The sequence below is a fragment of the Cherax quadricarinatus genome, chromosome 31 (genome assembly GCF_038502225.1).
Source record: "Cherax quadricarinatus isolate ZL_2023a chromosome 31, ASM3850222v1, whole genome shotgun sequence".
In the NCBI taxonomy this organism is placed as follows: domain Eukaryota; kingdom Metazoa; phylum Arthropoda; class Malacostraca; order Decapoda; family Parastacidae; genus Cherax; species Cherax quadricarinatus.
Genome location: NC_091322.1, coordinates 29,179,812 through 29,240,933, shown reverse-complemented (window position 1 = coordinate 29,240,933; position 61,122 = coordinate 29,179,812). Strand labels below are relative to the sequence as shown.

Here is a 61,122-nt window from a genome sequence, read left to right as displayed (position 1 = left end):
AACTTAATGTGAAGCAATTTCAGAGGCAGGTAAAAAAAAAATTCAATCTAAAATTATATATATTTTACAATTTTAACAATTATTATTACCAAGGCACAATTACATAATTCCTCTTTAGTAAGAGCAGCCCAGCCACCGTGGAGAGAAGACGTCGTCATTCCTGCTCTTCAGCTGAGCAACTCTGAACACTGTTGCTCGAGATTTTTCTTGGGTTATCCTGAGTAGTTCTTCACCAGAGCTGAGAGGAAACTTGCTTGCAGTCACTTCGAGCCCCATCCTATCAAGAGGGTAAGGCGGTGACTTGCTTGCTTGTTCACCCCTCTCATCCCCATCCCCCCATCCTCCCTTCACCCAAACATCAACACTGGCCCACACACTAACACACTACATACATTGCTATCCTTCTGACTTTCCTATCTTCTTCTTTTTCGGCAACTTCGCTTTGGCGAGTTAACACAAGGCATTTTGACCATCCGGTAGCCCGTGTGGTTTTTTAAAATCCGGCCGATATTTGCCTTGGGCCCTTTCCCCCTCACCACTCAAGGGTAGGCTATCTTAGGGGCTGACCTTCATAAGTCAGCTGAAATAGGATGCTAGTATAACATCAAGGAAAGTGCCCTTTTTGTTAAGAAACTCCTCTGCCAGATGTTCCTTCCTAGACATCATGGCAAGGATACGAGTAAGATTACGTATTGATGGAAATCAAATGTCGATGAAAGAAATTCTAGCATGTATTTGCTCGAACTCAACTGTTGCTCCAGTGGATGTTTTTCAGACCCACGCTGGAGCAGTACTTCTCCTCTCTTCGGAAGAAGAGTTACTTCAACTGCTGAAGCATGATGTCCTGGATAAACTGAAGACTTCTGGTGTTACCCCAGTTGCACCTGAGAGCTATCAAGCTCAGAGGACTGTGTTTGTGGCCAGAATCAACAGTTTCATGAAACATAGCACAGTGAATGAAATTGTTGAGGACTTTAATACAGAGAATTCTGAATTTAGCGCTGTAGCAGCACATAAATTCTCTAATCCTAACAACAACAAGGTAACCTTAAAGTTAATACTTGAGACACCTGAGGAGGCCAAACTTGTGTCAAAATGGCTTCAAATGTTTTGGCACCAGATGTACATCTGATCAAATCTCTCTTGAACGATTTGTCAGTGTGACACAATGTTTTAAGTGTTATGCCTTTGGTCATAACACCAACAAATGCAGTACTCAAGGGCAGATTTGTAGCATTTGCTCTGGCCAACATTCTTGTCGAGATTGTAATAATAAAAATACACCCAAATGTGTCCTCTGCAACGGAAAACATCATGCTGTTTCTGCTATTTGTCCTGAAAGGAAAAAGGAAATGCAGAAAAGTATTGAAGCCAAGAAACTGTCCACTTCTAAGAAGACCACTCCCCAGGCACCGCCAACGATGTCCCAAACTTCCTTCCCAGCTCTGCCTGGATCAAGTGGGACTCCTCAGGTCTCTACCAATGGTTCCAATGTTTGGAATTCTGCCCCTCTTGGAGCACCCCAATCTAACCCTAACCTACAACATACACAAACGCAACAACAAGGTTCAGTCTCGTCTCCTATGTCTCAGGTATCCACAGCCGGGGATATGACGAGAGCACAACTAATGTATATGATGGCCAAAGACATAGCAGGTGGTGACATTCAACTCTGCTCTCAGGTTTTAAATGATCTGTTAATGGCTAATGGGATCATTCCCATCACTATCCCAGAAAATGTGAAGGCTATTATGACCCAGCCTTCTCATAACAAGAAGTATGTACCCTACTCTACATCTAAAAATAAGCCTAAGTCATCCCTGGCCCAGGGATCGCCCACCTCGCATACCCAGGTTGTCAATTCCCCTCAACCCGATAAGTCAACACCTGAACATAACAATGCCCCAGAAATTGGTGCCTACTCTCCCGCTATTGAAGCTGATCCTGTTGAACAGGAACTTTCCCAGGGTAACTCACCTTGCCTACCTAATTTTCCCTTGGAGCCTCCACAGTCTCCCATTAACTCTCACGAGCCTCTGCTTCCTGTAACTGGGAATATCATACCTCAGTTTTCTGATGAGGACTCTAACTATTCTAATGAGTCTGTTAATATTACCACCTCTAGTGAAGATGATGGCATTTTTAATACACAAGCAACTACGCAGAAGTTCCCTCCTCCCCTTGACGAGTCCAGCAGGGATAGTGTGGATAACAAACATGACATTACTTGCAGGCGTTCAGACCGCAGTACACGAGCGAAGTGCAAGAAATAATGGGGATTACAATTTTCCAACTTAATGTTCAACATTTCTTTAATAACCGTTACCTCCTTGAGGTTGAACTACATAATTACAATCCCGATGTTATACTCTTGAACGAGACAGCTGCAAGAGTTGATCAACATATTAAATTACGTGGTTACTCTACTGTGGAGAAATCGAGAGGACCCTTTAGTGGTGTAGCCATCTTAGTTAAATTAAGCCATACATTTAAAAGTAAAGCACCCTTCTGGCAAGACAGTGATGGAGTGAATGATGGTGAAAGTTTTTCTTTTTCGGGCCACCCTGCCTTGGTGGGAATCGGCCAGTGTGATAATAAAAAAAATAATAATTTAAAAATATTCATGTTGATGAAGATAACATTCTTGCAATAGAAATGACAACGTCTCATGGACAACTAGTGATAGTAACTGGATATTTTCCCCCGAGACAACAATATATAGAGTCAATTCCTCTACGTAGGATATTAAGAAGAAATATTCCAACAATTCTAGCAGGAGATTTTAATGCTCATCACCCTGCCCTCTTCAATTGTGGAGCTGGTATTCCACTGGGTGACTTAAAAGGAAAACAACTATTTAATATCATGACAGTTAGAAACTTGTCATTTCAAGGCCCATTCTTTAAATCGTACATTGGACCTCATCCAGGGACACCAGATATAGTACTGACAAACAGAGACTGTGACATCTTTCACTGTCGTATATCTCCTGGTGGAAACGTAGGATCTGACCATATTCCTGTTATAATACAACTACAAACTTCTCCATTTAGAATACCTGTACCTCCTAAACCCAATCTTAACACCCTAGGATTTGACCCCTTCAGGGCATTTCTGGGTGACGATGAAATTGTGTCATTGGAAAATCTACCTTCCACTGCAATTGATGAGGCAATCAGGTCCCTGCATAATCGAATAATTGAAGCTACTAATGCAACTTGTCAATTAGCTTCCACAAAGATATACCAACAATATAAACCTACTAGGGAAATTAGAGACAATTTAAGAAATTATCAAGCAGAATGTCGAAGGCATCTTCAAACGCGACAACCGCCAGTAGCTACACTGCACCGATTATGGCAAGAATTAATTAACATGATTAGTCATCACAAACGGGACTTATGGAAATTGCTAGTTCTTCAAGCGAATCAGTATAAACGTGAACCAGCAAAATTTTGGAGTAAGATCCGACAACTTTTAGGGGAAAAGCACAAGGCTCCTAACTACCTAGTTCATACCTTCACTGATGAGGATGATGAGGATGTTGAAATTAAACTTGACGATCCACAGGACCAGGCTAATTTGATGGGTGATGTATGGGAGAAAATTCTCTCACAATAACAGTCATCAATTTAACAATAATCATTATCAGTTGGTAAATGAATGGAGAGATGAGAACTTGGATGATCTACAACCACTACCTTCCATCGATACTTCAACTCTTGAAGATACCCACCCACTTACTAGACCTATTACATTACTAGAGATGAGTCAGGTTATTGGAAGAATGCGAAATAGAGCCCCTGGCCTCTCTGGAATAACAATGAAACAAATAAAGTTCCTACCCAGAAATTGTAAACAGTCTTTGGTAAATATCTTTAATGCCATCTTGGCCTCAGGACATTTTCCAGTTGTTTTTAAGACTGCTAGGATGATCTTTCTTGGTAAGCCCAATAAAGACATCCACCAACCTGGGAACTATAGACCTATATCTTTACTTGAAGTCACTGGAAAAGTTCTTGAGAAGGTCATTTCCAACAGATTGAACTACTATATGGAGTTTAATAACTTTTTTACTGAAAAACAATTTGGCTTTAGAACACACAGAGGTACCCATCATGCAATAAATGTTATTTTTGATACTGTAGCAAGTCTAAAACATCAGGGCAATCTTGCCTTAATTGCCACCAGAGATGTTCATAAAGCTTTTGATAGCTTATGGCATGATGGCCTTATATACAAACTCATTGACCTACCAGACCATAACTGGACTTTTCTCAGAGTAATATATAATTTCTTAACTCAAAGAAAAATCATTCCCACCTTTCATGGCAGGTTGGCAGAGCCTTTTATACCGACAGCTGGTGTCCCACAAGGTTCTTGTCTCAGTCCACTTCTGTTCAACATTTATGTGAATGACCTTCCTCAACCAGAGTTTAATGATACAATTGTGACACAGTTTGCAGATGATGTTATTCATGTCGTCTCATCAACTCCGGTAACAGGAAAATACAAGTATGAGAGAGTCATAGAAAAAATGAATATTGAACTTCGTCGAACATCTAATTGGGAAAAGAAATGGAGAATTACGACTAATCCTGACAAGGTCCTTGTTAGCACGATAGGATGTTTTGCATCAACAATTGAAGATAAAGGGGGTATCTCCATCAGAGGTACACCTGTAGCCATTAGAAACCCTAACAAGATTTTGGGATATGAAATAGACAGGCTGCTCCACTCAACATCTCATGTAACTAAAAAGATCAACATAGCCAAAGCCGGTCTTAGCAGTCTCTTTCGATTCAATTAAGCCCCTCAACATGTCAAAAACCATCTGTATAAAATGTTAATACGACCTATACTCGAATACCCTTGTGTCCCAATGTCATTAACAACAAAGACCAACATGCTACGGTTACAAAGGGTCCAGAATAGAGCTCTTCGCTTCATTACCGATACCAGAAGGAGAGACAGAGTTAAAATGGCAGATTTACACATACAGCAAGATATTACTGCCATAAATGTACGCCTTGACACCCTAAAAAAAGAAACAACTCTATACAATGCAAGAACTATACATGCCAGATAGAGAACATCCTATACAAGTGGTAAATACCACGGATTATATCATCAATACTCCTCCTCACAGGACTCAAAGAATGACTCTCCCACAGAGGGTCCGTCGTTTTATACATAAAGTTGATTACCATCGACCCATGATATTGAGCAACCTCCCTGATGAAGAAGATTGGGTAACACCAGAACCCTTCTATGTATATTGAGAACATCATCGCCCCCAATTAGGGAGAAATCTTGTATAACAATCTAATGTAAAAATTATGCTATTTACTATGGCTGGACACCACCTGTAAGAAGCCATTGTCACGTAATTCTATAAACTGGCCAGAAAATTATTGCCTTCATTGGCACATAAATATCCGTTGTACAATCGCAAAAAAAAAAAAAAAGCAATTGCAACTTGTATAATTACTACCAATTCAGAGTCATGTACTTATATATATCTATGTGACTCTGATGGGTTAGTCTTATACCCCTTAAAGAATATCTTATCATTTCACGTACACTTTTTAAATTACACCAAAGTGGTTGGGCCACTTACCTTTTATATCCTACCTCTCTCCCCCCTCCCACCCTTTTCCAAAATTTCTATCCTTACCCATCCTTCTTCCTTACCCATCTCACCAAAGCTCTGGTCTGGACAAGAAACAAGAATTCCTCTTTAGTGTATATATGGCATTGCAGGGCTGACAAAAACCACCTGATGAATGACCGATAAAAAAAAATTTAAAATACTGTATATACCAGAAAACTTTAGATTTCCTTAAAAATTGTAAAACTATATAATTTGCAGGAGAATATTCAAAGAGGAGCATGGTAGTAATATCCAGCCATAAGCTTAATTTTATTATAACTCTATATACATTTCCTATTTAAATGTATAGGGATATTTTCAATAGCAACATAGTAGACTGACTACTCCTACTTATACAAAGTACAGGGGAAACTGATCAAGATATCCACATAAGTTACATTACATGAAGCACTAAATCTGTAGGATCATTCATGATGGAGGTTCGATCCTCCATTCTCTGATCTCGGCAGTCTTGACCAGTCAAGTTGTTGAAATTATTAGTGTTCCCTATGTACAATTATCTCTAATATTAGCTTCTGTAATAACGCATTACAAGAATTGTTGTATTCACAGTTTTATATAAATGTTCCATGCTTAAAGAATAAATGCTTTATTTACAACAACAAAAAATCAAGTTTTCTGCTTCTTGAATCCAGAAAACTCCATACTCTGCAAAGGGTCAGCTTTTCTTTTCTGGAAAAACAGAGATATATATGTGTATATTTTGCGAGACTCAAAGGTTACAAAGGTTAGTGGGAAGTATGTAGGACGTGGTTAAAAATGATAGACAAAAGAATAAGTTAAAGAGGAGAGGACTAGGCAATTAGAGAGATGTCAGACTGAAAAGAAGTATAGAAGAAATGAATGTATCTAAGAGTGGAGACTGGAGGCAGTGCTGTCATGCAAGAGATTAATATATGGTGATGCTGGGTCTATTTTCCTCATTAAATCACCCTATTTTGGTAAGAAGCAGTCAATGGGCTATTATAACATATGATGCATATAAATAATGACTCATCAGCAGTTCTTAGGTTCCTGTAATTAAATAGTCTTAATTTCACAAATGCAATTTTACTTCCTAGCATAAAAAAATATTAAACTTTACCATATATTTCTTCTGTGTTTTTGTTATTCTTTTTAATTTGGTCTTTTCAATTTCTAGTTTTGAGACTTTCTTGTTAAATTTCTTCTTAGTTATCCTTGATACTCTCCGTAACTTCACAGGAATGTTGTATTCCGGTACGTGCTTCAAGTGACCCTAGATGGGAAGTAATAATATTTTTTAATACATGTACTTATACTTGTATAAGTACATGGCTAAGTGCGTAAGCTTGCCTTTACTGCAGCATGCACAAGAAAGAAAAGTGCTGTGCAGTAAAACATAATGATGATAATAAAAATAATAATAATAATAATAATAATAATAATAATAATAATAATAATAATAATTACATAATTCTAAAGGATACAAAGTAAAAATTATTCATCTGCCTATTTTGACTAGGGAGCACTAGCACTCTGCATGTATGTATGTTAAAAATCAAAGGATTATTTTAAAATTAATATTGTTAAAAAAAAAAAATACTGTATTCTGATGCAAGGCAAGTAGTAAAAGAACTGATGTACAAAAAAAAAAAAAAAACTGCAAAAAGTATTTTGAGTGGATGTCTAAAGGAAAGAGTTCCAGGAGAAAGTGCCATGCAACAATTTCTCATGTTTAAAAAATATTATGAATTAAAGTAATTAAAAGTAGACATTGCACCCCCAAAGTAGCTCTATCATGTAGCAACAAATATTTAATAAACAGGTACAATAACTATCCTAGGGAATGTGAGACAGAGAATGACAGTACCAGATAATATTCAACACATCTTTTCAATTTTTCACTTGCTCTCATTCTTGTTTCTCTCTATCTCTCTCACTCTCTCCTCTCCACTTCCATCTCCCTCCTTCTACTATACACTACTTTGACTCCTCATCCTTCCCATTCCACCTCCCCTCCTCACCTATCAACATCCACTACTAAATCATTCAGTTTCATACAATTTATACACAAAATCTGAGACAAAATTTTGTTTACTTTACCATAGGAGTTAATCCATGCTTAGATTTGTCATGTCGAAGAATCTGAAAATCTCTTGGGTTGTTCTTAAAAAAACTTTTTAGTTTATTAGAATTAAGCAACTCCTGTCTAAGCTCTTTCTGCCTTGTTTCTCTAACAGCGATTGAAGTGCAACGTTTCCAAGCATCCAGAGCCCGATATCTAGAAAAGAGTAGAGAAAAAAGTTAAATTTAAAATGGCAAATAGGAACTTAAAAATTACAAAATAGGAAGCAGTACACTACAAAAATGCAAAGATATTGACTATAGAAATACAATCTTAAAACTTTTTTTTTTTTTTACAACATCCCTTTCCCAGCAAAGCAGAGTGACCTCAAGAAAGGAAACAATCACTGGCACTCATTCAACAGCTGTCTTGCCAGAAGTGCATGGATAACACTGAATATTCAACAGTAACATACAACAGGAGAGTATGTTCAGTTTTACCTCAGATTCAGATATAATTTCTTCAACATCATCTTTCTTTCTTTCAACACACCAGCTGTATCCCACCAAGGCAGGGTGGCCCAAAAGGAAAAACGAAAGTTTCTCCTTTTACATTTAGTAATATATATAGGAGAAGGGGTTACTAGCCCCTTGCACCCGGCATTTTAGTCGCCTCTTACAACACGCATGGCTTACGGAGGAAGAATTCTGTTCCACTTCCCCATGGAGGTGAGAGGAAATAAACAAGAACAAGAACTAGTAAGAACATAGAAGAAAACCCAGAGGGGTGTGTATATATATATGCTTGTACATGTATGTGTAGTGTGACCTAAGTGTAAGTAGATGTAGCAAGACGTACCTGAAACCTTGCATGTTTATGAGACAGAAAAATGAACACCAGCAATCCTACCATCATGTAAAACAATTACAGGCTTTCGTTTTACACTCACTTGGCAGAACGGTAGCACCTCCCTGGGCGGTTGCTGTCTACCAACCTACTACCTAGTCTCTTCAACATAACTATACATAATTAAAAAGGATGTATTTCTTGAAAATACACCATATTTTGCAGCTTACAAGACTTGTTTTAGTTTCAATGGCTCTGCGCCAGACAACTGGGAGAACTACAGCCCACCCCGCACCCCAAACTTATAGCTCCCATCAATGACCTTCAGTTTATAGGATGCAGGGTGGTTTTTGCAGACATTTTATGGAAAAAAAAAATGTGTCTTATAACCCACGAAATACAGTATTAACATTTTTTATCCCAATCAACGTGATGATTAAAAAATAGTTCATAATAAACACACAAGAATCCAGACCTAATCAAATGTTAAATTACTGTAATGTTATTTTAATTCTAAATATAGGAACTTGAAGAGCAGTCACCCCCATGTGGTGAGTTCTGGGTACTTTGGATGACTGGTGGTAGAAAAATAAGTCGTGCAAAATAACTGAGAGCTGCTCACAGTTGGTTATATCTAAACAACTTAACTTGATTGCTAGCATCTTCAGCTCTCACACAGAGGGTCCGGGATTGATCCCTGGCACAGGTGAAGCACTGGGCATGTTTCCTTACATCTGCTGCTTCTATTCACCTAGCAGTAAGTAGATACCTGGGTATTACCCAACTATTGTTGGTCACATCCTGGGGGACAAGATTAAAGGACCCACCAAAGGAAATGCAAGACAGTCCCTGATGACACAGACTTTATTGGGTTATCCTGGGTGGATAACCCACTGGGTTAAAACTAAAGCAAAACCTTATTTTATCACAGAAAATAATAATAATCCTGGATATATTTTCTTAATTCTCTAAATATATTTTTAAACATAACTTAGTAACTTCCTAGGTAGTAGGTTGGTAGACAGCAACTGCCTAGGAAGGTACTACTGCCCTGCCAAGTGATAGTAAAAAAAGAAGCCTGTAATTGTTTTACATGATGGTAGGATTGCTGGTGTCATTTTTCCGTTTCATAAACATGCAAGATTTCAGGTATGTCTTGCTACCTCTTCTTATACTTAGGTCACACTAGACATGCATGTACAAGCATACACACCCCTCTGAGTTTTCTTCTATTTTCTTACTAGTTCTTGTTCATTTCCTACGTCCATGTGGAAGTGGAACAGAATTCTTCCCCTGTACGCCATGTGTATCGTAAGAGGCGACTAAAATGCTGGGAGCAAGGGACTAGTAACCCCTTCTCCTGTATATATTACTAAATTTAAAAGAAACTTTCGTTTTTCCGTTTGGGGCACCCTGCTTTGGTGGGATATGGCTGGTTTGTTGAAAGAACAACAACTTGGTAACATATTTGGCAAGAATTATTTTTCCTAATAAGCTACAGCTTAACTTTAGGTTAATTTTTATTAAGTCAAAAAATAAATCTACACATCAGTCAATGCTGTAAATTGCAATGACACTTCTTATATTTGTATTTTTTTTTATCAGCTATAACGATCTGATATCTCCATGCTGAAGTGGAACAGAATTCTTCTTCCATAAGCCATGCGTATCATAAGAGGTGACTAAAATGCCAGGAGCAAGGGCCTAGTAACCCCTTCTCCTGTATACATTACTAAATTTAAAAAGAGAAACTTTAGTTCTTCTTTTAAGGTCATCCTGCCACGGTGGGATGCAGCCAGGTCATTGAAAATACAAAACAAAACACCAGATACTAAAATTACTCCCTTCATCTATTTTGGATTTCTTTATTAGATAATATTCTCATTCTTACTCTTAGTATTCTTATTCACTTCAGTCTCCATACACCTCATTATAATATTTCTTACCCCAAAACACTTCTTGAAAAAAAAAAATCCTTTCCTATCTTCATTTCTTTTTTTATATTTTTATTTTAGCTATACCAGCCTTTTCATGTAACCAGACTAACTTTTACTTCACTTTTTTCTTGTATCATCAACTGTTCTTGCCACTTCCTTATTCCACTTCTGCTTAGCTTCCTCATACCACATGGCATTATGTTCATTCACTCACAAAAATAAATACATAATATAACAAATGAGGAAAGGTTAAAGTATATGTGAATTAGGTTGCTGAAAAACATACTCATTGACAATGAATTTGATATAAAATTATGTTTGTGTTTTGAGAAGGAGAATTGAGAATATCAAATATATTGGTAGTTTAAATATTAAGAAAGCACATTTTGTACAGACTGAAATTTAACATAAATTTAATCACACAGTGTTTTGAAATACATGCAAACTGAATGAGCTCCCAGAAGAATAAAAGGAGAAATGCAAGACAAAATTAAAAAAATTAAGAAATTGACCAGAGTGCACTGAAAAGATTTACCTGAAACCATCAAGCTGATTCATATCAAACTTAAAATCCTTGAACACTGATTCAGCCTCGGGCATCAGCTCCTTCAACTTTTCTCTTACTTCTGTGAAAGTTTTCATTTCGTTAACAGAGACCAGAGATAAAGCTGTACCCTGGTTGTTTCCTCGAGCAGTGCGTCCAACACGATGAATGTAGCCCTTTACAGTAAGAGGAAAGTCAAAATTGATGATGTTGGAAACGAACTGGAAGTCTATACCACGAGCCACGCCAGATTCTTTATCTTTCTTCCTTTTGCTGTCAATTACAATACATATTATTATTAGTAAGATTTACAGGAGGAACCTCCCATAAATATGAAAAATAAATATTTTGTGATAATCTTTTTGATAAATGATTCCTGAAGTTAATATATAACAATGCTAACTTTTTCTTTTGTTTTTTAACTTTTTGGCAGATTCCCACCAAGGCAGGGTGACCCAAAAGAGAAGAAACACTTTCATCATCACTCATTCCATCACTGTCTTGCCAGAGGCATGAAAATACTAGTTAAAAAATTGCAATATATTTCCACCCCTCCTTCAGAGTGCAGGCACTGTACCTCTCACAAAAAACAAATATTTTTTTTTATTATCACACTGGCCGATTCCCACCAAGGCAGGGTGGCCCAAAAAAGAAAAACTTTCACCATCATTCACTCCATCACTGTCTTGCCAGAAGGGTGCTTTACACTACAGTTTTTAAACTGCAACATTAACACCCCTCCTTCAGAGTGCAGGCACTGTACTTCCCATCTCCAGGACTCAAGTCCGGCCTGCCGGTTTCCCTGAATCCCTTCATAAATGTTACTTTGCTCACACTCCAACAGCACGTCAAGTATTAAAAACCATTTGTCTCCATTCACTCCTATCAAACACGCTCATGCATGCCTGCTGGAAGTCCAAGCCCCTCGCACACAAAACCTCCTTTACCCCCTCCCTCCAACCTTTCCTAGGCCGACCCCTACCCCGCCTTCCTTCCACTACAGACTGATACACTCTTGAAGTCATTCTGTTTCGCTCCATTCTCTCTACATGTCCGAACCACCTCAACAACCCTTCCTCAGCCCTCTGGACAACAGTTTTGGTAATCCCGCACCTCCTCCTAACTTCCAAACTACGAATTCTCTGCATTATATTCACACCACACATTGCCCTCAGACATGACATCTCCACTGCCTCCAGCCTTTTCCTCGCTGCAACATTCATCACCCACGCTTCACACCCATATAAGAGCGTTGGTAAAACTATACTCTCATACATTCCCCTCTTTGCCTCCAAGGACAAAGTTCTTTGTCTCCACAGACTCCTAAGTGCACCACTCACTCTTTTTCCCTCATCAATTCTATGATTCACCTCATCTTTCATAGACCCATCCGCTGACACGTCCACTCCCAAATATCTGAATACGTTCACCTCCTCCATACTCTCTCCCTCCAATCTGATATTCAATCTTTCATCACCTAATCTTTTTGTTATCCTCATAACCTTACTCTTTCCTGTATTCACCTTTAATTTTCTTCTTTTGCACACCCTACCAAATTCATCCACCAATCTCTGCAACTTCTCTTCAGAATCTCCCAAGAGCACAGTGTCATCAGCAAAGAGCAGCTGTGACAACTCCCACTTTGTGTGTGATTCTTTATCTTTTAACTCCACGCCTCTTGCCAAGACCCTCGCATTTACTTCTCTTACAACCCCATCTATAAATATATTAAACAACCACGGTGACATCACACATCCTTGTCTAAGGCCTACTTTTACTGGGAAAAAATTTCCCTCTTTCCTACATACTCTAACTTGAGCGTCACTATCCTCGTAAAAACTCTTCACTGCTTTCAGTAACCTACCTCCTACACCATACACTTGCAACATCTGCCACATTGCCCCCCTATCCACCCTGTCATACGCCTTTTCCAAATCCATAAATGCCACAAAGACCTCTTTAGTCTTATCTAAATAGTGTTCACTTATATGTTTCACTGTAAACACCTGGTCCACACACCCCCTACCTTTCCTAAAGCCTCCTTGTTCATCTGCTATCCTATTCTCCGTCTTACTCTTAATTCTTTCAATTATAACTCTACCATACACTTTACCAGGTACACTCAACAGACTTATCCCCCTATAATTTTTGCACTCTCTTTTATCCCCTTTGCCTTTATACAAAGGAACTATGCATGCTCTCTGCCAATCCCTAGGTACCTTACCCTCTTCCATACATTTATTAAATAATTGCACCAACCACTCCATAACTATATCCCCACCTGCTTTTAACATTTCTATCTTTATCCCATCAATCCCGGCTGCCTTACCCCCTTTCATTTTACCTACTGCCTCACGAACTTCCCCCACACTCACAACTGGCTCTTCCTCACTCCTACAAGATGTTATTCCTCCTTGCCCTATACACGAAATCACAGCTTCCCTATCTTCATCAACATTTAACAATTCCTCAAAATATTCCCTCCATCTTCCCAATACCTCTAACTCTCCATTTAATAACTCTCCTCTCCTATTTTTAACTGACAAATCCATTTGTTCTCTAGGCTTTCTTAACTTGTTAATCTCACTCCAAAACTTTTTCTTATTTTCAACAAAATTTGTTGATAACATCTCACCCACTCTCTCATTTGCTCTCTTTTTACATTGCTTCACCACTCTCTTAACCTCTCTCTTTTTCTCCATATACTCTTCCCTCCTTGCATCACTTCTACTTTGTAAAAACTTCTCATATGCTAACTTTTTCTCCCTTACTACTCTCTTTACATCATCATTCCACCAATCGCTCCTCTTCCCTCCTGCACCCACTTTCCTGTAACCACAAACTTCTGCTGAACACTCTAACACTACATTTTTAATCCTACCCCATACCTCTTCGACCCCATTGCCTATGCTCTCATTAGCCCATCTATCCTCCAATAGCTGTTTATATCTTACCCTAACTGCCTCCTCTTTTAGTTTATAAACCTTCACCTCTCTCTTCCCTGATGCTTCTATTCTCCTTGTATCCCATCTACCTTTTACTCTCAGTGTAGCTACAACTAGAAAGTGATCTGATATATCTGTGGCCCCTCTATAAACATGTACATCCTGAAGTCTACTCAACAGTCTTTTATCTACCAATACATAATCCAACAAACTACTGTCATTTTGCCCTACATCATATCTTGTATACTTATTTATCCTCTTTTTCTTAAAATATGTATTACCTATAACTAAACCCCTTTCTATACAAAGTTCAATCAAAGGGCTCCCATTATCATTTACACCTGGCACCCCAAACTTACCTACCACACCCTCTCTAAAAGTTTCTCCTACTTTAGCATTCAGGTCCCCTACCACAATTACTCTGGTACATTCACTTAACATCTCCCAAAATCTCTCTCTTTCCTCTAAATTCCTCTCTTCTCCAGGTGCATACACGCTTATTATGACCCACTTCTCGCATCCAACCTTTACTTTAATCCACATAATTCTTGAATTTACACATTCATATTCTCTTTTCTCCTTCCATAACTGATCATTTAACATTACTGCTACCCCTTCCTTTGCTCTAACTCTCTCAGATACTCCAGATTTAATCCCATTTATTTCCCCCCACTGAAACTCCCCTACCCCCTTCAGCTTTGTTTCGCTTAGGGCCAGGACATCCAACTTCTTTTCATTCATAACATCAGCAATCATCTGTTTCTTGTCATCCTCACTACATCCACGCACATTTAAGCATCCCAGTTTTATAAAGTTTTTCTTCTTCTCTTTTTTAGTAAATGTATACAGGAGAAGGGGTTACTAGCCCATTGCTCCCGGCATTTTAGTCGCCTCATACGACACGCATGGCTTACGGAGGAAAGATTCTTTTCCACTTCCCCATGGACAATAGAAGAAATAAAAAAGAACAAGAGCTATTTAGAAAAAGGAGAAAAACCTAGATGTATGTATATATATATATGCATGTGCGTGTCTGTGAAGTGTGACCAAAGTGTAAGTAGGAGTAGCAAGAAATCCCTGTTATCTAGCGTGTTTATGAGACAGAAAAAGAAACCAGCAATCCTACCATCATGCAAAACAGTTACAGGTTTTTGTTTCACAGTCATCTGGCAGGACGGTAGTACTTCCCTGGGTGGTTGCTGTCTACCAACCTACTACCTGTAGGTAGTAGGTTGGTAGAAAAATAAATGGTGTCTATTATTCCTCAGAAGTATTTTTAGACCCTGAACTGAATTACTCCTTCAATACAGCAAGTTTTACACTTTCCTGTGTACAGCAACGTCATGGGATCTTTATACAGAGGATACCACAACCTACTTGTCAATTCCTGGCCCAACTCATGGGCATAACCTGCTTCCACTGGAAAAATCCTGCCTACCAGTGACAATGCCTTCATCTGCTGCACCTCATCTGACAACAAAATATAAGCACCAATCTTCCTGCCTGTGCTTCAGATTCTTTAAGACTACGGTGCTCACCACCTGCTCCTAGGCTAAGGGACTGTTTACCTCAACTTCCACTCTTTGCTGTATATATTTCTTCATATTATGTCCATGTATTGTACTGATAATCCAACTGGATGGTTAAACATGTACAAGTAAAGATACCAGATGTGTCTAATTCATCATCTTGTCGGTACTGAATACCACTGATATAGAATGAGCTTATGGCCTGAATGAGCCATCAGTTTGTATGAACAAGAAGAATGAAGCAAAGCTACGAGCTTGAGCAATGAGTAACCCAGGTTGTGACCTGAAAAGCATGACAAAGAGGTCAGAACAGCTAAGTAAGATGGAAAAGTTTCGAGTGAATGGACCGAGTAAAATACCAAGAAAGGTGAACAACTTAAGTTCATCTTAATAAAGAAAAAAGCCTTACAGTGCTATAAAACAGTGTGTGATAAGGAAGGCCTAAACAAGAGTGCTTGTTTAGTACAGGGTAATTCCAAAAGTTCAAACTATTTCTGATGGTGGCTATGAGACACAGGAAGTGTTTAATGCTGACATGACAAGACTACCAGAAGAGGATGCTTTCAAGAACTTACAAAAGTCAGAAAGAGAAAAGGGCACCAGGATTCAAGGCAGTAAAGAACTGCTTCGGCGCTTGCTCCTTTACGGTAATGCAGCAGGTGATTTTAAGTGTAAGCCCATTGTTACTTACTGCTCCAAGACTTCCTGTGCACTGAAAGATGTAGCTAAAACCATTTTACCAGTTCTTTGGAGGTCAAACCAGTCAGCATGGATGACAGAGGAATTATTTTTTGACTAGTTCCTGAAATTATTTTACCTGCACAGAAAGCACCTTGCATTCAAGGTTCTCTTCACTCTTGATAATTTCTATACTCATCCAGTAGCTTTGTTGGATGTACACTCACATCAAAGCATCATATTAATTCATGTTGAAAACCTGAAATATGATACTGATACTGACAGATGGTTAAAGACATGTGGGCAAACACTTAGGGCATTTTATCAGAGATATGTTTTCCTCCTAGGATCTTATGAACAAGATCCTAGAACAGAAATGAATCCATAATATAGGTAGTAGGTTGGTAGACAGCAACCACCCAGGGAAGTACTACCATCCTGCCAGATGACTGTGAAACAGAAACCTGTAACTGTTTTGCATGATGGTAAGATTGCTGGTTTCTTTTTCTGTCTAATAAACACGCTAGATAACAGGGATACGTATCTTGCTACTCCTACTTACACTTTGGTCGCACTTCACAGACACGCACACGCATATATATATACATACATCTAGGTTTTTCTCCTTTTTCTAAATAGCTCTTGTTCTTCTTTATTTCTTCTATTGTCCATGGGGAAGTGGAAAAGAATCTTTCCTCCATAAGCCATGCGTGTCGTATGAGGCGACTAAAATGCCGGGAACAATGGGCTAGTAACCCCTTCTCCTGTAGACATTTACTAAAAAAGAGAAGAAAAACTTTATAAAACTGGGATGCTTGAATGTGCGTGGATGTAGTGCAGATGACAAGAAACAGATTGCTGATGTTATGAATGAAAAGAAGTTGGATGTCCTGGCCCTAAGCGAAACAAAGCTGAAGGGGGTAGGGGAGTTTCGGTGGGAGGAAAGAAATGGGATTAAATCTGGAGTATCTGAGAGAGTTAGAGCAAAGGAAGGGGTAGCAGTAATGTTGAAGGATCAGTTATGGAAGAAGAAAAGAGAATATGAATGTGTAAATTCAAGAATTATGTGGATTAAAGTAAAGGTTGGATGCGAAAAGTGGGTCATAATAAGCGTGTATGCACCTGGAGAAGAGAGGAATTTAGAGGAGAGAGAGAGATTTTGGGAGATGTTAAGTGAATGTATAGGAGCCTTTGAACCACGTGAGAGAGTAATTGTGGTAGGGGACCTGAATGCTAAAGTAGGAGAAACTTTTAGAGAGGGTGTGGTAGGTAAGTTTGGGGTGCCAGGTGTAAATGAAAATGGGAGCCCTTTGATTGAACTTTGTATAGAAAGGGGTTTAGTTATAGGTAATACATATTTTAAGAAAAAGAGGATAAATAAGTATACAAGATATGATGTAGGGCGAAATGACAGTAGTTTGTTGGATTATGTATTGGTAGATAAAAGACTGTTGAGTAGACTTCAGGATGTACATGTTTATAGAGGGGCCACAGATAGATCAGATCATTTTCTAGTTGTAGCTACACTGAGAGTAAAAGGTAGATGGGATACAAGGAGAATAGAAGCATCAGGGAAGAGAGAGGTGAAGGTTTATAAACTAAAAGAGGAGGCAGTTAGGGTAAGATATAAACAGCTATTGGAGGATAGATGGGCTAATGAGAGCATAGGCAATGGGGTCGAAGAGGTATGGGGTAGGTTTAAAAATGTAGTGTTGGAGTGTTCAGCAGAAGTTTGTGGTTACAGGAAAGTGGGTGCGGGAGGGAAGAGGAGCGATTGGTGGAATGATGATGTAAAAATAGTAGTAAGGGAGAAAAAGTTAGCATATGAGAAGTTTTTTACAAAGTAGAAGTGATGCAAGGAGGGAAGAGTATATGGAGAAAAAGAGAGGTTAAGAGAGTGGTGAAGCAATGTAGAAAGAGAGCAAATGAGAGAGTGGGTGAGATGTTATCAACAAATTTTGTTGAAAATAAGAAGTTTTGGAGTGAGATTAACAAGTTAACCCCTTCAGGGTCCAAGGCCCAAATCTGAAGTGGTGCCCCAGTGTCCAAGAATTTTCGAAAAAAAAAATTTGTTATTTTTTCTTATGAAATGGTAGAGAATCTTTTTGTGAAGGTAATAAAAAAAGTACGAAATTTGATGGAAAATTGATGAAATTATGCTCTCGCAAATTTTGATGTGTCAGCGATATTTACGAATCGGCGATTTTGCCAACTTTGACTCCCATTTTAGGCCAATTACATTATTCCAGTCAACCAAATTCTTAGCTATTTCACTAGTATTACTTCTATTCTATCGATTGAGCACAAGAAATCGCCACGTCAATTGTTTCAACTACAAATTAAAGTGATAGGAAATTGTTAATTTGGCCAATTTAACACAAAGTTCAAAATATTCCAATTTCAAAATAGGGTCCAGAATAAACAATGTAGGTATTCCTGGAACTAAACTAACATTTCCTCTGTTCATTAGTTATGTTTTGAGGCTTTACAAATAAATTCCATTTTGATTTTTTATTCACATAATGAATTTTTATTCGCACCAAAAAATAGAAGATTTACTGTTATGCAATACTGTAATAATTGTATAAATATCACCATATTTTTGAATGCATATTGGACCCACCAGCTGGCGTGTATTAGACGTGAGAGGTCGTTAGTTTACTCTTGAATATCGGCAAAAATTTAAAATTTCTGCTACTTTGAGCTCAGTTTCAAGCCATTTCCAGTGCTAAAACCAATCAAAATCATCTCTATTTCTGTAACATGTCTTCCATTCTATCAAACGAGACCAAGAAATCGCAAATACAACTGTAAAAAACATACGAAAAAACACCGCAAAGTCGCCATTTAATCGAAAAATCATGATTTCAGTTTTTTTCTCTCATTATACACAGTGTGCTGCAGGATCTGTTTTATGTGATGCACACATGCCACATGGATGTATTCTCTCATATCTAGGCCCAAATGTACCACTCACAATTTATCAGAGTGAGCTGAGCTCATGACGTAGATCTACAGTTTGGACCCTGAACATAAAGCCGTAGATCTACGGGACGGACCCTGAAAGGGTTAAGGAAGCCTAGAGAACAAATGGATTTGTCAGTTAAAAATAGGAGAGGAGAGTTATCAAATGGAGAGTTAGAGGTATTGGGAAGATGGAGGGAATATTTCGAGGAATTGTTAAATGTTGATGAAGATAGGGAAGCTGTGATTTCGTGTATAGGGCAAGGGGAAATAACATCTTGTAGGAGTGAGGAAGAGCCAGTTGTGAGTGTGGGGGAAGTTCGTGAGGCAGTAGGTAAAATGAAAGAGGGTAAGGCAGCCGGGATTGATGGGATAAAGATAGAAATGTTAAAAGCAGGTGGGGATATAGTTTTGGAGTGGTTGGTGCAATTATTTAATAAATGTATGGAAGAAGGTAAGGTACCTAGGGATTGGCAGAGAGCATGCATAGTTCCTTTGTATAAAGGCAAAGGGGACAAAAGAGAGTGCAAAAATTATAGGGGAATAAGTTTGTGGAGTATACCTGGTAAAGTGTATGGTAGAGTTATTATGGAAAGAATTAAGAGTAAGACGGAGAATAGGATAGCAGATGAACAAGGAGGCTTTAGGAAAGGTAAGGGGTGTGTGGACCAGGTGTTTAAAGTGGAACACATAAGTGAACAGTATTTAGATAAGGCTAAAGAGGTCTTTGTGGCATTTATGGACTTGGAAAAGGCGTATAACAGGGTGGATACGGGGGCAATGTGGCAGATGTATGGTGTAGGAGGTAGGTTACTGAAAGCAGTGAAGAGTTTCTACGAGGATAGTAAGGCTCAAGTTAGAGTATGTAGGAAAGAGGGAAATTATTTCCCAGTAAAAGTTGGCCTTAGACAAGGATGTGTGATGTCACCGTGGTTGTTTAATATATTTATAGATGGGGTTGTAAGAGAAGTAAATGCGAGGGTCTTGGCAAGAGGCGTGGAGTTAAAAGATAAAGAATCACACAAAGTGGGAGTTGTCACAGTTGCTCTTTGCTGATGACACTGTGCTCTTGGGAGATTCTGAAGAGAAGTTGCAGAGATTGGTGGATGAATTTGGTAGGGTATGCAAAAGAAGAAAATTAAGTGAATACAGGAAAGAGTAAGGTTATGAGGATAACAAAAAGATTAGGTGATGAAAGATTGGATATCAGATTGGAGGGAGAGAGTATGGAGGAGGTGAATGTATTCAGATATTTGGGAGTGGACGTGTCAGCGGATGGGTCTATGAAAGATGAGGTGAATCATAGAATTGATGAGGGGAAAAGGGTGAGTGGTGCACTTAGGAGTCTGTGGAGACAAAGAACTTTGTCCTTGGAGGCAAAGAGGGGAATGTATGAGAGTATAGTTTTACCAACGCTCTTACATGGGTGTGAAGCATGGGTGATGAATGTTGCAGCGAGGAGAAGGCTGGAGGCAGTGGAGATGTCATGTCTGAGGGCAATGTGTGGTGTGAATATAATGCAGAGAATTCGTAGTTTGGAAGTTAGGAGGAGGTGCGGGATTACCAAAACTGTTGTCCAAAGGGCTGAGGAAGGGTTGTTGAGGTGGTTCGGACATGTAGAGAGAATGGAGCGAAACAGAATGACTTCAAGAGTGTATCAGTCTGTAGTGGAAGGAAGGCGGGGTAGGGGTCGGCCTAGGAAAGGTTGGAGGGAGGGGGTAAAGGAGGTTTTGTGTGCGAGGGGCTTGGACTTCCAGCAGGCATGCGTGAGCGTGTTTGATAGGAGTGAATGGAGACAAATGGTTTTTAATACTTGACGTGCTGTTGGAGTGTGAGCAAAGTAACATTTATGAAGGGATTCAGGGAAACCGGCAGGCCGGACTTGAGTCCTGGAGATGGGAAGTACAGTGCCTGCACTCTGAAGGAGAGGTGTTAATGTTGCAGTTTAAAAACTGTAGTGTAAAGCACCCTTCTGGCAAGACAGTGATGGAGTGAATGATGGCGAGTTTTTCTTTTTCGGGCCACCCTGCCTTGGTGGGAATCGGCCAGTGCGATAATAAATAATAAAAAAAATAAAATGTTACAAGTGTTGCTCATCTCTTTAACCACACTCTGTTAATTTATGCTAAAAGCTTCAATAACATAATTTTTACCTTGGCTTTTCTTTAGTTTTGCTGCTTTCTGGAGCTATTAGGTGCTGTTCATCAGAAGCAATGATGATATCATACTTGCTACTGTTGAACTGGTCTATTATGTTGCATCTTGATACCACAGGCATCTCAGAATTAAGCAAACAAGAGCTAATTCCAAACTGTCCTAAGAACATCCTCAGCCTGCAAGTACATATGTCTATAACAATTTTATTATGTTTTTATATATTATTATTTTACTAATTAATTTATATAGAGCACTATTTTAAATATTTATTTATACAAAACCACCATAATATTTTATTAATTGACTTATATGCTTATACAAACATATGGACAGTTGGAAGTACAGTATAATACACACAATAGACAAATATGTAGCTGTTCAAATATACAGATGCTGGTTATAGTATAATTCAAATACAATAGCTAAATTCTGTCCGTTTCACTCAAAGTTACATTTGTAACAATACTGTACTTACTTATAGCCTTTGTCAACAGTGTTAACAAAGATGATTGTCTTCCCACGGATCATGTTCAAGTGAAAAAGTACAGTGATAAGGACAATCTTGTCAATCTTTTCCAGCTGTAAAGAAAATACATCAGTTACAGACTTAGAGCATTAACATACATATTCGTTATAGAAGGGCTCAAAAAAAGACATGGTTGAATCAAACAGCAGGACCAGATTTTAAGTGACTGGTGCTTATATTCTAAAAGGAAGGGAATTTAAAATGTTCAGGAAAAAATATAAAGCAGTTAAAAAAATTAAATTCTTACCTTAATGATATATTGAGCAAGCTGAGAAGTAGATGGCAATGGTGGCTCCTCAAGCCTCAAGACAACAGGCTTATTCATGACCAGCTTCTGAAAATCCTTCACATCATCCCACATAGTAGCACTTGTCAGAAATGATTGATAAATTACTGGTAGGTGTCTGAAAGGAAGAGATCAACATTTTTTCTTCAAACAGCCTCAAACATCATGAGAAGTAATGTAAAATATAGAGTTTTCAGTGATACCAAAATGATTGTTATTTAGTCTCCTCCCAAAAAAACCACAATCCAACCAGAATAACCTTGTAGTAACCAAAAATGGAAAGGTCATTTCCTAAATGAGAGCTTCTCGTGCTGGTAAGTTTCTAATTCCTTCCTTTCCTGGGTACTACCTTCAATCCTTTGCTTCCTAAATGTGTTGGGCAATGGAATCCTCAGGAAAAGCGATGACTCAAGAAAGATTAGTTTTCTTTTCCAGCATCTTAATTTAGTTTTTTTAAAATGCAGGCAGTTTCACACTTAGGTAGGGAGACCCAAAAAAGAAGAAACACTTTCACCACTACCAAACCTCTTTATATACAAAGTTCAATTAAAACCCCCATTATCATTTACCCCTGGCACCCCAAATTTACTTACTATGCCCTCTACAACCTGATGTGATCCAGAAAAAAATGTTTATTGATTCCTAGGCTTAAAGCCAACCTCTGAGGAGACCAATTTAACGCATTACTAAATTATTCTAATAAGAAATAAATGGGGTAGTAAAAGAAAATACAGTAGTCTCATCCACCAATGCCAAAAATTTTCTCTCCTCCCCACCATATTTTCCCTTGCTTACTGTTTTTCATTCCAATGACTATCTCTGGTAACAGATTGCCTTTATTACCTCTTACATAATCACTAGACATTATCTACCTCTCTATCTCTAAAACTCCACACAAATCCACTAACATCTACCCTGAGTCTGCAGGAGTGTTTGTCTGTTGCATTTTCTTCCCCACTGATTCTACTTACTAGACTCAACACCTCTTTCAGTGATCACAAAATGTTAACAGAGATCAGTTAGAACACAACATGTCTCGAAATATTTAGTTAGAATTTTCTGGGAAGTCAAAAAACATATACTGCAAGAAAAAAATAAGGTTGTACAATTCTTACTTAAGCACTTCCTGAATATCACTCGAGTGATTGTAGGTAAACAGAAGATCAGCTTCGTCAACTACCAAGAACTTGAGGGATTCCTTGACTTTCAAATTACCAGCAGAGATGTGAGCCAAAACTCTCATAGGAGTTCCAACAACGATATCAGGTTTGTCTGCCAGTTACACAAAAATATATTTAGTATTAATGAAGTTCAACAGTTACCAAACATTTAATAATGCTAGTACATAATATTTTTTTTTTTTAACACTGGCGATATCCCACCAAGGCAGGGTGACAAAAAAACAATGCAAGTTTTTCTTTTTAAATTTAGTAATTTATACAGGAGAAAGGGTTACTAGCTCCTTGCTCCCTGCATTTTAGTCACCTCTTACGACACGCATGGCTTATGGAGGAATTTTTTTTTCTACTTTCCCATGGAGATAAGATGAAATAAAGAACAAGAACTATTAAGAAAATAGAATAAACCCCAGATATATGTGTAGGTTGGTAGACAGCAACCACCCAGGAAGGTACTACCGTCCTGCCAAATGAGTGTAAAACAAAAGCCTGTAGTAATTGTTTTACATGATGTTAGGATTGCTAGTGTCTTTTGTCTGTCTCATAAATATGCAAGATTACAGGTATGTCTTGCTACTTCTACATACATTAGGTTACACTAAACATACATGTACACATTTATTTATACACACTCATCTGAGTTTTCTTTGATTTTATCTTAGTTCTTGTTCTTATTACTTTTCCTTTTATATCCATGGGGAAGTGGAATAAGAATCTTTCCTCCGTAAGCCATGCGTGTTGTAAAAGTCAACTAAAATGCCGGGAACAATGGGCTAGTAAACCCCTTTTCCTGTAATAATTACTAAAAAGAATAAGAAGAAGAAAATTGTCAAAGTGGGATGTCTGAATGTGCATGGATGTTGTGTGAATGATAAGAAAGAGATGATTGTGGATGTTATGAATGAGAAGAAGCTGGATGTCCTGGCTTTAAGTGAAACAAAACTGAAGGGGGTGGGTGAGTTTCAGTGGAGAGGAATAAATGGGATTAGGTCAGGGGTTTCTAACAGAGTTAGAGCTAAAGCAAAAGTAGCAATAATGTTGAAGGATAAGCTATGGCAGGAAAAGAGGGTCTATAAATGTATTAATTCAAGGATTATGTGGAGTAAAATAAAGGTTGGATGTGAAAAGTGGGTTATAGTAAGCGTATATGCACCTGGGGAAGAGAGAAGTATAGAGGAGAGAGAGAGAGATTTTGGGAAATGTTGAGTGAATGCATGGGGAGTTTTGAACCAAGTGTGAGAGTACTTGTGGTTGGGGATTTTAATGCTAAAGTGGGTAAAAATGTTGTGGAGGGAGTACGTAGTAGGAAATTTGGGGTGCCAGGCGTAAATGAAAATGAGGAGCATTTAATTGAGCTATGTGTAGAAAGAGGTTTGGTAATAAGTAAGACATATTTTATGAAAAAGAGGATAAATAAATATACAAGGTATGATATAGCATGTAATGAAAGTAGTTTGTTAGATTATATATTGGTAGATAAAAGGTTGATGGGTAGGCTCCAGGATGTACACGTTTATAGAGAGGCAACTGATATATCGAATCATTATCTAGTTATAGCTACAATTAGAGTAAGAGGAAAATGGATAAGAGGAAAATGGCAACAAGTAAGAGGGAGGTGAAAGTATAAACTAAGGGAGGAGGAAGTTCGGGTGAAATATAAGCAACTATTGGCAGAAAGGTGGGCTGGTGCAGGTATGAGTAGTGGGGGGGGGGGGGTGAAGAGGGTTGGAATAGTTTTAAAAATGCAGTATTAGAATGTGGGGCAGAAGTTTGTGGTTATAGGAGGGTGGGTGCAGGAGGAGAGAGGAGTGATTGGTGGAATGATGAAGTCAAGGGTGTGATAAAAGAGAAAAAGGTAGCTTATGGGAGGTATTTACAAAGCAGAAGTGTTATAAGAAGAGTAGAGTATATGGGGAGTAAAAGAAAAGTGAAGAGAGTGGTGAGAGAGTGCAAAAGGAGAGCAGATGATAAGAGTGGGAGAGGCACTCAAGAAATTTTAATGAAAATAAGAAAAAACTTTGGAATGAGTTAAACAAGTTAAGAAAGCCTAGGGAACAAATGGATTTGTCAGTTAAAAACAGAGTAGGGAAGTTAGTAGATGGGGAGATGGAGGTATTGGATAGATGGCGAGAATATTTTGAGGAACTTTTAAATGTCGATGAAGAAAGGGAGGCGGTAATTTCATGCACTGGCCAGGGAGGTATACCATCTTTTAGGAGTGAAGAAGAGCAGGATGTGAGTGTGGGAGAGGTGCGTGAGGCATTACATAGAATGAAAGGGGGTAAAGCAGCTGGAACTGATGGGATCATGAAAGAAATGTTAAAAGCAGGAGGGGACATAGTGTTGGAGTAGTCGTTTTTTTTTTTTTTCCAACAAGTCGGCCGTCTCCCACCGAGGCAGGCTGACCCAAAAAAGAAAGAAAATCCCCAAAAAGAAAATACTTTCATCATCATTCAACACTTTCACCACACTCACACATTATCACTGTTTTTGCAGAGGTGCTAAGAATACAACAGCTTAGAAGCATATACATGTACGTATAAAGATACACAACATATCCCTCCAAACTGCCAATATCCCAAACCCCTCCTTTAAAGTGCAGACATTGTACTTCCCATTTCCAGGACTCAAGTCCGACTATATGAAAATAACGGGTTTCCCTGAATCCCTTCACTAAATATTACCCTGCTTACACTCCAACAGATCGTCAGGTCCCAAGTATCATTCGTCTCCATTCACTCCTAACTAACACGCTCATGCACGCTTGCTGGAAGTCCAAGCCCCTCGCCCACAAAACCTCCTTAACCCCCTCTTTCCAACCCTTTCGAGGACGACCCCTACCCCTCCTTCCTTCCCCTATAGATTTATATGCTTTCCATGTCATTCTACTTTGATCCATTCTCTCTAAATGACCAAACCACCTCAACAACCCCTCTTCTGCCCTCTGACTAATGCTTTTATTAACTCCACACCTTCTCCTAATTTCCACACTCCGAATTTTCTGCATAATATTTACACCACACATTGCCTTTAGACAGGACATCTCCACTGCCTCCAACCGTCTCCTCGCTGCTGCATTTACCACCCAAGCTTCACATCCATATAAGAGTGTTGGTACTACTATACTTTCATACATTCCCTTCTTTGCCTCCATAGATAACGTTTTTTGACACCACATATACCTCAACGCACCACTCGCCTTTTTTCCCTCATCAATTCTATGATTAACCTCATCCTTCATAAATCTATCTGCCGACACATCAACTCCCAAGTATCTGAAAACATTCACTTCTTCCATACTCCTCCTCCCCAATTTGATATCCAATTTTTCTTTATCTAAATCATTTGATACCCTCATCACCTTACTCTTTTCTATGTTCACTTTCATCTTTCTACCTTTACACACATTTTCAAACTCATCCACTAACCTTTGCAATTTTTCTTTAGAATCTCCCATAAGCACAGTATCATCAGCAAAAAGTAACTGTGTCAATTCCCATTTTGAATTTGATTCCCCATAATTTAACCCCACCCCTCTCCCGAACACCCTAGCATTTACTTCTTTTACAACCCCATCTATAAATATATTAAACAACCATGGTGACATTACACATCCCTGTCTAAGACCTACTTTTACCGGGAAGTATTTTCCCTCTCTTCTACACACCCTAACCTGAGCCTCACTATCCTCATAAAAACTCTTAACTGCATTTAGTAACTTACCACCTATTCCATATATGTACTTGCAACATCTGCCACATTGCTCCTCTATCCACTCTATCATATGCCTTTTCTAAATCCATAAATGCAATAAAAACTTCCCTACCTTTATCTAAATACTGTTCACATATATGCTTCAATGTAAACACTTAATCTACACATCCCCTACCCACTCTGAAGCCTCCCTGCTCATCCACAATCCTACATTCTGTCTTACCTCTAATTCCTTCAATTATAACCCTACCGTATACTTTTCCTGGTATATTCAGTAAACTTATTCCTCTATAATTTTTACAATCTCTTTTGTCACCTTTCCCTTTATATAAAGGTACTATACATGCTCTCTGCCAATCCCTAGGTACCTTCCCCTCTTTCATACATTTATTAAACAAAAGTACCAACCACTCCAACGCTATATCCCCCCTGCTTTTAACATTTCTGTCATGATCCCATCAGTTCCAACTGCTTTACCCCCTTTCATTCTGAACAGAGTCTGTGGAGACAAAGAACTTTGTCCTTGGAGGCAAAGAGGGGAATGTATGAGAGTCTAGTTTTACCAACGCTCTTATATGGGTGTGAAGCGTGGGTGATGAATGTTGCAGTGAGGAGAAGGCTGGAGGCAGTGGAGATGTCATGTCTGAGGGCAACGTGTGGTGTGAATATAATGCAGAGAATTCGTAGTTTGGAAGTTAGGAGGAAGTGCGGGATTACCAAAACTGTTGTCCAGAGGGCTGAGGAAGAGTTGTTGAGGTGGTTCGGACATGTAGAGAGAATGGAGCGAAACAGAATGACTTCAAGAGTGTATCAGTCTGTATTGGAAGGAAGGCGGGGTAGGGGTCGGCCTAGGAAAGGTTGGAGAGAGGGGGTAAAGGAGGTTTTGTGTGCGAGGGGCTAGGACTTCCAGCAGGCATGCATGAGCGTGTTTGATAGGAGTGAATGGAGACAAATGGTTTTTAATACTTGACGTGCTGTTGGAGTGTGAGCAAAGTAACATTTATGAAGGGGTTCAGGAAAACCGGCAGGCCGGACTTGAGTCGTGGAGATGGGAAGTGCAGTGCCTGCACTCTGAAGGAGGGGTGTTAATGTTGCAGTTTAAAAACTGTAGTGTAAAGCACCCTTCTGGCAAGACAGTGATGGAGTGAATGATGGTGAAAGTTTTTCTTTTTCGGTCCACCCTGCCTTGGTGGGAATCAGCCAGTGTGATAATAAAATAATAAATAAATGTTGCATAAGTGTCTCAATCTTCAATTTGTTGGTTTTCAAAGCATTTATCACATCTGTCAGACACTGCAACATCACAGGAATTTGATACAAAGAATTCTTCAATACTTGTCCAACCTTTGGACAAAGACCTGCTTACACTAGTGGATGGTTCCACTGTGATCCCGCCTCGTCCTACTTCGACTCACCTGTCTACTGTATATAAGCCACTTCCCCGGCCATATGGTGTACTTTTTACAAGAGTGATGGACTGAACACATCGATTCCAGGCTGAGGGACTGGTTACCTCAAACTCCTCCTCTCCTTACTCCTCTCTGCTTTGTATTGGACTGAAGAAGCCACTGTGTGGCAAAACGTTTCCTTAATAAAGATTCCCATATGCTGCACAAGTGTCTCGATCTTCAACTTGTCGGTGTTCAAACCATTTATCACACCAGCAATCCTACCATCATGTAAAACAATTACAGGTTTCTGTTTCACATTCATTTGGCAGGACGGTAGTACCTCCCTGGTTGTTGTCTACCAACTATATAATAGATATAGCATGAAAATAAACACTGTGGGTTGGAACATGCATTCTCCCAATGTAAGCAGCTCAAATAAAAGGATAAGCACTGTAGAGTGCAAAATAAGCTAAATGTCAGAAAAAAGTAAGCTAAATGAAAAGTTAGAAATTAATTGAAATGGAAATGAACATAGATATCAATGAAAAGACAGAACTAAAGCTGTTCCAATTACCAAATTGGAAAAAAATAAAAGGGCAAGAAATATCACTGCAAAAAAAAATTGAAACTGATAGGGAACTATGCAACAACATAAAATTCTGAAGTGTTTACAAATGAACAATGCCCAGAACCAAACAGAGGCCAAATCAAGTAGAAGTGTTAAGCATTGAAATGCTTATCAATTGAGCACAAGAAACCACCCATTCAACTATTACAACTACCCTATAAAGTGCAGTCAGTAATTTGGCCAAAATGACTCAAAATTAAAAAAACACAAATTTAAAAATAATGCAAAATAAACAGTGTAGACATTCTTGGTAATAAAACATTTCCTCTGTTCATTAATTACATCCCCAGGTCTCTCCTATATTACAGTTGTCTTTCATTTGAATTCATAATCACAAAAATTGAAGATTTACTCTGGAAAATAAAATATGCCCAGGAATGATTGGTCATGGTTTAGGATATCCCAATAATTGTAGCAGACCTATTAAAAACCCATAAAGAGACAGATGGTATTGGGAAACTTTACCCTTCCTTGGAAAAAGAAAAAAGAAAATACTTTCACTACTTTAAGCCCTATTTCAAGCTGTTTCTGGGCCTGAAGCTGACCAAGATCACTTCTTCCATTCTACCAAATGATACCAAGAAACAGCCAATAAAATAACAAAAACCATCCTAGAAAACTTCTTGAGGTCAGAGGTTTGCTTTTCCTATCATGTACCACATGATTCAATATTTTTTTTACACTGTGCACACTCAATGCACAGACCCATTCTCTTGTGTCTAGGCCTAAATTTACCACTCACGGCACATTTGCGGGCACTGGCATCCATAACGCAGATCTACATAAGACAGGGAAAGTGTTAAGCAGAGGACAAAGGAGAGGTTGCTGAGGTGGCATGGGCATTAGAAAGTTGGAGCAGAACAGAATGACCAAGAGAATGTACAACTCCAGGGTGGAAGGAAGAGAGGGAGGGAGGGAGGGTGTAAAGGTTTCAAATGGTAGGCATATGTGAACATGTTAGATTGGGTTGCATAAAGACTGGTAGTTTTAGGGATTTGGCATGCTGTTGGAGCATGACCAAGGCAACATTTATGAAGAGGTTCAGGGAAACTGGTTAGCCAGACTTGTGTCCTGGAGGTAGAAAGTACAGTGCCTGAACTCTGAAAGAGGGGTGGGGATATACTGTAATTCTAAGAGTCACCTGTAATGTTTTGTCTGTACTCTGCAAAACAGATATTCAATGAATAATGGTAATGTTTAATTTTTTAGGAGTTACCTTACCTTGGTGGTAAACTGCTGATGTGGTGGTTAAAAAACTACAAATTTATTATCAACCTACAATGATATAAAAATCAGAATGATTCTTACCTACAAGGAGAGGACGTTGAGCTTCTAGAGGAACTTTCTCAGAAACATCAACAAATCGTACTTCACGTTTACATAAAACTGTCAGCTGACTTATATTGTCTTTTATTTGCTTACACAACTCCCTAGTTGGTGCCAAAATAAGAACCTGTACAGTCTGCAAAAAAAATTACCTTAACAGCATTAATAAAGTCAATTTTGCTTTAAACAAACTGGCTGTTTCCTTTCATTTGCTCCCTAACAACCTTTCCAGAAGGGCAGACATCAGAGTGCATTATTGGTACACTAAAATGAAACATCACCATCACATCCTGACTTTGAAGGTGAAGGCTCTGTACCAATGTTGGGACGATATTAAAACATTTGGTGATGCCAATAGTCAAATTTAGGCCGATACTGCTACCAATACCATGAAGCAAATATAATAATGGTATACCAACAACTTCAAAATTAGCAGATTTCCACCTATACAGATACCAATAAATTATCCAATACCCACCAATAAGGCTGTTTTCCTAGAAGTACATTACCGTATCATGTACTCAGTTATTGTGAATGAGGTAATGGGAGTTTTACATTCTGCACCAGTGCATTCCTTACCACTCAGTAATGAATGCAGTGGTGCAGAATAAACCATAATAAACCTCATCGTGGATGAGATTTATTGTGAAGTTACATAACTCAATATTGTATGGACAAAATTAGGTAAGGATTCATATGGCTTATAACTGATTTTTTAAATAAATTCTGGTGAATCTAGGTGCTGCTAGTGACTAAAGTTTGCAGTTCATTCACCAAATATTTTTTATTTAATGAAAATCCCATCCTGTTTTGCTCCCAGGGCCTGCAGTCCATGGTGACTGTGTGTACCTGGCAGTGATGAGATAATATGCCATCCCCTGTGCTTAAAAAAATTTAACAGTAGAACTGCACATAGGTTGGATTGATATTGAATATCGGTTATAATGAATACATTTCTAATACCATGAAATGCAGTTTTACCTAATTTAAAGATAAAAAAAAAATTACCAGTTTTCACTTACAAATAATTTCAACAGTTGTTTGCCTTTGAAATTACTTGTTTAATTTCTGCACCCAGATTTTTTTATTTAAAAATTACAGTATATATAAAAAGGAATAAATCACAGCTAAAAATAATATTTTATACTGTGATGTAATAGTTTTAAAATTTAATTATGAATTAACACAATTCTTGTTTATTTCATCTTACTTGTTCTGTGGCTGTCCGTTTTCCTTCAAGAATCTTATGAACAACAGGAATAGCAAATGCACCAGTTTTACCCGATCCTGTTCTTGCCCTAGCAAGAACATCTTTCCCCTCCAGGATTAATGGGATGGCCTTCTCCTGGACTAGGGTCGGCTCTTTCCATCTTAATCTTGCAATGGCCTACAAATGTATAGTAACAATATGTTAAAAAAAAAAAAAAAGAGGACAGCAAAAACCTAAAAAAAATCACACAATCACACAACTTTCACTGATAAGAAATTTTTCATCTAACTAATTTCAAATGGTTTGAGGTTAATGTAATGAAGATGACAAGCCCATCAAAATTCAGGTACAATACCCATTCCTTACATTTTTAATGCAATTAACCCTTAAACGGTCCAAACAGATCGACGTTCAAATTCGAAGTGCTACAAAAGTAGATCTACTTTTTTTACATATTTTCAAATACAGTGGTCCCTCGTTTTTCGTAATTAATCCGTTCCTGGAGGAGCTACTACAAATGAAATTTATGATTTGCGAATCAATTTTCCCCATAAGAAATAATGTAAATACAATTAATCCGTTCCTGACACCCAGAAGTATTAAAACAAAAAAAAATTTTTACATGAAATATACATGTAGTACATAAACAATACAATGGGAAATGATGAATGAAACATTAACAGCATAACACTTACCTTTAATGGAGATTCTTCTTAGTGTATGGGAGACTGGAGGAGGAGATAGATTGGATTGTTTACAGTTTGGAAGGGGAATCCCCTTCCAGCAACACCTCAGGTACCAATTGCTTCTCTGGGGATGCTTCTCTTCTCTGTTTCTTAATGCCACTAGGACCACCTTGAGAGTCACTCTAGTCCTGTCTCGCAAAGTAGCTGTGGAGAGAGCTCTGTTTCTGGCGTCTCTTTAACACTTCCCTAAAATGGCCCAAGACTTTGTCACTGTACATATTTCTCACCTTCTTAACCACAGGCTTGGCACTAGGAGCTTTCTTTGGAGCCATGGTAGCTTATTTAGTACCTGCAAGCACTTAAATGAGTGGAATATTATGAAATATTTCGTAGGAGCACTTGAGGGGACCTTCACTCACTGGTAAACAATGCCAGACTGGCTGGGTAGGGAGGCCGCCCCGGCTCACACCGTGTGTACACGTCCCGGACGAACTACTATTCGCAAGTCAACCTATGAAAAGCGAGTCCATGTTTATACGAAAATACCCCTATGATTGGCGAAATTTACGATTGCCGAGAACTACGAAAAGCGAGAGACCACTGTATAACAAAAAAAATAAAATTTTGATAAAAGTTTTTTTACACGTTTTCAAATGTAAAACAAAAAAAAAATCTACATTTTTGTTTCATACTTTCAGATGTTGAAAAAACGTATATATACGTTTGGACCGTTTACGGGTTAAACAATACATATCATAATTCCCCAAAGTTACATTACAGTTTGTTACCACTGGCAAGTTTTCACTGCATTCAGCACTTTTCTGGTCTTTTTATTACAGAATAGGTATAATGCATTGGAAAATGTATAATGAGGTATCAGGAAATTTTCACCTAAGACAGCTGAAGAGTACTAATGAACTTGTACTCTCTATAAAGATACAGAACAAGGGCAGATATTAAAATGTTGAAAATATTTATCAAAGACAAAATCATAACAATCGATCAAAATTTTATAAATTTAAATTTATAAAGAATATATGATAATCCTAGTTTGGCAATAGAGCTGGTGATGAGAAAGGCAAACTGCCTTGTAGCATAAGTGAAGAAAATTACTAACATTCCATTTCCCATCAATATATTTTATTAGACAAAAGTAGGACAGGATGGATGAAAGTAGGAGCTGACTAGCATGTTTCAGTGGTCTTACTGCCATACTCCACAGTTATAGCTATGGTAATAAGGGTCAAGAACACAGTTGATAGTCAATAAAGTTAGATAAGTAAGTTTATTCAGGTATACACAAATACAGTTACATAGAATTATCATACATAGCAGCATATGTGTAGAGAACCTAGGATAACCCAAAAAAGTCAGACAGAGTGACTTATTTCCATTGGAGTCCTTTTACCTTATTATTATAATATAAATTTTATAATATTTTCTTATTATTCTATAATGAAGATAACATCTTATAAAAGATTTATGCCAACAGCATTTGGTGTTCCCAGGCGGTCACCCATCCAAGTACTAACCAAACCCAACGTTGCTTAATTTCGCTGATCGGAGGAGAAGTGGTGCATTCAACGTGGTATGGCCGTAGGTGAACACAGTTAGCTAGAAATGTATAAATAACACACACCACATTACCTCCAATATTCTGTCATCCAGCCCCATCTCGTGAAACTGCACAGTCTTCTCGTCATCTTCCATTATCTTGCTCTTATTTGTGGAAACTTTAACCAAACACTTGCAGATAGTGGCTCTTTACTGCAATATATTTTCCAAGATCAACCACCTTCACCTGCAACACATTTTTTTTTTATGATATTGGCAGTGGCTGAAGATTTCTTTTCTTAACTATAAGACTTGTCGTGCACTGTGGTACACACCATGACCTTTCATGCAAATGACAAAATTAGAAAAAGATAATATCTGGAGGTTACCTATCACTGTGAAAAATGCTTATTCTATTTCACAATTTTCCAACGGCAGAGAATTAACAAGCAATATTTTCCCAGAATTAAGCTACGTTAAATAAATAGTAGAAAGCACTGTATGTATAAGTAGTGAAATCACTATGTATGAATATAAATCCATGCAGATACATACATATGTAGATACATACACATAGATACAAACATATGTATGTGTAATATATACATCCCCCCAATGAAAAGCAGGGGTGTCACTAGTACCCCTGCTTTTCATTGGGGGGATGTATATAGAGACAATACAATAAGTGTCAGGGGCCCGAGACTCTTTAACTGCCTCCCAGCATACATAAGGGAGATTACCAATAGATCCCTGGCTGTCTTCCAGCAGGCACTGGACAAGTACCTAAAGTCGGTACCTGACCAGCCGGGCTGTGGCGCGTATGTTGGATTGCGTGCAGCCAGTAGTAACAGCCTGGTTGATCAGGCTCTGATCCACCTTGAGGCCTGGTCATAGACCGGGCCGTGGGGGCATTGACCCCCGGAACTCTCTCCAGGTAAACATGTATATGAATGTCTGTGTGTTACAGGCTTTCACTGTCAAAAAAAAGTTACTCAAGAAGGCTGCATACGTTAATGGTGAAAGCATGGGAGAGGTGCCTGAGAGGGGAATCAGAAGGTGACATGTTTGGGGTAATATAGCAAGATGCTGCTGTTGATGCTGCTGCTGATGCTGTTGATGCTGGTGTCATCTCCGTAAATAACTCATTACTATTGTAACCAGATATAAACATGTAAATAGTTCATTACCACTAACTTGTTTAACCCGTAAACGGTCCAGGCAGATCTACGTTCACATGTGTAGTGCTCCAAAAGTAGATCTACGTTTTTTTACACATTTTCAAATGTAAAAAAAAAAAATCTACCCTTTTTACATACTTTCAAATGTTGAAAAAACATATATATACGTTCGGACCGTTTACGGGCTAATTATCAAATATTTACAACCCAGTCCCTGGACCCCTTTATGTACCCTGTAATGCTGAGGTACAGTCCCTGGACCACTTTATGTACCCTGTAATGCTGAGGTGCAGTCCCTGGACCACTTTATGTACCCTGTAATGCTGAGGTACAGTCCCTGGACCCCTTCATGTACCCTGTAATGCTGAGGTACAGTCCCTGGACCCCTTCATGTACCCTGTAATGCTGAGGTACAGTCCCTGGACCACTTTATGTACCCTGTAATGCTGAGGTAGTCCCTGGACCACTTTATGTACCCTGTAATGCTGAGGTACAGTCCCTGGACCCCTTCATGTACCCTGTAATGCTGAGGTACAGTCCCTGGACCACTTTATGTACCCTGTAATGCTGAGGTACAGTCCCTGGACCACTTTATGTACCTTGTAATGCTGAGGTACAGTCCCTGGACCACTTTATGTACCCTGTAATGCTGAGGTACAGTCCCTGGACCCCTTCATGTACCCTGTAATGCTGAGGTACAGTCCCTGGACCACTTTATGTACCCTGTAATGCTGAGGTACAGTCCCTGGACCTCTTTATGTACCCTGTAATGCTGAGGTACAGTCCCTGGACCACTTTATGTACCCTGTAATGCTGAGGTACAGTCCCTGGACCCCTTCATGTACCCTGTAATGCTGAGGTACAGTCCCTGGACCACTTTATGTACCCTGTAATGCTGAGGTACAGTCCCTGGACCTCTTTATGTACCCTGTAATGCTGAGGTACAGTCCCTGGACCCTTTCATGTACCCTGTAATGCTGAGGTACAGTCCCTGGACCTCTTCATGTACCCTGTAATGCTGAGGTACAGTCCCTGGACCACTTTATGTACCCTGTAATGCTGAGGTACAGTCCCTGGACCCTTTCATGTACCCTGTAATGCTGAGGTACAGTCCCTGGACCTCTTCATGTACCCTGTAATGCTGAGGTACAGTCCCTGGACCTCTTTATGTACCCTGTAATGCTGAGGTACAGTCCCTGGACCACTTTATGTACCCTGTAATGCTAAGGTACAGTCCCTGGACCACTTTATGTACCCTGTAATGCTGAGGTACAGTCCCTGGGCCACTTTATGCACCCTGTAATGCTGAGGTACAGTCCCTGGACCTCTTTATGTGCCCTGTAATGCTGAGGTACAGTCCCTGGACCTCTTTATGTACCCTGTAATGCTGAGGTACAGTTACTGGGCCCATTGTATCCCTGTAATGCTGAGGTACAGTCCCTGGACTCTATGTGATCTTATGACTACCACCCACAGGATGGTTATGGAATGCATAAAAAATATATTAAACTAACTAACTTGTTGTTACTGAGCTGCTGCTGTGCTGTTGTCGTTGCTGCTGCTGCTGTGCTGATGTTGTCGTTGCTGCTGCTGCTGTGTTGATGTTGTCGTTGCTGCTGCTGCTGTGTTGATGTTGTCGTTGCTGCTGCTGTGCTGATGTCGTTGCTGCTGTTGCTGTGCTGATGTTGTCGTTGCCGTTGTGCTGATGTCGTTGCTGCTGCTGTGTTGATGTTGTCGTTGCTGCTGCTGCTGCTGCTGCTGCTGCTCACATGTGCTTCTGCCATCAACACTGATGGTTCTTATCTAATAAACATTAAAATATCACTCTTACTATATTTTTTTTTCTAAGTAAAATATAAATTACTAATACCCTTAAAATAAAAATAAAATAGGATATAAATTATGGTTTTCACTCTGGGGATGAATTACAAGACCTGTGTTACAGACCAGAGTACAGTTGCTGAAGTTATCTTATGTAAGTAAGTAAGTAAGTTTATTCAGGTATACACAAATACAGTTACATAGAATTATCATACATAGCAGCATATGTGTAGAGAACCTGGGATAACCCAAAAAAGTCAGACAGAGTGACTTATTTCCATTGGGATCCTTTTACCTTATTATTATAATATAAAGGTTATGTCTATAATATTACTCACAAGCAGTCTCCAGAATATCTTGCTGAGAATTTTGTCAGTGATAGAAACCAAAACCAGTATGGTATAAGAAGTGAACACAGTTTTCTAGTGTCTACAGTAGGCCGTCCATAGAATAGGTACTCTCTGTAAAAGACGAATAAGTTTATTTAGGCACAGGTACACATAAGTACAATTATCATACATAGTGTAAATTACCTAGGATAACCCAAAAAAAAGTCAGACAAAGTGATCTTATTTCCACTGGGGTACATGGTACTATGGTTTACATCTCTATGTCAGAAATGAGGATGTGAAACAAGATGGGGCCGAGTGCTATACCTGGTGGAGCGAACAGTTTCTCGCTGTGCCGCCTGAGATTTAACAGTTTACCATTACTCTTTGTCTTTTATTGGTTAGAAAGTTGAAGATCCATTTGCCCAGTTTTCCAGTTATTCCTTTAGCACGCATTTAGAGCGCTCATTTACATTATGATCGCACTGAATGCCCTCTAGGTAGACTTGCCGAAGGTTTTGGCAGTCTGTGTATACTACATCTTCATTCTGTTTGTTCTCCAGTGCATCCAAGACCATATCATAGTTGTCCAGTAGTTGTGAGAGGCAGCAGTGACCTGCTCTTAACCTATGTTGCCCTGAGTTGTGCAATGGTTGTGAATTCAAGTGGTTGGCTATCATGCTTCTTAGAACTCTTTCAAAGATTTTTATAATGTGGGACGTTAGAGATATCAGTCTGTAATTCCTTTCTGTTGTTTTGCTGCCACCTTTATGGATTGAGATTATATCCGTTGCATTAAGCGACTGTGGGATGACCCCGTGTCCAGGCTCTCCAGAGCACACTAAGACACAAGTCTGAGCCTGGGGCAGAGTGCAGCGGCATGTTCCTAATGACTTTTTCAAAGTCCAGTGGAGTTAAGAGTTATGTCATAAATTTGCTATACGTATATTGACACGGTAGTGAGACTCGTTCATGAAAAATTCATTTGGATTCTCAATCTTTAGTCTGATTAATGGCTCGCTAAACACAGTCATACTGAGACTTCAGTATATCAATCATTTCCTTGCTGTTCAAATAAAATGGAGCTTATAGTCCCATTTTATTTGAACTGGGACTTGAAACTAATGTGGGTTTTCTTTGTTTTTTGGTATATGAAAAGAAATATATTTTATTTCTTTCAATTTCATTCATTGCTTTTAGCTCATCCTGTCTGTCCTGAATCCTGTATGAATTATTTACCTGGAGAAAGTTCCGGGGGTCAACGCCCCCGCGGCCCGGTCTGTGACCAGGCCTCCTGGTGGATCAGAGCCTGATCAACCAGGCTGTTACTGCTGGCTGCACGCAATCCAACATACGAGCCACAGCCCAGCTGGTCAGGTACCGACTTTAGGTGCTTGTCCAGTGCCTGCTTGAAGACTGCCAGGGGTCTATTGGTAATCCCCCTTATGTATGCTGAGAGACAGTTGAACAGTCTCGGGCCCCTGACACTTATTGTATGGTCTCTTAACGTGCTAGTGACACCCCTGCTTTTCATTGGGGGGACGTTGCATCGTCTGCCGAGTCTTTTTGCTTTCGTTGTGAGTGATTTTCGTGTGCAAGTTCGGTACTAGTCCCTCTAAGATTTCCCAGGTGTATATAATCATGTATCTCTCCCGCCTGCGTTCCAGAGAGTACCGGTTCAGGAACTTCAAGCGCTCCCAGTAATTGAGGTGTTTTATCTCCGTTATGCGCGCCGTGAAGGTTCTCTGTCCATTTTCTAGGTCAGCAATTTCACCTGCCTTGAAAGGTGCTGTTAGTGTGCAGCAATATTCCAGCCTAGATAGAACAAGCGACCTGAAGAGTGTCATCATGGGCTTGGCATCCCTAGTTTTGAAGGTTCTCATTATCCATCCTGTCATTTTTCTAGCAGATGGGATTGATACAATGTTATAGTCCTTGAAGGTGAGATCCTCCGACATGATCACTCCCAGGTCTTTGACGTTGGTGTTTCGCTCTATTTTGTGGCCGGAATCTGTTTAGTACTCTGATGAAGTTTTAATTTCCTCATGTTTACCATATCGGAGTAATTGAAATTTCTCATCGATGAACTTCATATTGTTTTCTGCAGCCCACTGAAAGATTTGGTTGATGTCCGCCTGGAGCCTTGCAGTGTCTGCTATGGAAGACACTGTCATGCAGATTCAGGTGTCATCTGCAAAGGAAGACACGGTGGTGTGGCTGACATCCTTGTCTATGTCAGATATGAGGATGAGAAACAAGATGGGAGCGAGTACTGTGCCTTGTGGAACAGAGCTTTTCACCGTAGCTGCCTCGGACTTTACTCTGTTGACTACTACTCTTTGTGTTCTGTTTGTGAGGAAATTATAGATCCATCTACCAACTTTTCCTGTTATTCCTTTAGCACGCATTTTGTGCGCTCTTACGCCATGGTCACACTTGTCGAAGGCTTTTGCAAAGTCTGTATATATTACATCTGCATTCTTTTTGTCTTCTAGTGCATCTAGGACCTTGTCGTAGTGATCCAGTAGCTGAGACAGACAGGAGCGACCTGCTCTAAACCCATGTTGCCCTGGGTTGTGTAATTGATGGGTATCTAGATGGGTGGTGATCTTGCTTCTTAGGACCCTTTCAAAGACTTTTATGATATGGGATGTTAGTGCTATCGGTCTGTAGTTCTTTGCTATTTCTTTACTGCCACCTTTGTGGAGTGGGGCTATGTCTGTTGTTTTTAGTAACTGTGGGACGACCCCCGTGTCCATGCTCCCTCTCCATAGGATGGTAAAAGCTCGTGATAGGGGCTTCTTGCAGTTCTTGATGAACGCGGAGTTCCATGAGTCTGGCCCTGGGGCAGAGTGCATGGGAATGTCATTTATCGCCTGTTCGAAGTCATTTGGCGTCAGGATAATATCAGATAGGCTTGTGTTAACCAAATTCTGTGGCTCTCTCATAAAAAAATTCATTTTGATCTTCGACTCTCAGTCTGGTTAGCGGTTTGCTAAAAACTGAGTCATATTGGGACTTGAGTAGCTCACTCATTTCCTTGCTGTCATCTGTGTAGGACCCATCTTGTTTAAGTAGGGGCCAATACTGGATGTTGTTCTCGACTTTGATTTGGCATAGGAGAAGAAATACTTTGGGTTTCTTTCGATTTCATTTATGGCTTTTAGTTCTTCCCGCGATTCCTGACTCCTATAAGATTCCTATAGCTTAAGTTCGATATTTGCTATTTCTCTGACCAGTGACTCCTTACGCATTTTAGATATATTGACTTCTTTTAACCGCTCTGTTATTCTTTTCCGTCGCCTGTAAAAGGAGCGCCTGTCTCTCTACTTTACTCGAGTGCCACCATGTTAATTTGTTCTAGGCATAAGTTGGGGTCTGTGTTACTTAGTCTATCTTCCCAGCTAATATCGTTTAGGACTTGGTTTACTTGGTCCCACTTTATGTTCTTGTTATTGAAGTTGAATCAGTGTTTCTTCAGCATTTCATATAGTCTAGCCCCCCTGAGCAGCTCAGTGATTCTTCGTCTTCGCCTATAGAGAAAACATCTCTCTCTTTCCAGCTTGCATGGTCTCTTAGGAGAATATGCCTTGATCATACTTCAGCTGCTAAAGAATTGATCATTTCAAGACTGTCTGGGATCCATGTTATTTAAGATATCTTTCCAGCATATTTCATTAAGGACATAATTTATTTGATCCCAGTTGAAGTTCTTGTTTTTAAAGTTGAATATGGTGAAGGTACCCTCGTAACTATAGGCATTTTGCTGGTCAAGACCCTTATGCATACAAATCTAAACTTTGATACTATTGTAATCTGAATTAAATGTCTTTGATACTCTTGAATTTCGTACCAGGTTATCATTATTCGTGAAGACTAGGCCAAGTGTGTTTTCCAGCCTTGTTGGCTCCCCTGTTTGCTAATTTAGGGTAAATTTATTGCAAAGATTCAGCAAATAGTAGTGTGTGACTTTTCATCTGAGATACCTCCGGGGATTATCTCTGCTATAACATTATTTGTTACATTCTTCCATTTTGTATGTCTTAAATTGAAATCACCAAGCAGCAAGATATTTGAGGTTGGGATTGGAAAATTTTCCAGACAGCAATCAATTTTTAATAGCTTTTCCTTGAACTGTTGGGAAGTTGGGTATGTTTCCCTACACTTGCTGTCCCTGTCTGCTTAGCAGTAAGTACCTCGATGTTAGCCTACTGGTTTGGATCACATTATGGGAAGTGGTAATCCAGGTGTGGACGTATCAGTGGCTCATTACTTTGTAATTTGTTCATGAATGTAACCATGTATAGGAGTGAGGCTGATTCATTACCTTTGTAACTTTCCATGATTGTGACCAGATCTATCTGGAGTTCATTACCTTTGTAACTAGTTCAGCTATCATAACTTTGGGGTCCAGTCCCTGGACCCATTATGTACCTCTGTAATCTTTTGACTACCGCCCACAGAATGGGTATGGGGTGCATAATAAAGATATTAAACTAACTGGCGGCTTATATACAACTACAATGACTAGTTTTTGGTTTTCAGTCTTTATTGCTAAAATTTCAACTACATAATTTGTGCTGTTAGTAACTGCACAAATGAGCGACTCTTTGACATACAAGGACAACCTTCCCCTCCTTTGTTACCTGTTCTTTTTGTCGCATCTAAATAAGTTGTACCCTGTTAGCTATATTTCGTTGTGTGGGTCTCTGTGAAGGCAGCAGTTAGTTTAATATGTTTATTATGCACCCCATACCCATCCTGTGGGCGGTAGTCAAAAGATTACAGAGGTACATAATTGGTCCAGGGACTGGACTCCAAAGTTTTGATAGCTGAGCAAGTTACAGAGGTATTGAACTCACAATTTACAAAGCAGTCATAGCATTTGTCTCCACGAGTAGCCTACTGATGAAGGACTTTAGTTTGGTATAAACCTTGGTAATAAATACCGACAAGTTGGTTAAGAAAGACACGTAAGCAAACACTATGACATATTTATTAGAAAACGTTTCGGTCCCAGGACCGAAACGTTTTCTAATAAATATGTCATAGTGTTTGCTTACGTGTCTTTCTAAACCAAGGACTTAGTTTAATATGTTTATTGTGCACCCTATACCCATCCTGTGGGCGGTAGTCAAAAGATTACAGAGGTACATAATGAAGGACTGAAGGTATTTTGTTGGTGGTGCATGAGCTAATGGCCCTGTGTGTTCGCGAATACAAATAAAGTCGTATTGCATGTTTATTGGGGATATTGTTTTATTGGCATCAGTATCTGGTTTTGGAGTGGGGGCCACTGGCTGTGCCTCCAGAATATCTTGCTGCCAAATTTGTCAAGGGGACTATAATGGTAATGAGTTAGTTTGCACATGGGGAACTATAATGGTAATGAGTTAGTTTAATATTGGTGTTGGCAATTGGTGTCAATTGCTGGCTGGACAAATACTGTAAGGAAAATGCGGTAACATTCATTGACAACTGGGACCTCTTCTATGGCAGAAGTGACATGTATGCCAGGGATGGGGTTCACTTATCTAGGTCTGGGGTGGTAGCACTGGCAACTGCAGTGGAGGGAGCAGTTAGGACTTTAAACTAGGAATAGTTAGTGGTATGGGTTTTGGCAGGAAAACAGTGAAGTCCCAGTGTAGTAATATTACGAGTTCTAGGGGAACTAGTAATAAGCAGAACGAGGTAGATATTGAAAAGCCAGGGACTTTGGGTGATAAGGACAGTAATAGGTTTAGTAGAAAAACAGAAATGAGCAGGAAGGGTAAAGAGAAAGGAGAGTCTTTCAATGTTTATTATGCTAGTTGCCGAAGTGCTAGGAATAAGATGGACGAGTTGAGATTAGTTGCTAGTGCAGGTAACATTGATGTATTTGCCTTAACTGAGACGTGGTTTAATTCAAAAAGTCGGGACATGTCTGCGGAATGTCATATTCAGGGTTTTAAATTGTTCCAAGTAGATAGAAGTATCGGGAAGGGGGGTGGGGTGGCATTGTATGTCCGAGATCGCTTGAACTGTTGCATAAAAACGGGTATTAAGTCTGAAGTAACACATACAGAGTCTGTTTGGATAGAATTTTCAGAGGGGCATGAAAAACTGATTTTAGGAGTGATATACCGTCCCCCAAACTTAGATAGGGACCAAGGGAGACTACTATGGGAGGAAATTGTTAAGGCCACAAGGCACGATAATGTAGTAATTCTAGGAGACTTTAACTTTAGTCATATTGATTGGAATTTCTTGACTGGGAATTTAGAATCATACGACTTCTTAGAAGTAGTTCAGGATTGTTTTTTGAAGCAGTTTGTGACAGAACCTACAAGGGGAAATAACCTGCTTGACTTAGTTATGGCAAACAATGAATCCCTTGTTAATAATTTAGAAATTTCAGAGGAAGTGGGTGCTAGCGACCACAAATCAATTACATTTAGCATTGAATGGAAGTACGATAGTAGCGATAACTCAGTAACAGTCCCAGATTTTCGCTTAGCAGATTACGATGGGCTTAGAGAACACTTATCATCTGTTGACTGGGGTAACGAAGTGAGCTATCAATATGACAGTTTTCTGAACACTATACATGCTGCTCAAAGAACGTTTATCCCATATAAAGAAATTAGATCAAATAGAAATGACCCAAAATGGATGAATAATAGGCTCAAATATCTACTAGGGCATAAGAAAGGAATTTATAGGCGTATCAAAAGAGGTGAGGGTCATCTTATGAATCAGTACATTGACATTAAGAGGGACATTAAAAAGGGGATAAGAAAAGCTAAAAGGGACTATGAAATTAAAGTTGCTAGGGATTTTAAAACTAACCCAAAAAGTTTTTTCCAGGTCTATAGAACAAAAGTTAGAGATAAGATAGGTCCCCTTAAAAATAACTATGGCCACCTTACTGACAAAGAGAATGAAATGTGCTCGATTTTTAATAATTATTTTCTCTCAGTTTTTACACAGGAAGACACTAACAATATTCCAGTAATTAATTTTTATAGTGGGATAGAAGAAGATAAATTATGTAACATCACAGTCACTAGTGAAATGGTTGTGAAGCAGATAGACAGACTGAAGCAAAATAAGTCCCCGGGTCCTGATGAGGCTTTTTCAAGGGTTCTTAAGGAATGCAAAATGGAACTCTGTGAACCATTAACTAATATTTTTAATTTATCTCTTCAAACAGGTGTAGTGTCTGATATGTGGAAGATGGCTAATGTAATTCCTATTTTTAAAACAGGGGACAAGTCGTTACCGTCAAATTACCCCCCAATAAGCCTGACCTCAATTGTAGGCAAATTACTAGAGTCAATTATAGCTGAGATTATAAGAAGCCATCTCGATAAGCATAGCTTGATTAATGATACTCAGCATGGATTCACAAGAGGCCGGTCTTGTCTAACTAATTTATTAACTTTCTTCAGTAAAGCTTTTGAGACTGTTGACCACGATAAAGAATTTGATATTATTTACTTAGATTTTAGTAAGGCTTTTGATAGAGTTCCGCACCATAGACTGTTAAAGAAAGTGGCAGCTCATGGCATTGGGGGAAAAGTGCTCTCGTGGATCGAGTCATGGCTCACTGACAGGAAGCAGAGAGTGTCCATAAATGGGGTTAAATCCGAGTGGGGATCTGTAACAAGTGGCGTTCCACAGGGATCAGTCTTGGGCCCATTGTTGTTTATAATATATATATCAATGATCTTGATGAGGGAATTACTAGTGATATGAGCAAATTCGCCGATGACACAAAGATAGGTAGGATAATTGATTCAAACGTAGATGTTATGGAACTTCAGGAGGATTTAAACAAACTCTATTCTTGGTCAGAAAAGTGGCAGATGCAGTTCAATGTAGATAAATGCAAGGTTCTGAAGCTTGGGAGTGCCCATAACCCTAGTACTTATAAGTTAAATGATGTAGAACTTAGCCATATAGATTGCGAAAAGGACTTGGGGGTTATGGTGAGCAGCAACCTTAAACCAAGACAGCAATGCCTAAGCGTACGTAATAAGGCAAATAGATTACTGGGATTTATATCAAGAAGTGTAAGCAACAGAAGTCCAGAGGTCATACTGCAGCTTTATACATCATTAGTAAGGCCTCACCTAGATTATGCAGCTCAGTTCTGGTCTCCATATTACAGAATGGACATAAATTCGTTAGAAAACATTCAGCGTAGGATGACTAAATTAATACATAGCATTAGAAATCTTCCTTATGAAGAAAGATTGAAGACTCTTAAGTTACATTCACTTGTTAGACGAAGAATGAGGGGAGACCTGATCGAAGTGTATAAGTGGAAGATAGGTATTAATAAAGGGGATATTAATAAAGTCTTGAGGATGTCTCTCCAAGAGAGAACCCGCAGTAATGGATTTAAATTAGATAAGTTTAGATTTAGAAAGGACATAGGAAAGTATTGGTTTGGAAATAGGGTAGTACCTGGAGAGAGAGTTTACCTGGAGAGAGTTCCGGGGTTCATCGCCCCCGCGGCCCGGTCTGTGACCAGGCCTCCTGGTGGATCAGAGCCTGATCAACAAGGCTGTTACTGCTGGCTGCACGCAAACCAACGTACGAGCCACAGCCCGGCTGGTCAGGAACCGACTTTAGGTGCTTGTCCAGTGCCAGCTTGAAGACTGCCAGGGGTCTGTTGGTAATCCCCCTTATGTATGCTGGGAGGCAGTTGAACAGTCTCGGGCCCCTGACACTTATTGTATGGTTTCTTAACGTGCTAGTGACACCCCTGCTTTTCATTGGGGGGATGTTGCATCGTCTGCCAAGTCTTTTGCTTACGTAGTGAGTGATTTTCGTTTGCAAGTTCGGTACTAGTCCCAGGTGTATATAATCATGTATCTCTCCCGCCTGCATTCCAGGGAATACAGGTTTAGGAACCTCAAGCGCTCCCAGTAATTGAGGTGTTTAATCTCCGTTATGGGCGCCGTGAAGGTTCTCTGTACATTTTTTAGGTCAGCAATTTCACCTGCCTTGAAAGGTGCTGTTAGTGTGCAGCAATATTCCAGCCTAGATAGAACAAGTGACCTGAAGAGTGTCATCATGAGTAGATGAGTGGAACAGTCTACCTAGTTGGGTTATTGAGGCTGGGACTTTGGGTAGTTTCAAATTTATGTTGGATAAGTACATGAGTGGGAGGGGTTGGGTTTGAGTGGGACTTTCACATCAGAGCTTATTTCTTGGGTGGCATTGAAAATTGGGTTGGGCAAATGTTTTGTTAGTGGGATGAATTGTAAAGGACCTGCCTAGTATGGGCCAACAGGCCTCCTGCAGTGTTCCTCCTTTCTTATGTTCTTATTATGCACCCCATACATAAGAACATAAGAAGGAACACTGAAACATGCCTACTGGCCTATGCAAGGCGGGTCCAATTCTCCCACCGGCTTAAGCCAATGCCTTGACCTAGTGAGGCCAGACACGTCACTTACGGGAGGAGCACGGCTTCAAATCTAGTAACACAAGCTAGTCAGGTCCAATTCACACCCACCCACCCACACCCACTCATATATTTATGGAACCGGTGGTCTGGTGGCTAAAACTCCCGCTTCACACACGGAGGGCCCGGGTTCGATTCCCGGTGGGTGGAAACATTTCGACACGTTTCCTTACACCTGTTGTCCTGTTCACCTAGCAGCAAATAGGTACCTGGGTGTTAGTCGACTGGTGTGGGTCGCATCCTGGGGGACAAGATTAAGGACCCCAATGGAAATAAGTTAGACAGTCCTCGATGACGCACTGACTTTCTTGGGTTATCCTGGGTGGCTAACCCTCCGGGGTTAAAAATCCGAACGAAATCTTATCTTATCTTATTTATGCAGACACGAATTAAGTCCGACACAGAAAAAGAAAGTTTAAGTGGTTATGCTTTATTTACAGTGGGTAAAGTCAGGGTATTTTTCCAGAATGATGGAAATATACCACTGTGGATAAAATAATTTGACATTTCACACACTACTGAATGTACAACAATGCATACAACCATATGACCTGTCTTTGTAATACTCACTTGTGCTTTATAGTAATCTGTTTACATTAAAGTTTTATCACTGATGTCATCATTGCTTAGTTCATCTTAAGTTAATTTTAAGCCAGCCCGTAATGCTATGCATAGTATAAGTGGCTTTGGCATGCTGCTCTTATCTGTATTTTTTGTACCTCTGTATGTGTGCTCAAATTTTTAAATAAATAAATAAATAAATAAATTGTAAACCGTACCCCCGGCCGGGATTGAACCCGCGGTCATAGAGTCTCAAAACTCCAGCCCGTCGCGTCGAGTCGTTTTGATGTATTGTCCCAGATTACGAATACAAAGTTTACTACCAATGTAAAACCATTGCATTTATTGCAACCACTGTATAAATGTATACAAGTATGTGAAATCCTATATAGAGAATAACTAACTAAATAGCTAAATAACGCTTATTTTATCTTATCTTAACCTAAGATGATTTATACATCGCTGTGGCAGTGAGGGTAAGTACTGTTACCTGTGGATTGTAAGTGGATGGGGGAGAGTGTGGAAGCAACTCTACCTGTGGATCCCTCATCTCACAGATATACATACATGACTGATTACTATACACACTATACTACTACTAGTGTCAATAATGTCTTATATGCCAACAACTGTTATCATTAATGCTCGATTGTTGTTATAGTGATTACCTGGGAAGGAAGAAAGGAGAATGATAGAGGGAGGGTTGGAGAATAAGTGAGGGAGGGACGGATGGGAGAAGGGATGAAGGGTGAGGGGGGTGGAAAGGTGGGTGAGAGGGATGAGAGTGGAGGGTGAGAGAGACGGGAGAGGAGAGAGGGAGGGATGATAGATGAGCGTGAGAGGGATGAGACGGAAGATGGCAGGGACGAGAGATGGGAGAGAAGGATGATGAGAGGGTAAGCATGGGATGCTGAGGGGGCGTTGGTGAGAGGAAGAGGATGTTGAGGAAGAATAGGGGAGCATAAGAATAAATATATACAAGTATCTCAAATTCATCAGTGAAATACAACCACTATGCATCCTTCCTTAAATTCCTGACACATCTAAGCAGCATATCCATCTACCTCACTGCGATAGACTTTGACTAGGATAGACTTCTTGTCTCAGCACATGAAGCCTTGGACAACAGTATTGATATTTCAATCATTTTCGTCTTAGTCAATGGTTAATGTTAAGTTCATCAACAGGAACGTGTTTATTTGACCAAAATATATGCTAGTTAATTGAGTTTTTTGAATGACATTCAGAATGTTTTAAATATTACGTTTTTGTATGTATTAGAAGAGTTTTTCTCAAACAGGTCACCACGTGTTGTCCTGTTTTGATCATAAGTCAGTTACCTCATAAAATTCCATAGAGTTTTGTTCACTAATGATAATGATAAAAATAAATTTATAAAATGGAAAGCAGAAAGAAAGGCGTATCAGCAGGAGTATAAAGTGAAGTTTCTGTATAATACATCTTATAATGGCGGACTTATTCCTCAGATGGTGTAATATTGGCCCAACAAGAAGAGATAATTGTACGAAAATGCAAGAAACAGAGGATGTTTTGGAGGATGGGAATCAATAGGTATGTGTGAGTGTGTTGCAGGAGCCGCCATGACACCTACACCAGAGGACGCCATCACAACTTCACTTGTTTCTCACTGTCGTAAACGCCGCGAAATGTACTATATATTAATTTCACACAGCTCTTATTTTATAACCTTGAGGTTTCCCACAGTCAGTTTAAAGTATGAAGGAGAAATAGTTTTACTATTTAATTGTATGGGGTTGCTTTTATGAAAGTAAAGTAAGATAAAGTAGCGAGTAATATTGGCGGGGTTGATGGTGGAGGTGGTTTACGACAGTGGTTTTGCGGCGCTTCAGTAACCCTCGACCCAACATGGCGGACAGTGCTCCCTCACTCTCACTCCGCCTACCCAGAATCTGATTTACCCAACTTTTCCCGACAGTTTGGGTGAGAGATGTGTGTGATGTTGGGTGTTGTGTGTCAGGGAGTGTGTGAGGCGGGTGTGAGGGAACAAAACCCGCCATTACTGCCACAACAACACTAAAATACTTACCAGCTTCTCGGTGGTGCCTTCACCATCACCCTTCCTTTAATATTGCTAATTAACCGAAGTTACAGCCTCTGGAGGGACTGTACTGGATTCCATCACTCTCTCTGATTTTCACTGAGGGATTCTGTATTAATAAAAGGCTCCTCCCGGGGCCGCTATGGTAGATATTTGTGTTAAAATATAAGAATGTTCGTGGGGGTTAATTTATGTTGTGTTGCAGGAGCGGCCGAGGCAGCGGCGCCGCCACACATTGCTATACATATTTTTTCTAGTGTTTTTATTCCCCTACATTCGTTGCTGCATCAGATTTGATGTTTATTCATGGTCCTGAATGAGGGAATGAGGGCAGAGAGGTGTGGAAATGAAATTGCGGGTGAGAAATATGGCACCGCTGCCCCTGCCAGGTGATCCTCGCCCGGTCCTGCCTCTGGCATAACTTTCCACAAAAATATTGGTTTATTTCTCCTGTGTAGCTGCTAGTGTGTCGTGGGGGAGTGTATGTGTGGCAGGTGTGGATGGAAACAGGTGGACACAACCACACAACTATCCCTAATAATGTCTCGTGGAAGAAAAACATTTTCTCACACTCTTGCCACGATGTAATTATTAAAGTTCTGTTATTTAGTCCTAGTTACAGCTTTCCAGTGGCCAATGAGTTGGCTGTTTATTATAATAATTTTTATTATTACTCTCCTCCAACCCCTCAAGGGAGGTTCCTTGATGCTGCTGAGGGATCTGTGCTCCAATTCCCTAATACAACCCTGAATACCTTCCATATCCCCCTCCCCACAGGTGCTGTATAATCCTACGGGTTTAGCGCTCCTCTCTTGATTATGATAATACTCTCCTCCAAAATCTTGTATCAAGAGTAACACTAGTCCTACTGGCTCACTATGCAGGTGATCTTAATCCATCCATTACCATTCATTTGCCTAATATATTTTTACAGCTAACTAAAGTATTTACTTAATGATATTTGACAGTCTGTTCCACAGTTCACTTAATATTGGATTTAGGGGCAGTGTATAATTCCTTTATCTTCATTTTTATAATCTAAGCAGTTATCCATAACTTGACAAAGTTATTTCTTGTTTTAGACAACTGTCACTATGCTGACAGTTGATGAAAAGACAGTTACAGATACTCTGCTTGTTACAGGGTTCATACAGTTCTAATTTTTGAAAGTAGCATCTTCCATTTGTAGTTATCAGAATGAGCAGTGTCCAGATAACAACCCTGCAGGAATGTTAACTTTGCATTATGTACAGTATGAGAGTTTTATACTGTACATAATGCAGAATTGATTGATTGTACCAACATAATAATTTCAACAAAACCAATTTTACTCCAGTTACATCTTATAAAATAAATACTGGACACACCACTTGCAGAGCCTATATATTTCTGCAAATGGTTAATAACTTCAATAAGGAATGTAATAAGTGTCAGAATAGTGAGGTGGTTGTGTGGGCCGTAGGCTACAGTAGCCTGTGCTCCAGTTCCCCGAATTAAGCCTGAATGCCTTTCACATCCCCCCCCCAGGCGCTGTATAATCCTCCGGGTTTAGCGGTTCCCCCTTGATTATAATAATAATATTAGGGAAACAATAGGTCTAGCTCTGAATATACATATATGATATATTTTTATGTCTTAATAAAGTACAGTAAGTGACAGTACAGTATTTTGTCACTAGCAGATGATGGCTCTTACATAATGAAGGAGTTAGCTGAAAAGGATCAAATTGGGATTGACAGTGTACATTTGAACTACCAATTATGCAAGCTTTACATTCCTGAAGGTCTTGTAAATCTGTAATTCACTAAAATGTGTAATACAAAATTCTGTGTATAATTTTTTTATACTGACATTCATAAAAAAGAAAGAAAAGAGAATGGTGTATGAAATCCACATGGCATATAGTATTTTGAGTGAAATCGTGTGGTTGGCTTTTAATTTAGTTGTGTGGCAGTCCAGTCATTTGCCCCTTCCTTTCCACAAAAAAATGGAAATGAGGCTATTCACAAGATTCTTTACTAAAACCCTATACAGAGTAATCAAAATTTATGAATTTAAGGGTTCAACTATGAATACTCTAAACGTGTTATAAATTCCATACTTAAAATTAATATGAACTGTACAGTATACTGTACATTACTTAATTTTGTGTGTTATAATTTTACTGTATGATTTCAGAGTGTTAAGCAGACAGGTAGGACGTATACAACATGGAGGAACAGCAACTCATTGTATTTTCTCCAGATGGAGAAGAACTTACTCTTATGGATACTGAGTAAGTGTGTATCAGCACAGTATTGGTGATATTTGATGGAAGAATCTTCTTTGACATTAATGTGTGAGGTGAATATTATACAGAGAATAGGGAATTAAATTACATGTGGCAGTATGGAAGGTACTGTATAATTCAAAGGGTAGAAGAGGGATTGCTAAGACATGAAAAATGGAGGACTATTGTAAATAATGTTTTAGCAGAGATAACCCCAGGAGACAGCTTGTATGAAAATTTACATACACATGAGCTATTAAATTTTTTTTTTTTAACAAGTTGGCCATCTCCCACTGAGGCAGGGTGACCTAAAAGGAAAGAAAATCCCCAAAGAGAAAATACTTTCATCATTCAACACTTTCACCTCACTCATACATAATCACTGTTTTTGCAGAGGTGCCCAGAACACAACAGTTTAGAAGCATATATGTATAAAGATACACAACACATCCCTCCAAACTGCCAACATCCCAAACCCCTCCTTTAAAGTGCAGGCATTGTACTTCCCATTTCCAGTACTCAAGTTCGGCTATATAAAAATAACTGGTTTCCCTGAATCCCCTTCCCTAAATATTACCCTGCTCATGTTCCAACAGCTCATCAGGTCCCAAATACCCTTCGTCTCCATTAACTCTACCTAACATGCTCACGCATGCTTGCTGGAAGTCCAAGTCCCTCGCCCACAAAACATCCTTTACCCTTCCCTCCAACATTTTCGAGGATGACCCCTACCCCGCCTTCCTTCCACTACAGATTTAAACACACTCCAGGTGATTCTACTTGGATTCATTCTCTCTAAATGACCAAACCACCTCAACAATCCCTCTTCAGCCCTCTTGACGAATAATTTTATTAACTCCACACCTTCTCCTAATTTCCACACTCCAAATTCTCTGCATAATATTCACACCACACATTGCCCTTAGACAGGATATCTTCACCACCTCCAACTGCCTCCTTGCTGCAGCATTTATAACCTAAGCTTCACACCCATATAAGAGTGTTGGTACCACTATACTTTCATACATTCCCTTCTTTGCCTCCATAGATAATGTTTTTTGTCACCACATATACCTCAATGCACCACTTGCCTTTTTTCCTTCATCAATTCTGTGGTTAACCTCATCCTTCATACATCCATCCGCTGACACGTCAGCTCCCAAATATCTGAAAACATTCACGTCTTCCATACTCCTCCTCTCCAATTTGATATCCAATTTTTCTTTACCTAAATCATTTGATGCCCTCATCACCTTACTCTTTTGTATGTTCACTTTCAACTTTTTACCATTATTCACACTCCCAAACTCATCCACTAACCTTTGCAGTATCATCAGCAAAAAGTAACTATGTCAATTCCCATTTTGTATTTGATCCCCCATAATTTAATCCTACCTCTCTCCTCAACACCCTAGCATTGACTTCTTTTACAACTCCATCTATAAATATATTAAACAACCATGGTGACATTACACATCCCTGTCTAAGACCCACCTTTATCAGGAAGTAGTCTCCCTCTCTTCTACACACCCTAACCTGATCCTCACTATCCTCGTAAAAACTCTTTACAGCATTTAGTAACTTACTTACCTATTCCATGTACTTGCAACATCTGCCACATTGCTCCCCCATTCACTCTATCATATGCCTTTTCTAAATCCACAAATGCAATGAAAACTTCCCTACCTTTATTTAAATACTGTTCACATATATGCTTCAATGTAAACACTTAATCTACACATCCCCTACCCACTCTAAAACCTCCTTGCTCATCTGCAATCCTACATTCTGTCTTGCCTCTTAATTCTTTCAATATTAACCCTACCATACACTTTTCCTTGTATACTCAGTAAACTTCTTTCAACGTACCAGTCGTATCCCACTGAGGTGGGGTGGCCCGAAAGGAAAAACGAAAGTTTCTCCTTTTAAATTTAGTAACATATACAGGACAAGGGGTTACTAGCCCCTTGCTCCCGGCATTTTAGTCGCCTCTTACGACATGCATGGCTTACGGAGGAAGAATTCTGTTCCACTTCTCCAAGGAGATAAGAGGAAATGAACAAGAACAAGAACTAGAAAGAAAATAGAAGAAAATCCAGAGGGGTATGTATATATGCTTGTACATGTATGTGAAAATTGTCAAAGTGGGAAGTCTGAATGTGCGTGGATGTTGTGCAAATGATAAGAAAGAGATGATTGTGGATGTTATGAATGAGAAGAAGCTGGATGTCCTGGCTTTAAGTGAAACAAAGCTGAAGGGGGTGGGAGAGTTTCAATGGAGAGGAATAAATGGGATTAGGTCAGGGGTTTCAAATAGAGTTAGAGCTAAAGAAGGAGTAGCAATAATGTTGAAGGATAAGCTATGGCAGGAAAAGAGGGACTATAAATGTATTAATTCAAGGATTATGTGGAGTAAAATAAAGATTGGATGTGAAAGATAAGATAAGATTTCGTTCGGATTTTTAACCCCGGAGGGTTAGCCACCCAGGATAACCCAAGAAAGTCAGTGCGTCTTCGAGGACTGTCTAACTTATTTCCATTGGGGTCCTTAATCTTGTCTCCCAGGATGCGACCCACACCAGTCGACTAACACTCAGGTACCTATTTGCTGCTAGGTGAACAGGACAACAGGTGTAAGGAAACGTGTCGAAATGTTTCCACCCGCCGGGAATCGAACCCGGGCCCTCCGTGTGTGAAGCGGGAGCTTTAGCCACCAGGCCACCGGTTATAGTAAGCGTGTATGCACCTGAAGAGAGAAGTGTAGAGGAGAGAGAGGGATTTTGGGAAATGTTGAGTGAATGCGTGGGGAGTTTTGAATCAAGTGTGAGAGTAATGGTGGTTGGGGATTTCAATGCTAAAGTGGGTAAAAATGTTACTGAGGGAGTAGTAGGTAAATTTGGGGTGCCAGGGGTAAATGTAAATGGGGAGCCTTTAATTGAGCTATGTGTAGAAAGAGATTTGGTAATAAGTAATACATACTTTATGAAAAAGAGGATAAATAAATATACAAGGTATGACATAGCACGTAATGAAAGTAGCTTGTTAGATTATGTATTGGTGGATTTTAAAAGGTTGATGGGTAGGCTCCAGGATGTACATGTTTATAGAGGGGCAACTGATATATCGGATCATTATTTAGTTGTAGCTACAGTTAGAGTAAGAGGTAGATGGGAAAAGAGGAAGGTGGCAACAACAAGTAAGAGGGAGGTGAAAGTGTATAAAGTAAGGGAGGAGGAAGTTCGGGCGAGATATAAGCGACTATTGGCAGAAAGGTGGGCTAGTGCAAAGATGAGTAGTGGGGGGGTTGAAGAGGGTTGGAATAATTTTAAAAATGCAGTATTAGAATGTGGGGCAGAAGTTTGTGGTTATAGGAGGGGGGGGGGCAGGAGGAAAGGAGTGATTGGTGGAATGATGAAGTAAAGGGTGTGATGAAAGAGAAAAAGGTAGCTTATGAGAGGTTTTTACAAAGCAGAAGTGTTATAAGAAGAGCAGAGTATATGGAGAGTAAAAGAAAGGTGAAGAGAGTGGTGAGAGAGTGCAAAAGGAGTGCAGACGATAGAGTGGGAGAGGCACTGTCAAGAAATTTTAATGAAAATAAGAAAAATTTTTGGAGTGAGTTAAACAAGTTAAGAAAGCCTAGGGAAAGTATGGATTTGTCAGTTAAAAACAGAGTAGGGGAGTTAGTAGATGGGGAGATGGAGGTATTGGGTAGATGGCGAGAATATTTTGAGGAACTTTTATATGTTGACGAAGAAAGGGAGGCGGTAATTTCTTGCACTGGCCAGAGAGGTATACCATCTTTTAGGAGTGAAGAAGAGCAGAATGTAAGTGTGGAGGAGGTACGTGAGGCATTACGTAGAATGAAAGGGGGTAAAGCAGCTGGAACTGATGGGATCATGACAGAAATGTTAAAAGCAGGGGGGGATATAGTGTTGGAGTGGTTGGTACTTTTGTTTAATAAATGTATGAAAGAGGGGAAGGTACCTAGGGATTGGCAGAGAGCATGTATAGTCTCTTTATATAAAGGGAAAGGGGACAAAAGAAATTGTAAAAATTATAGAGGAATAAGTTTACTGAGTATACCAGGAAAAGTGTACGGTAGGGTGACAATTGAAAGAATTAGAGGTAAGACAGAATGTAGGATTGCAGATGAGCAAGGAGGTTTCAGAGTGGGTAGGGGATGTGTAGATCAAGTGTTTACATTGAAGCATATATGTGAACAGTATTTAAATAAAGGTAGGGAAGTTTTTATTGCATTTATGGATTTAGAAAAGGCATATGATAGAGTGGATAGAGGAGCAATGTGGCAGATGTTGCAAGTATATGGAATAGGTGGTAAGTTACTAAATGCTGTAAAGAGTTTTTATGAGGATAGTGAGGCTCGGGTTAGGGTGTGTAGAAGAGAGGGAGACTACTTCCCGGTAAAAGTAGGTCTTAGATAGGGATGTGTAATGTCACCATGGTTGTTTAATATATTTATAGATGGGGTTGTAAAAGAAGTAAATGCTAGGGTGTTCGGGGGAGGGGTGGGATTAAATTATGGCTAATCAAATTCAAAATGGGAATTGACACAGTTACTTTTTGCTGATGATACTGTGCTTATGGGAGATTCTAAAGAAAAATTGCAGAGGTTAGTTGATGAGTTTGGGAATGTGTTTAAAGATAGAAAGTTGAAAGTGAACATAGAAAAGAGTAATGTGATGAGGGTATCAAATGATTTAGAAAAAGAAAAATTGGATATGAAATTGGGGAGGAGTATGGAAGAAGTGAATGTTTTCAGATACAGTGGACCCCCGCATAACGATATTAATCCGTTCCTGAGAGCTCATTGTTATGCGAAATTATCGTTATGCGAATGAATTTTCCCCATAAGAAATAATGGAAATCAAATTAATCCGTGCAAGACGCCCAAAAGTATGAAAAAAATATTTTTACCACATGAAATATACATTTTCCTACACACAAAGAGAAGGATACATGCACAATAGTAGAGTAGTACATGCACAATATATATTGTGCATGTACTACTCTACTAAATGAAGAATAAATGACACTTACCTTTATTGAAGATGCAGCAATGACTGAAGAGACACTGTGTCCTGGGAGTGCCTTTTCCTCCTGAGTACTGTAGGGCCTGTGTGGCATTTTCTTCCAGAACAGGCCTTATCACACTGTGTATGCCACTACGATTCTTAAATCTCTCAAACCAACCTTTGCTGGCTTTAAATTCACCAATATTAGCACTAGTTCCAGGCGTTTTTCCCTGTTCACCTGGGTGTTAGTCGACTGGTGTGGATTGCATCCAGGGAGACAAGATTAAGGACCCCAATGGAAATAAGTTAGACAGTCTTCGATGACACTGACTTTTTTGGGTTATCCTGGGTGGCTAACCCTCTGGGGTTAATTGTTTCTTGGTATTCTCAATAAGCCACACCAACAACGCTGCTACAGCAGCAGCAGCAGCAGCAGCTGAAAGTGCTACAGCAGCCGCAGCAGCAGCTGACAGTGCTACAGCAGCAGCTGACAGTGCTACAGCAGCAGCAGACGATGCTACAGCAGCAGCAGACGGTACTACAGCACCAGCAGACGGTGGTACAGCAGCAGCAGCAGCAGCAGCAGCAGCAGCTGACGGTGCTACAGCAGCAGCAGCAGCTGACGGTCCTACAGCAGCAGCAGCAGCAGCTGACAGTGCTACAGCAGCAGCAGCAGCAGCATCAGCAGTTGACCATGGTACCACAGTATTTCGATAATATTTCTCACCCTTTTTACCACAGGGTTGGCACTAGAAGCTTTCTTGGGGCCCATGGTCACTTATTTTGCAGATAAAATCACCAATAACGCTGTAATAATACGAAATGTTCCGATTGTATGCTTGGATGTTACCGCAGAGGCTGGCTTGTATACAATGCCACCGGCGGAACATGTGAGGCTGGCTCAGGCCGCACATTAGACGCGTCTCGGACGAATAGTGTTGAGTGGGTTTTTTAGCGATATGCGAGACAAAATCTTAGCGATAAAATGTATCGGTATGCGGATTTAATGTTATGTGATGGCAACGGTATGCGGGGGTCCACTGTACGTACTTGGGAGTTGACATGTCGGCGGATGGATTTATGAAGGATGAGGTTAATCATAGAATTGATGAGGGAAAAAAGGTGAGTGGTGCGTTGAGGTATATGTGGAGTCAAAAAACGTTATCTATGGAGGCAAAGAAGGGAATGTATGAAAGTATAGTAGTACCAACACACTTATATGGATGTGAAGCTTGTATCATGTGGGAGTTCGACACGTGGATTAGGTAAGAAATACTCACGTAGGCTGGTAGTACGTATAATTACAGATAAGGTGGGTTGCGCCCTTACAGCCGTGGCCTGCCTCCTTGCTCACACTCGTAACACTGACTGACTGGCTGCCCACGCACCCATATAGAGGGTCTTTGAATACTGCCAGGTCAGCGCAATATGAACAGACAGTGACTCAGGCAGAGACGGTTGGTCGTGAGTCAACTGGCACAGTGGTTACTGGTAACTGGTTACTACTACTGAGATGCCACCATTTATTATGTGGGAGTTCGACACGTGGATTAGGTAAGAAATACTCACGTAGGCTGGTAGTACGTATAATTACAGATAAGGTGGGTTGCGCCCTTACAGCCGTGGCCTGCCTCCTTGCTCACACTCGTAACACTGACTGACTGGCCGCCCACGTACCCATATAGAGGGTCTTTGAATACTGCCAGGTCAGCGCAATATGAACAGACAGTGACTCAGGCAGAGACGGTTGGTCGTGAGTCAACTGGCACAGTGGTTACTGGTAACTGGTTACTACTACTGAGACTTGGGTGGTAAGTGCAGCAGCGAGGAGACGGTTGGAGGCAGTGGAGATGTCCTGTCTAAGGGCAATGTGTGGTGTAAATATTATGCAGAAAATTCGGAGTGTGGAAATTAGGAAAAGGTGTGGAGTTAATAAAAGTATTAGTCAGAGGGCAGAAGAGGGGTTGTTGAGGTGGTTTGGTCATTTAGAGAGAATGGATCAAAGTAGAATGACATGGAAAGCATGTAAATCTATAGGGTAAGGAAGGCGGGGTAGGGGTCGTCCTCGAAAGGGTTTTAGAGAGGGGGTAAAGGAGGTTTTGTGGGCGAGGGGCTTGGACTTCCAGCAAGCGTGCATGAGCGTGTTAGATAGGAGTGAATGGAGACGAATGGTACTTGGGACCTGACAATCTGTTGGAGCGTGAGCAGGGTAATATTTAGTGAAGGGATTCAGGGAAACCGGTTATTTTCATATAGTCGGACTTGAGTCCTGGAAATGGGAAGTACAATGCCTGCACTTTAAAGGAGGGGTTTGGGATATTGGCAATTTGGAGGGATGTGTTGTGTATCTTTATACGTATATGCTTCTAAACTGTTGTATTCTGAGCACCTCTGCAAAAACAGTGATAATGTGTGAGTGTGGTGAAAGTGTTGAATGATGATGAAAGTATTTTCTTTTTGGGGATTTTCTTTCTTTTTTGGGTCACCCTGCCTCGGTGGGAGACGGCCGACTTGTTGGAAAAAAAAAAAACTGTATGTGTAGTGTGACCTAAGTGTAAGCAGAAGTAGGAATATGTACCTGAAATATGGCATGTTTGTGAGACAGAAAAAAAGACATCAGCAGTCCTACCATCATGTAAAACAATTACAGGCTTTCATTTTACACTCACTTGGCAGGACAGTATTACCTCAGTAAACTTATTCCTCTATAATTTTTGCAGTCTCTTTTGTCCCCCTTCCCTTTATGTAAAGGAATTATACATGCTCTGCCAATCTCTAGGTACCTTCCCCTCTTTTATATATTTATTAAACAAAAATACCAACCACTCCAACACTATATCTCCCCTTGCCTTTAACATTTGTGTCATGATCCCTTCAGTTCCAGATGCTTTACCCCCTTTCATTCTACGTAATGCCTCACACACCTTCCCCACACTCGCATCCTGCTCTTGACTCCTAAAAGATGGTATACCTCCCTGGCCAGTGCATGAAATTACCGCCTCCCTTTCTTCGTTGACATTTAGAAGTTCCTCAAAATATTCCCCCCATCTACCCAATACCTCCATCTCCCCATCTACTAACTCCCCTACTCTGTTCTTAACAGACAAATCCATTCGTTCCCTAGGCTTTCTTAACTTTTTTATCTTGCTCCAAATTTTTTTCTTATTTTCAGCAAAATTTCTTGACAGTGCCTCTCCCACTCTATCATCTGCTCTCCTTTTACACTCTTTCACTGCTCTCTTCAGCTTTCTTTTACTCTCCATATACTCTGCTCTTCTTATAACACTTCTGCTTTGTAAAAACCTTTCATAAGCTATCTTTTTTTTCTTTTATCACACCCTTTACTTCATCATTCTACCAATCACTCCTCTTTCCTCCTGCACCCACCCTCCTATAGCCACAAACCTCTGCCCCACATTCTAATACTGCATTTTTTAAACTATTCCAATCCTCTTCAAGCTCCCCACTACTCATACTTGTACTAGCCCATGTTTCTGCCAGTAGTTGCTTATATCTCACCTGAACTTCCTCTTCCCTTACTTTATACACTTTCACCTCTCTCTTACTTGTTGCCATTTTCCTTTTGTCCCATTTACCTCTTACTCTAACTCTAGCTACAACTAAATAATGATCCGATATATCAGTTGCCCCTTTATAAACATCCACATCCTGAAGCTTACCCATCAACCTTTTGTCCACCAATATATAATCTAACAAGCTACTTTCATTACGTGCTATGTCATACCTTGTATATTTATTTATCCTCTTTTTCATAAAATATGTATTACTTATTACCAAACCTCTTTCTACACATCGCTCAATTAAAGGCTCCCCATTTTCATTTACCCTTGGCTCCCCAGATTTACCTACTACTCCCTCCACAACATTTTTACCCACTTAAGCATTGAAATCCCCAACCACAAGTACTCTCACACACTTGGTTCAGAGCTCTCCACATGCTCCCTCAACAATTCCCAAAACGTCTCTCTCTCTACACTTCCCTCTTCTCCACGTGCATATACGCTTACTATAACCCACTTTTCACATCCAACCTTTATTTTACTCCACATAATCCTTGAATTAATACATTTATACTCCCTCTTTTCATGCCATAGCTTATCCTTCAACATTATTGCTACTCCTTCTTTAGCTCTAACTCTGTTTGAAATCCCTGACGTAATCCCATTTACTTTTCTCTACTGAAACTCTCCCACCCCCTTCAGTTTTGTTTCACTTAACCCTTTCAGGGCCAAGAGGCCCTCTCCTAAACTCGTTTTCAGGGTCGAAAATTTTTCGGAAATTTTTTTTTCTCTTATGGAATGATAGAGAATCTTTTCCAGATCATGACACCAAAAGTATGAAATTTGATGGAAAACTTACGGAATTATGCTCTCGCGAAGTTAGAGGTCTCGACGATGTTTACGCATTGTCGATTTCACCCACTTTGAGCCCTATTTTCGGCCAATTCCAGTGTACTAGTCGACATAAATTATATTTTTTTTCGCTGAAACTCCATTTATTCTATCGAATGAGTACAAGAAACCACCCATTTACCAATTTCAACTATCCAATAAAGTGGTTAGAAATTGGCAATT

General features: G+C 39.7%; 2 protein-coding genes and 1 non-coding gene across 12 annotated transcripts in view; 1 reads left to right on the top strand and 2 right to left on the bottom strand.

The window, feature by feature from the left end:
* Positions 1-5,893: 5,893 nt before the first annotated feature.
* On the bottom strand, positions 5,894-36,777 carry Ddx56 (putative ATP-dependent RNA helicase DDX56). The gene is made up of 12 exons (XM_053788140.2): positions 36,496-36,777; positions 33,893-34,046; positions 31,560-31,736; positions 30,332-30,485; positions 23,228-23,384; positions 22,074-22,230; positions 21,776-21,879; positions 21,297-21,476; positions 11,019-11,300; positions 7,739-7,916; positions 6,759-6,911; positions 5,894-6,346 (listed from the first exon to the last, which is right to left on the bottom strand). The coding sequence occupies exons 2-12, from the start codon at positions 33,953-33,955 to the stop codon at positions 6,284-6,286; spliced, it is 1,668 nt and encodes a 555-aa protein (XP_053644115.1). The 5' UTR covers positions 33,956-34,046; positions 36,496-36,777; the 3' UTR covers positions 5,894-6,283.
* Positions 33,729-33,847, bottom strand: LOC128699622 (5S ribosomal RNA). Its single transcript, XR_008408642.2, has one exon. It is a non-coding gene; the product is annotated as a 5S ribosomal RNA (ribosomal RNA).
* Positions 36,778-49,011: 12,234 nt separating the features above from the next.
* LOC128698933 (uncharacterized) overlaps positions 49,012-61,122 on the top strand; it is a 122,885-nt gene continuing 110,774 nt past the window's right edge. For 8 of the 10 annotated variants that reach the window (XM_070090306.1, XM_070090307.1, XM_070090305.1 and 5 more), the window contains exons 1-2: positions 49,012-49,107; positions 51,404-51,500. In XM_070090306.1, the coding sequence (XP_069946407.1) occupies positions 51,436-51,500 (65 nt within the window). In that variant the 5' untranslated portion in view covers positions 49,012-49,107; positions 51,404-51,435. Of the gene's footprint in view, positions 49,108-49,161; positions 49,371-49,457; positions 49,810-51,403; positions 51,501-61,122 lie in introns of those variants that run through there. The other 2 variants (XM_070090300.1, XM_070090299.1) reach the window with 2 other exon arrangements.

Coding starts and splice junctions, on each gene's coding strand:
- Ddx56 (XM_053788140.2), bottom strand. CDS start 33,955: ATGGAAGATGACGAGAAGACTGTGCAGTTTCACGAGATGGGGCTGGAT. Junction 31,737..33,892: donor TGGATGACAGAATATTGGAG/GTAATGTGGTGT, acceptor ATACATTTGTAG/GCCATTGCAAGATTAAGATG. Junction 11,301..21,296: donor AAAACTAAAGAAAAGCCAAG/GTAAAAATTATG, acceptor TGTAATTGACAG/CAAAAGGAAGAAAGATAAAG.